Source organism: Zea mays, chromosome 1 (assembly GCF_902167145.1).
Source record: "Zea mays cultivar B73 chromosome 1, Zm-B73-REFERENCE-NAM-5.0, whole genome shotgun sequence".
Classification (NCBI taxonomy): Eukaryota; Viridiplantae; Streptophyta; class Magnoliopsida; order Poales; family Poaceae; genus Zea; species Zea mays.
The window spans coordinates 254959855-255030959 of record NC_050096.1 but is presented as its reverse complement, the minus strand read 5'-3'; the positions used below and the strand labels follow the sequence as shown (position 1 = coordinate 255030959).

The 71105-nt window shown below is 49.1% G+C and overlaps 2 protein-coding genes across 24 annotated transcripts; one reads left to right on the top strand and one right to left on the bottom strand.

Annotated features, from left to right (window-relative positions):
• Nucleotides 1-17955: 17955 nt before the first annotated feature.
• LOC103643672 (uncharacterized) lies at nucleotides 17956-55558 on the bottom strand. 23 transcript variants are annotated; one of them, XR_004855529.1, is made up of 11 exons: nucleotides 54708-55548; nucleotides 53989-54043; nucleotides 50589-53878; nucleotides 50362-50495; nucleotides 27473-27584; nucleotides 27305-27378; nucleotides 25665-25805; nucleotides 25440-25489; nucleotides 25111-25179; nucleotides 24936-25019; nucleotides 17956-18317 (listed from the first exon to the last, which is right to left on the bottom strand). XR_004855529.1 is itself a non-coding variant. In XM_008666847.2 (11 exons), the coding sequence occupies exons 1-2, from the start codon at nucleotides 54853-54855 to the stop codon at nucleotides 50741-50743; spliced, it is 3486 nt and encodes a 1161-aa protein (XP_008665069.1). In that variant the 5' UTR covers nucleotides 54856-55552; the 3' UTR covers nucleotides 17956-18317; nucleotides 24936-25019; nucleotides 25111-25179; nucleotides 25440-25489; nucleotides 25665-25805; nucleotides 27305-27378; nucleotides 27473-27584; nucleotides 40559-41014; nucleotides 50362-50495; nucleotides 50589-50740. The 23 variants fall into 23 exon arrangements, 20 of the variants coding, with proteins under 20 accessions (XP_008665069.1, XP_008665072.1, XP_035820198.1 ...); XM_008666847.2 differs by adding an exon at nucleotides 40559-41014 and having other exon boundaries at nucleotides 50589-54078; nucleotides 54708-55552; XM_008666850.2 differs by adding an exon at nucleotides 40559-41014 and having other exon boundaries at nucleotides 27473-27579; nucleotides 50589-54078; nucleotides 54708-55552.
• LOC103645455 (uncharacterized) lies at nucleotides 35192-36830 on the top strand. Its single transcript, XM_008668507.2, has 4 exons — nucleotides 35192-35239; nucleotides 35317-35488; nucleotides 35562-36195; nucleotides 36294-36830. The coding sequence occupies exons 1-4, from the start codon at nucleotides 35192-35194 to the stop codon at nucleotides 36559-36561; spliced, it is 1122 nt and encodes a 373-aa protein (XP_008666729.1). The 3' UTR covers nucleotides 36562-36830.
• Nucleotides 55559-71105: the final 15547 nt, after the last annotated feature.

Genomic DNA, 71105 nt, shown 5'->3' with positions numbered 1-71105 from the left:
CCGCCATTGTCGTTGTCGCGCGGCGGTGGGAGGAGTATCATGTCGTAGCTGCCGTCGAAAGACATGAACTCAAGACTCCCGAAACGGAGCACCGTCCCGGGTCGGAGAGGTTGCTGGAGACTTCCCATCTGGAGCTTGATGGGAAGCTGTTCGTCAACACGCAGCAGGCCCCTACCTGGCGCGCCAACTATCGGCGTTTCGAGACCGGGGGGTCCCTAAGCCGACGAGTGAATGTGCTGCGTGCCCCAGCCCAGATGGGTCGAGCGCGTGGGCGAGCGCGAAGGGGGGAAGCAAGGTGGCCGGAGACGGGCGTGAGAGAGGTGGAAATCCCGCGGCCTTCGTGTTCGTCCCGCGCCCAGGTCGGGTGCGCTTGCAGTAGGGGGTTACAAGCGTCCACGCGGGTGAGGGAAGCGAGCGGCCCCAAGAGAGCGCCTGTCCCGTCCTCGTCCCCGCGCGGCCAACCTTCTCTAAGAGGGTCCTGGTCCTTCCTTTAATAGTCGTAAGGAGTGGATCCAGGTGTACAACGGGGGTGTAGCAGAGTGCTACGTGTCTAGCGGGGGAGAGCTAGCGCCCTAAGTACATGCCAATGTGGCAGCCGGAGAGATCTTGGCACCCAGCTGGTGTGATGTCGTGGCCGTCGGAGGAGCAACGGAGCCTGGCGGAGGGACAGCTGTCGAAGCGGTTGAGTCCTTGCTGACGTCCTCCTGCTTCCGTAAGAGAGCTGAGAGCCGCCGTCGTCACAGGGCTTGCGGGGCGCCATCATTGCCTATCTGGCGGAGCTAGCCAGATGGGACACCGGTCTTGTTCTCTGCGGCCCGAGTCGGCTCGGGGTAGGGTGATGATGGCGCTTCCTGTTGACGTGGCTGGCCTGCGCCCTAGGTTGGGTGACGTGGAGGCTCCTCCGAAGCCGAGGTCGAGTCTGTCTTCCGTGGCCGAGGCCAAGTCCGAGCCCCTGGGTCGGGCGAGGCGGAGGTCGTTCGGCAGAGGCCAGGGCGGAGTCCGAGCCCTGGGGTCGGGCGAAGCGGAGTTCGTCGTCTTCTGGGGCTGAGCCCGAGTCCGAGCCCTGGGTCGGGCGAAGCGGAGTTCGTCGTCTTCCGGGGCTAAGCCCGAGTCCGAGCCCTGGGTCGGGCGGAGCGGAGTTCGCCGTCTTCCGGGGCTTAGCCAGAGTCCGAGCCCTGGGTCGGGCGGAGCGGAGTTCGCCGTCTTCCGGGACTTAGCCCGAGTCCGAGCCCTGGGTCGGGCGGAGCGGAGTTTCCTGTGGTGCCTTTGGCAGGGCCTGACTGCCCGTCAGTCTCACTCTGTCAAGTGGCACTGCAGTCGGAGTGGCGCAGGCGGCGCTGTCCTTCTGTTAGGCCGGTCAGTGGAGCGGCGAAGTGACGGCGGTCACTTCAGCTCTGCCGAGGGGCGCGCGTCAGGATAAAGGTGTCAGGCCACCTTTGCGTTAAATGCTCCTGCGATTCGGTCGGTCGGTGCGGCGATTTAGTCAGGGTTGCTTCTTAGCGAAGGCAGGACCTCGGGCGAGCCGGAGATGTGTCCGCCGTTGGAGGGGGGCCTCGGGCGAGACGGAAATCCTCCGGGGTCGGCTGCCCTTGTCCGAGGCTAGGCTCGGGCGAAGCACGATCGAGTCACTCGTACGGACTGATCCCTGACTTAATCGCACCCATCAGGCCTTTGCAGCTTTATGCTGATGGGGGTTACCAGCTGAGAATTAGGCGTCTTGAGGGTACCCCTAATTATGGTCCCCGACACCTATGACTTGATTTTTGAAATTCACTTGAAATTACATTAGTCATAGCACAGGAAAGAGATATGATCAAAGGTATATGAATGAGCTATGTGTGCAAATCAACAAAAGAAGTTCCTAGAATCAAGAATATTTAGCTCATGCCTAAGTTTGTTAAAAGTTTGTTCATCAAGAGGCTTGATAAAGAAATCAGCTAATTGATCTTTAGTATTAATGTAAGAAATCTCGATATCTCCCTTTTGTTGGTGATCCCTTAAAAAGTGATACCGAATGGCTATGTGTTTAGTGCGGCTATGCTCAACGGGATTATCCGCCATACGGATTGCACTCTCATTATCACATAGAAGAGGGACTTTGGTTAGTTTGTAACTGTAGTCCCTAAGGGTTTGCCTCATCCAAAGTAGTTGCGCGCAACAATGGCCTGCGGTAATGTACTCGGCCTCGGCGGTAGAAAGAGCGACCGAATTTTGCTTCTTTGAAGCCCAAGACACCAAGGATCTTCCCAAGAACTGGCAAGTCCCCGATGTGCTCTTTCTATTGATTTTACACCCCGCCCAATCGGCATCCGAATAACCAATCAAATCAAAAGTGGATCCCCTAGGATACCAAAGCCCAAACTTAGGAGTGTAAGCCAAATATCTCAAGATTCGTTTTACGGCCGTAAGGTGAGCTTCCTTAGGGTCGGCTTGGAATCTTGCACACATGCATACGGAAAGCATAATATCCGGTCGAGATGCACAAAGATAGAGTAAAGATCCTATCATCGACCGGTATACCTTTTGATCGACGGATTTACCTCCCTCGTCGAGGTCGAGATGCCCATTGGTTCCCATGGGTGTCTTGATGGGTTTGGCATCCTTCATTCCAAACTTGCTTAGAATATCTTGAGTATACTTCGTTTGGCTTAGGAAGGTGCCCTCTTGGAGTTGCTTTACTTGAAATCCTAAGAAATACTTCAACTCCCCCATCATAGACATCTCGAATTTTTGTGTCATGATCCTACTAAATTCTTCACATGTAGACTCGTTAGTAGACCCAAATATAATATCATCAACATAAATTTGGCATATGAACAAGTCATTTTCAAGAGTTTTAGTGAAGAGTGTAGGATCGGCCTTTCCGACTTTGAATCCATTTGCAATAAGAAAATCTCTAAGGCATTCATACCATGCTCTTGGGGCTTGCTTGAGCCCATAAAGCGCCTTAGAGAGCTTATAGACATGATTAGGATACTCACTGTCTTCAAAGCCGGGAGGTTGCTCAACATAGACCTCTTCCTTGATTGGTCCATTGAGGAAGGCACTTTTCACGTCCATTTGGTAAAGCTTGAAGCCATGGTAAGTAGCATAGGCCAATAATATACGAATTGACTCAAGCCTAGCTACGGGTGCATAGGTTTCACCAAAATCCAAACCTTCGACTTGGGAGTATCCCTTGGCCACAAGTCGAGCTTTGTTCCTCGTCACCACACCATGCTCGTCTTGCTTGTTGCGGAAGACCCATTTGGTTCCTACAACATTTTGATTAGGACGTGGAACTAAATGCCATACCTCATTCCAAGTGAAGTTGTTGAACTCCTCTTGCATTGCCACCACCCAATCCGAATTTTGAAGTGCTTCCTCTATCCTGTGTGGCTCAATAGAGGAAACAAACGAGTAATGTTCACAAAAATGTGCAACATGAGATCTAGTGGTTACCCCCTTATGAATGTCGCCGAGGATGGTGTCGACGGGGTGATCTCGTTGGATTGCTTGGTGGACTCTTGGGTGTGGCGGCCTTGGTTCTTCATCCTCCTTGTCTTGATCATTTACATCTCCCCCTTGATCATTGTCGTCATCTTGAGGTAGCTCATTTGCTTGATCTTCTATTTCATCAACTTGAGCTTCATCCTCATTTTGAGTCGGTGGAGATGCTTGCGTGGAGGAGGATGGTTGATCTTGTGCATTTGGAGGCTCTTCGGATTCCTTAGGACACACATCCCCAATGGACATGTTCCTTAACGCGATGCACGGAGCCTCTTCATTACCTATCTCATCAAGATCAACTTGCTCTACTTGAGAGCCGTTAGTCTCATCAAACACAACGTCACAAGAAACTTCAACTTGTCCGGAGGACTTGTTAAAGACTCTATATGCCCTTGTGTTTGAATCATATCCTAGTAAAAAGCCTTCTACTGTCTTAGGAGCAAATTTGGATTTTCTACCTCTTTTAACAAGAATAAAGCATTTGCTACCAAAGACTCTAAAATATGAAATATTGGGCTTTTTACCGGTTAGGAGTTCGTATGATGTCTTCTTGAGGATTCGGTGTAGATATAGTCGGTTGATGGCGTAGCAGGCGGTGTTGACCGCCTCGGCCCAAAACCGATCCGAAGTCTTGTACTCATCAAGCATGGTTCTTGCCATGTCCAATAGAGTTCTATTCTTCCTCTCCACTACACCATTTTGTTGTGGGGTGTAGGGAGAAGAGAACTCATGCTTGATGCCCTCCTCCTCAAGGAAGCCTTCAATTTGAGAGTTCTTGAACTCCGTCCTGTTGTCGCTTCTAATTTTCTTGATCCTTAAGCCGAACTCGTTTTGAGCCCGTCTCAAGAATCCTTTTAAGGTCTCTTGGGTGTGAGATTTTTCCTGCAAAAAGAACACCCAAGTGAAGCGAGAATAATCATCCATAATTACAAGACAATACTTACTCCCGCCGATGCTTATGTAAGCTATCGGGGCGAATAGATCCATGTGGAGTAGCTCAAGCGGCCTGTCGGTCGTCATGATGTTATTGTTTGGATGATGAGTGCCAACTTGCTTCTCTGCTTGGCATGCGCTACAAATCCTGTCTTTCTTAAAATGAACATTTGTTAGTCGTAAAATGTGCTCTCCCTTTAGAAGCTTATGAATATTCTTCATCCCAACATGTGCTAGTCGGCGATGCCAGAGCCAGCCCATGTTAGTCTTAGAAATTAAGCAAGTGTCGAGTTCAGCTCTATCAAAATCTACTAAGTATAGTTGACCCTCTAACACTCCCTTAAATGCTATTGAATCATCACTTCTTCTAAAGACAGTAACACCTACATCAGTGAATAAACAGTTGTAGCCCATTTTGCATAATTGAGATACAGAAAGCAAGTTGTAATCTAATGAATCTACAAGAAAAACATTGGAAATAGAATGGTCAGGAGATATAGCTATTTTACCAAGACCTTTGACCAAACCTTGATTTCTATCCCCGAATGTAATAGCTCGTTGGGGATCTTGGTTTTTCTCATAGGAGGAGAACATCTTCTTCTCCCCTGTCATGTGGTTTGTGCATCCGCTGTCGATAATCCAACTTGAGCCCCCCGATGCATAAACCTACAAAACAAGTTTAGTTCTTGACTTTAGGTACCCAAATGGTTTTGGGTCCTTTGGTATTAGAAACAAGAACTTTGGGTACCCAAACACAAGTCTTTGACCCCTTGTGCTTGCCCCCAACATATTTGGCAACTACCTTGCCGGATTTGTTAGTCAACACATATGATGCATCAAAAGTTTTGAATGAAAAGCTATGTTCATTTGATGCACTAGGAGTTTTCTTCTTAGGCAACTTAGCACGGGTTGGTTGCCTAGAGCTAGATGTCTCACCCTTATACATGAAAGCATGGTTAGGGCCAGAGTGAGACTTCCTAGAATGAATTCTCCTAATTTTGTCCTCGGGATAACCGGCAGGGTATAAAATGTAACCCTCGTTATCCTGAGGCATGGGAGCCTTGCCCTTAACAAAATTGGACAATTTCTTAGGAGGGGCACTAATTTTGACATTGCCTCCCTGTTGGAAGCCAATGCCATCCTTGATGCCAGGGCGTCTCCCACTATAGAGCATACTTCTAGCAAATTTAAATTTTTCATTTTCTAAGTTATGCTCGGCAATTTTAGCATCTAATTTTTCTATATGATCATTTTGTTGTTTAATTAAAGCCATGTGATCATGTATAGCATCAATGTTAACATCTCTACATCTAGTACAAATGGTAGTATGCTCAACGATAGATGTAGAAGGTTTGCAAGAATTAAGTTCAACAATCTTAGAACGCAATATATCATTTTTGTCTCTAAGATTGGAAATAGTAGCATTGCAAACATCAACATCTTTAGCCTTAGCAAGTAATTTTTCATTTTCAATCCTAAGGCTAGCAAGAGACATGTTTAATTCTTCAATCTTAGCAAGCAAATCATCATTATCATTTCTAAGATTGGGAATTGAAACATTACAAGTAATAGAATCAACCTTAGCTAACAAATTAGAATTCTCATTCCTAAGGTTGTCTATAGTCTCATGGCTAGTGCTTAGCTCACTAGATAATTTTTCACTTTTTTCAACTTCTAGAGCATAAGCATTTTTAACTTTAACATGCTTTTTGTTTTCCTTGATTAGGAAGTCCTCTTGGGAGTCCAAGAGATCATCCTTCTCATGGATGTCACTAATTAATTCATTTAATTTCTCTTTTTGTTGCATGTTTAAGTTGGCAAAAAGAGTACGCAAATTGTCTTCCTCATCACTAGCATTATCATCACTAGAGGACTCATATCTAGTGGAGGATTTAGATTTAACCTTCTTCTTTTTGCCGTCCTTTGCCATGAGGCACTTGTGGCCGACGTTTGGGAAGAGAAGGCCCTTGGTGACGGCGATGTTGGCGGCGTCCTCGTCGGAGGAGGACTCGCTAGAGCTTTCGTCCGAGTCCCACTCCCGACAAACATGGGCATCGCCGCCCCTCTTCTTGTAGTATCTCTTCTTCTTCTTTCTTCCCCCCTTCTTGTCGTCACCCCTGTCACTGTCACTAGAAATAGGACATTTAGCTATAAATTGACCGGGCTTACCACACTTATAGCAAACCTTCTTGGAGCGGGGCTTGTAATCTTTCCCCCTCCTTTGTTTGAGGATTTGGCGGAAGCTCTTGATGACGAGCGCCATTTCCTCATTGTCGAGTTTGGAGGCATCGATTGGTTGTCTACTTGGTGTAGACTCCTCCTTCTCCTCCGTCGCCTTGAATGCAACCGGTTGAGCTTCGGACGTGGAGGGAACATCAAGCTCGTTGATCTTCCGTGAGCCCTTGATCATAAATTCAAAGCTCACAAAATTCCCGATTACTTCCTCGGGAGTCATTAGTGTATATCTTGGGTTGCCACGAATTAATTGAACTTGAGTGGGGTTAAGAAAAATAAGAGATCTTAGAATAACCTTAACCACCTCGTGGTCATCCCACTTTTTGCTCCCGAGGTTGTGCACTTGATTCACCAAGGTCTTGAGCCGGTTGTACATATCTTGTGGCTCCTCCCCTTGGCGAAGACGGAAGCGACCGAGCTCCCCCTCGATCGTTTCCCGCTTGGTGATTTTGGTGAGTTCATCACCCTCATGCGCCGTCTTGAGCACATCCCAAACTTCCTTGGCGCTTTTTAGTCCTTGCACCTTGTTGTACTCCTCCCTACTTAGAGAGGCGAGGAGTATGGTTGTGGCTTGGGAGTTGAAGTGCTCGATTTGGGCCACCTCGTCCTCATCATAATCCTCATCCCCTACGGATGGTACCTGTGCTCCAAACTCAACAACATTCCATATACTTTTGTGGAGTGAGGTTAGATGAAATTTCATTAAATCACTCCACCTAGCATAATCTTCACCGTCAAAGGTTGGCGGTTTGCCTAATGGAACGGAAAGTAATGGAGTATGTCTAGAGGTACGAGGATAATGTAAGGGGATCTTACTAAACTTCTTGCGCTCATGGCGCTTAGAAGTTATGAAGGGCGTGTTGGAGCCGGAGGTAGAAGGTGATGAGGTGTCGGTCTCGTAGTAGACCACCTTCCTCATCTTCTTTATCTTGTCGCCACTTCGATGCGACTTGTGGGAGGAAGTCTTCTTCTCCTTCTTCTTTTCCTTCCTCTTCTCCTTGTTGCGGGACTCTCCCGATAGGGCTTTCTCGTTGCTTGTAGTGGGCTTTTCGCCGGTCTCCATCTCCTTCTTGGCGTGATCTCCCGACATCACTTCGAGCGGTTAGGCTCTAATGAAGCACCGGGCTCTGATACCAATTGAAAGTCGCCTAGAGGGGGGTGAATAGGGCGAAACTGAAATTCTCAAAAATAATCACAACTACAAGCCGGGTTAGCGTTAGAAATATAATCGAGTCCACGAGAGAGGGTGTAAAACAAATCGCAAGCGAATAAGGAGTGAGACACGTGGATTTGTTTTACCGAGGTTCGGTTCTTGCAAACCTACTCCCCGTTGAGGTGGTCACAAAGACCGGGTCTCTTTCAACCCTTTCCCTCTCTCAAACGGTCCCTCGAACCGAGTGAGCTTTTCTTCTTAATCACTTGGAACACAAAGTTCCCACAAGGACCACCACAAGATTGGTGTCTCTTGCCTCAATTACAAGTGAGTTTGATCGCAATGAAGAATCAAAGAAAGAAGAAAGCAATCCAAGCGTAAGAGCTCAAAAGAACACAAGCAAATCTCTCTCACTAATCACTAGGGCGTTGTGTGGAGTTTGGAGAGGATTTGATCACTTGGGTGTGTCTAGAATTGAATGCTAGAGCTCTTGTAAGTAGTTGAAGTGAGAAAACTTGGATGACTTGAATGTGGGGTGGTTGGGGGTATTTATAGCCCCAACCACCAAACTAGCCGTTTGGTGGGGCTGTCTGTCGAATGGTGCACCGGACAGTCCGGTGCACACCGGACATGTCCGGTGCGGCAGCCACGTCACCAAAGTCGTTGGGTTCCGACCGTTGGAGCTCTGTCTTCTGGGCCCGCCTGGATGTCCGGTGGCGCACCGGACATGCACTGTAGAGTGTCCGGTGCGCCAGCATGGGCGTGCCTGACTTCTGCGTTCGCTGGCGCGCATTCAATGCGCTGCAGGAGGCCGTTGGCGCCGAAGTATCTGTTGCTTCGATGTCACACCGGACAGTCCGGTGTACACCGGACATGTCCGGTGAATTATAGCGGACTAGCCGTTGCGAATTCCCGAAGTTGGCGAGTTCCAGAGTCGCTCTTCCTTGGAGCACCGGACACTGTCCGGTGAATTATAGCGGAGCGCCTCTGGATTTTCCCGAAGGTGAAGAGTTTGGCTTGAAGTCCTCTGGTGCACCGGACACTGTCCGGTGCGCCAGACCAGAGGTGCCTTCGGTTATCCCTTGCTCTCTTTGTTGAACCCAAATCTTGGTCTTTTTATTGGCTAAGTGTGAACCTTTTGGCACCTGTATAACTTGTACACTAGAGCAAACTAGTTAGTCCAATTATTTGTGTTGGGCAATTCAACCACCAAAATCATTTAGGAAATAGGTGTAAGCCTAATTCCCTTTCAGCTTTCCCCTTCCTCCTTGCGAAAAGGCAACAAAGGGGCGTATGATAAAAGTTGAGACAGTCCTTGATCGTCCTCTCGCTCCGTGCAGAGGCTCGGGGGCTGCTCTCGCAACCCGGCTACGGCCAAACCGTTGACAGCGTCAACAAACCAGCTCAGAAACCCGGGACCTGACCATGCACCCGGGCCACAATCAGGTCGCATGAGGGAACAACCAGGCCGGCCGAGGCATCACGAAAGGCATTAAGACCTCAGAAGAGTCAAACCACTCCTCTGAGGCCTCGGGGGCTAAAGCCGGCGGGTGCGCTCGCGCGCACCCACCGGAACAAAATACAACCGAGAAAGGTCGGTCCCCTCACAAAAAGTGCGGCAAAGCCTCCAAACGAGTACCATCACTCCCTTCGAGCCTCGAGGGCTACAGTCGGGTACCGTAATTAGGGGTACCCCCAACTCTCCTAAACACGGCTGGTAACCACCATCAGCACAAACCGCAAAGACTGATGGGCGCGGTTCAGGTCAAGGCCTCGTCTACCAAGGGACGCAATCTCGCCTCGCCTGAGCCTGGCCTCGGGCGAGAACAGTAGTCCCGGACGAATTCATGCCTCGCCCGAGGGCCTCCTCAGGCAGTGGGCGCACCCTCGGCTCGCCCGAAGCCCAGCTCGGGCAGGCTTCATCGAGAAGCAACCTTGGCCAAATCGCCTCACCAACTGACCGTATCACAGGCGCATTCAATGCAGGGATCGCCTGACACCTTATCCTGACGCGCGTGCCTCAGTCGGCAAGGTCGAAGTGACTGCAGTCGCTTCGCCCTTTCACTGACCGACATGACAGGAAAATAGCGCCGCTCGCCCCGCTCCGACTGCTGTGCCACCCACCAGGGTGAGGCTGACAACGGCCAAGTTTGGCCTCGGGCGCAATAGGAAGCTTTGCCTCGCCCGACCTTAGGCCTCAGCCTCAGAAGGAAGTCTCCGCCTCGCTCGACCCCAGGGCTCGGCCTCAACCTCGGCCTCGGAAGGAGGTCTCCGCCTCGCCCGACCCCAGGGCTCGGCCTCAACCTCGGCCTCGGGAGGAATCGCGTCCTCGCCCAACCCCGGCCTCGGCCTCAGGAGAAACCTCCGCCTCGCCCGACCTTGGGCTCAGACCAACCACGCCACGGGGGATACATCATTACCCTACCCCTAGCTAGCTCAGGCTACGAGGGAACAAGATCGGCGTCCCATCTGGCTCGCCCCGGAAACAAGTAATGATGGCTCCCCGCGTGCGTCCATGACAGCGGTGGTTCTCAGCCCCTTACGGAAGCAAGGAGACGTCAGCAAGATCCCAGCAGCACCGACAGCTGTGCTTCTACAGGGCTCAGGCACTTCTCCGACGGCCACGTTACCACGTACACAGGGCTCTAGCACCTCTCCGACAGCCACGTTGGCATGTACACAGGGCTCAGGCACCTCTTTGCCAGACACGTTAGCGCATAGCTACACCCCCCATTGTACACCTGGACCCTCTCCTTGCATCTATAAAAGGGAGGTCCAGGGCCTTCATGCGGGGGGTCGCGTGGGGGAAACGAGCAAACGAACAGGCTCTCTCCCTCTCTCGCGACGCTTGTAACCCCTACTACGAGCACCCCTCGGCGCGAGATAATACATTTGCCCCTTGTGTTCCATCTTGCGCCAACCCATCTGGACAGGGGCACGCGGCGATAAATTCACTGGTCGGCCCGGTCGAGTGTCCCCCGGGGTCCGAGACGCCGACAGGTCCATTAAGGCTATGAGAGAGCAACAACTTCTTGTATTTTTTGGAGTTGTGTTTATATAATTTATGGCTAGCCAACTTCACCAAAACCCTAATTTCACTAGCCATAGTTGTTTAAGCATCGCCATCTAGGGTTCTGTGTGAGATACAACTTTTAATCCAATTCAATCTTAACCTTTCTAGAAAGTGAACTAGAAGAAGAGAAAACATTAACTCAGAGATTCATATGCGAATTAGAAGAAGAGGAAATCTTTCTAGCTAGACTCTAAAGACTACTAGGTATCCATGTGGTGCAGTTATGGGCTCTAGCGCCACGGGCGTGATTGCATGGGAAGAACATGCCAAAACTGGAAGGCCAAAAGGTCATTGTGGAAACATGATCTAAATTGTAACATGAATCTTGTGTTTAATATTAATCCATATTATTTTGCCAACAATCATGAGACGTTTGTGTAGATCACAATCGTGTATGATGTGTGCTCTTTGACTAAGTTGTCCTCCATGTTTTCGCCTCTATTCCTACTTGGGCCACATATGTGACCAAAAAATAGGGGTACATAGTATTATTGGGCCATGGTCCAACTGCCCTTAGGTTTGGATCTGCCTTTAGTTTAGAACAACCCTAGAAAAAGTCACCTATTATTTTGAACGAATGGTGTGTGTGTATTGTGCAAAGAATTAAGATAGATTCATAAAAACGTATAACGATGGTATATATAGAGAGAATTACGACCTGTGAGTAATGGATAAGAAAGTATTGCATGATCACCCAATGCAACATTGTTAAGGTAGTTGTACCTTTTGTTGGGTGTGTTCTCTAGCTCAGACAAGGAGAGCGATCCTGAGTCTATCACCTCTAACGTTCTCGTGCCATGATCGGGCGAAGCAACCCTTATCCTTGGCTGTGATCCTTGGTCACAAGTACTACATAAACAGGGGCAGAGCGTAAGCACGAAAGTCAACATTGCTTGCCTCCAAAAATAATAGACACCACAATCCTAAGGTTTCGATCACCTTCTAGTACGACCCTAGTGACTAGAACCACCCAACCTATGGTGCTGGTTGAGCCAAATGCACTCTCTGCATCGGCCATCGATGTGTCGACATTACTTACTAATGCATAGGGAGAACAAGGAGAAGATAAGGCCTCGTCGATGTCGGTGCTCTCACACCGTACTGTCTGAGCGATTCTACGTCTCAGCCGCGAAGGTATGGCTCTCAATTCCTTCATCTATCCCTTACTTGAGCTAGTAGATTTAGATGTCCATCTATACTATTAAGTAATTGGGTGGTCAAGAAGGGACTGTGGTCAAGAAGGGACTCCTTGAGATTCTATGGATATTAAAAAACTATCACCTTTGTAAACTTGATAGCTGGCTAGGAAGACATGCATGTATCACTACCGGAATCGCGTTCTTTGCCGAGTGTCTAAGACACTCGGCAAATGCTATTTTACACTCGGCAAAGCCTTTGCCGAGTGTAACTGTCGACGTTTCGACCCCGGGGGGTCCCTGGACCGACGAGTAAATTGTCGCCGCGTGCCCCAGCCCAGATGGGTCGGCGCGAGACGGAGCACGAAGGGGGGAAAAGGAGACAGGCGAAAGGGGAAACCCGCGACCTTCGTGTTGTCCTGCGCCCAAGTCGGGTGCGCTTGCAGTAGGGGGGTACAAGCGTCCGCGTGGGAGAGAGCGAGGGACTTGCGCGTCGGCCCGTTCTCCCGCGCAGCCAACCTTCTCGTACGAGAGCCCTGGACCTTCCTTTTATAGGCGTAAGGAGAGGGTCCAGGTGTACAATGGGGGGTGTAGCAGTGTGCTAACGTGTCTAGCAGAGAGGAGCTAGAGCCCTAAGTGCATGCCGTTGTGGCAGCCGGAGAGGTTTTGGCACCCTGTTTATGTGATGTCGTGGCCGTCGGAGGAGCGCTGGAGCCTTGCGGAAGGACAGCTGTCGGGGCTGTCGAGTCCTTGCTGACGTCTCCTTGCTTCCGTAAGGGGCTGAGAGCCGCCGTCGTCATGGAACACGCGGGGCGCCATCATTATTTGTTTACCGGGGCGAGCCAGATGGGACGCCGGTCTTGTTCCCCGTAGCCTGAGCTAGCTAGGGGTAGGGTAATGATGGCCCCCCTGTGACGTGGTCGGTCCGAGCCCTAGGTCAGGCGAGGCGGAGGCTCCTCCGAGGTCGAGGTTGAGTCTGTCTTCCGAGGTCGAGGTCGAGTCCGAGCCCCAGGTCGGGCGAGGCGGAGACCGTCGTCCAAGGCCAAGGCTGAGTCCGAGCCCTGGGCTCGGGCGACGCGGAGTTCGTCGTCTTCCGGAGCCGAGGCTGAGTCCGAGCCCTGGGGTCGGGCGAGGCGGAGTTCATCGTCTTCCGGAGCCGAGGCTGAGTCCGAGCCCTGGGGTCGGGCGAGGCGGAGTTCGTTGTCTTCCGAAGCCGAGGCTGAGTCCGAGCCCTGGGGTCGGGCGAGGCAGAGTTCGTCGTCTTCCGGAGCCGAGGTTGAGTCCGAGCCTTGGGGTCGGGCGAGGCGGAGTCCATCGTCCGAGGCCGAGACGGGGGCCGAGCCCTGGGGTCGGGCGAGGCGGAGCTTCCTATGGCGCTCGAGGCCGGACTTTGGCTGCTGTCAGCCTCACTCTGTCGAGTGGCACAGCAGTCGGAGCGACGCAAGCGGCGCTGTCTTCTTGTCAGGTTGGTCAGTGGAGCGACGAAGTGACTGCGGTCACTTCGGCTCTATCGACTGAAGAGCGCGCGTCAGGATAAGGTGTCAGGCGATCCTTGCATTAAATGCTCCTGCGATACGGTCGGTCGGCATGGCGATCTGGCCAAGGTTGCTTCTCGGCGAAGACTGGGCCTCGGGCGAGCCGAAGGTGTGTCTGTTGCTTGAGGGGGGCCTCGGGCGAGACGTGAATCCTCCGGGGTCGGCTGCCCTTGCCCGAGGTTGGGCTCGGGCGAGGCGAGATCGTGTCCCTTGAGTGGACTAAGCCTTGACCTTAATCGCACCCATCAGGCCTTTGCAGCTTTGTGCTGATTGGGGTTACCAGCTGAGATTAGGAGTCTTGGGGTACCCCTAATTATGGTCCCCGACAGTAACACTCGGCAAAGAACACTCGACAAATATTTTATCGGCAAATGGTTCTTTGCCGAGTACTTTTTCGGACACTCGGCAAAGACTTTGCCGAGTGTCAAAAAGCACTCGGCAAAGAAAAACACTCGGCAAATTAAGAATCAAAATTTTTTTAAAAAAAATAGCAAAACATTTTACCCTACCTATATTACCTTACCCATTGCCCTATCATTTTTCACTATTACTTTGAATCAAATTTATATATTTTGTAAATGATGAGATTCGAACTCGCAACCTCTCTCGCGCATACCCTCCTATACCACTACACTACTACACCAATTATGTCTATATTACATTTTCATTCCTCATGTATTATAATAAACCGAGAGTAATTTGATTATTTAAGGCACTGAATGAGATCATTTAAAAATGTGACCAACTATAAAGTTGCATAACTTTTTGAGATCTACAAGTTTTATTTTAATAGTTTCTACATACGAGACCGTTTACAAAATTTGAATTTTAAATTTGAAAACTTCACACGAATTTTTCAATGATAAGATGATTTCAAATCAAAAAATTGTCAACTACAAAGTTTAATTACATTTCAAGATCTACAACTTTTATTTTGGTGGTTTTTCCATCCGAGATAGTTTGAAAAATTCAAATTTCAAAATTCAAACATAGTTTTGCATAACAAGATGATTTCAAACCAAAACATTGTCAACTACAAAGTTTCATAACTCTTCAATACCTACAACTTATGTTGGTAGTTTTTTCTTTCGAAGTAATTTTCAAAATTAAAATTTAAAATTTTTAAAATTCAGACGTAGTTTTCGTTGACAATATGACTTCAAATGAAAAAGTTGTCAACTATAAACTTCTATAACTTCTCAAGATCTACAAAGTTTATTTTGGTTGTTTGGTCATTTATTTATCTCACATGATGGTTCTAACAATATGCACAAATTCTATACGTCTCTCTCGTAGTTTCATAAACTACGAGAGAGATATAGGTTTTATGAACAAATTTATTTTTATTTTGTTATATGAAGAAATGTTCAATATATAAATTTTACATCATGATGAGTTATATATAAATTTGTAGTTGAAAACTTTTTCATTTGAATTAATTTACTACTTTAAAATGTGATTTTTAAATTGTCTTTGCTTAGTGTTGGAGAAAAAACACTCGGCAAAGAGCTCTTTGCCGAGTGTTGTATTTGTGACACTCGGCAAAGAGCCCTTTGCCGAGTGTCAAAAAAAGACACTCGGCAAAGAAACTCTTTGCCGAGTGTCAAAAATAAAACACTCGGCAAAGAAACTCTTCGCCAAGTGTTTTCTTTTACCGAGGGTTTTTTGTGTGGCACTCGGCAAAAAGCTTTTTTGTCGAGTGCCTGAAAAAAAACATTCGGTAAAGAATATGACACTCGGTAAAGAGCCAAATTCTGGTAGTGTATAGAGAGGCACATGCATGTATATCGTGGTAGGTAGACAGACCAGAAAAGGGATCCATATCCGATGCGTAGTGTGGTGCGTGTAGATAGTACCAAGCATGGGTATGTATAGAGCACGCGTGCTGTGGGAGGGAGGCATAGACACAGAACTAGTACTATTGGTGCTGCATTACGGCACAGGGGACTTCGGGGAGTCGGTTCTAGGCCGATGGTACTGGTACGCGTACATACTAGCGAGCCAGCGACGAAACCTTAAGACAGAAGAAAGCAGAGTAGCTAGCGAAGTGAACACACGCACGAGTGAGGTTCTTGCGTTGGTATTACCGCAATACCCACATGTTATATTGTTTTCGTGCTGACAAGTCATGACTCGTTTTTGCGGTTGTATGTTTTAACCCCTATCAGAGAGGCTAGTTTGGGTACTCTAGTAATAAATGAAATTGGAGTGAATTGATATGTGTTGAGAGAATATTTGATCTATTGGAGATTTACACCATCTCCAATCCCTTTAAAACACTCTAATCCCAAAGTATCCAAACTAGACCTTAGCTATTCTGCAACCGTGAGAGAAAGAGGGATAAGGTTGTAGCCTACTGCACTTGGGATGGGTTGTTCGTGTGATAACAAAAGTGCTTCATATACGACCCATTCGTATGACCAACAATAATCTATAATCGTTATTGAATCTTGTTTTTATTAACTAATAAATCATGAGCAATTAGATGACTCTGGTTGTATTTAGGGTGTGTTTGGTTGTAATGATAGGACAGGATGTGATAGTACGATCCATTAAATAAAGTTGTTTGGTTCAGGATCAGATATTGGAACAGAACTATCTCAATGTTGTCCTCAGTTGTCCTAGGACGAGAGAGAACGACAGGGGACGTCTTTATCTTGTCCGTCTCTAGCTATCCTGCAACTAAACACATCCTAAATCTACCACTCGGGTCGCACGTGTAGCAGCATTTATGTGATAAGATGGTGCTACAATTAATTAATTGTGAACCATGTTTAACTAGGGAACGAGTAACGACGAGTGACGACGGTAGTAGATACTAGGGGCATGCAGTAGGCTTCAGTTACAAGATGTGGCGACGAACAAGGAAGAGAAAGATTGTCCCCGGTCAAACGATGCAGTGCGCAACGCAAGCAAGCAAGCACACGGGCGGCCTCGAACCTCGAACCCACAGTGGACGGATCACTCCTGCTCCTGCTCCTGCTCTGCTCAATTCAGGGCAGCGACCGCGCCCACACGTGCGGCTGTCCGGACCACCCCACCCCACCCTGGGACTGCTCACTGGGGCGACGAGATGGATGGATGGATGGGCAGCGACGGATCTCCATCTCCTCGGTGACCTCGCCGCCCACTGGCACCGCAGCGGATGGACTGGATCGGAGGGAATCTCTCAGAGGCAGGCAGGCAGGCAACCGCCCACCCGTGCGGGTGCGAACCGCGGATTCCCCGCCCGAGGCAACCAGCAATCCAATCCGGCCGCATTCAGTTCAGGACTCCAGCCTGCCCACCTGCCTCTGTCTGCCTCCGCACACGTGCAAGACCTGCCGGTAGCAGCATGCACACCTGTCGACCCACCATGCGTCCACCGGGATGCATTTCCATACCGCTCCTTCCATTCTAAAACAATTACACACCATCTTCGCTGCCGGCTTTAATCCAACGACGACGACTACTGCTTTCTATAGTATTTTGTCTTTATAGATTACAGTAATAATAATCTAAACAGCTACAGGTGAAGAGCAGCCCAACAGTCTGACCGCGATTCAAAGTTTATCCTAAAACAAAGAATCAACAGTCTGACTATTTTTATGGTTTTTCGACTTTTCGGTTTCGGTTTTATGTATTTATTTATTTTTGAAAATTTTGGTGTTGGTTTTTTTCTTCTTACAGCGCAAGAATCCGCCGCACCGAATAACGGGTGTGCATTTGCAAGTTTGCAACACCACCGCGACCCTCCACGGTTTCGTCGTGTTTCCCTACCACAGGCCCACGCCAACAGCACGGCTCAAAGAAAAACTCCCTCCAAGGCAGCCCACAAAACACTTCACTTGACAGAGTAGCCCAGCAGGCCAGCACTACGGCCCACCAGCACGGAGGCCACACCCTTCTAACCTAGCGCGCCGGCGGGTAATGACTAGACAAGAAAAACAATTAGGCTAGCGTAACGTAACCTTTCAAACAGAAAAATTAGTTATTATTCATAATGACTTGACAAGAAAATACGATATCATTGTCACCTTTCAAACAGAAACATTCCCCTCTATAGTAGCACAGCCAAAGTTTTTTTTTTTTGGTTTGTTAAAACCACCAAACAATAACCGCTAGTTCGGTTGGGTGATTTCAATTCTGATGTATGAACCGAGTTGCCACTCGTAGAAAATGCGTGAATCATTAGAAGCAAATATTCTGACTAGACTCATTTTCTTCATGTCTTCTGGAAACCGGTAAGGCCTCTGTTCGGCAGCCAGTTGACAGCCCACACCGGCCAGGCCAGCCACAACCGGCGGAGGCATTTACCTGCACTGCCTGTCGTGCCCTGTGTCCGTTTGGCACAGATTGCTGCAGGTTGCAAACAAGCAAGCAGTGCGAGCGGAACAAGCATGCACATCTCCACAAGTCACATGCTAATACTTCTTAACTTCTTAACCAGCAGAACAAGCATGCAAATAGCAATGCTAATACTTCTTATCCAATAGCAGAACAAGCATGCAAACTTGTTCGTTTACATCCAAAAGACAGCAGAACAAGCATACAAAATAGCGCCCAATAGCAATGCTAGTACTTAACCAGCTAGCACATGCTGAGAGAGCACAAAAAAAGAGCATAAATTCCGGGTCCATTCTATGACATTTTAGCTGAATCCATTCATCAGATTTGTGTACTCGTACAGCCAGCAAACGTGGTGAGAATTCCATTCCATGGCATTAGCTTCACTGGAATCAATGGTTGAAGTTGTAAAACAGGATTCCACAATACATTACCACCTGAAAATTCATCCAATCAGCAATAGTTTCATTATGAATTATATAAGAAACACAATTTATGACCCCACAATTTTATCTTCCTGAGTACACAGTTTTTGCTCAGTTACTTGCTGAGTAAGTTCATGACCCCACACATGTTAACTATTAACTGTTTAACAGTTACTCAGGAATACATGTCTATGGCACAGATTTTGCGATTCTAGTATTCATGACCCCACAGTTTATTATCATCATCCAAATTCAATAAACACTAATGCAAAACTAATTCGTCCAATGGAAAAGGAAAAACTTCAGGCCAACGTAATTCCTAGTTACTGAGGGGGGGGGGGGGGGGGGGGGGGGGGGGGGACAGCATTCAATACTTAGTCACCTACTAAAGGACATTTTTAGGCCAACATAATAGCAAGATAGAAGTCCACATTAATCATCCAATAGTTTATATCTGTCCTGCAGTCCGAGACTTCCAGGAGCTATCACATTTCTTGAACTGTTTTAGCATGTTTTGCTGCATAAATGCATTGTGTAACCCTTAATCTAATTCATACTTTGCTTAACAATGTATGTAAGTAGAGGGACTCTAACTCTCATCAAGAGAATGACACTATGAGTTGGGGCAATTTATATTGTAAGTAGAGGGGCTCTAACTCTCATCAAGAGGATGACACTATGAGTTGGAGCAATTTTCCTGTTTATTTCCTCAAACACTACACAATGTCATACCCTTAGAGGGGTTGTGGACACATATTTATAGCCCTAGGGGCTGCACTACCACACCTTCTCACACACACTACACAACAGGATTGTCCTCTAGATGCTAAAGAGACTACAGAGGACAGTCAAAAGCGACTGGTGTCCTCTAGATGGTAAAGCGACTACAGAGGACAGTCAAAAAGCGACTGTTGTCCTCTAGATGCTAAAGAGACTACAGAGGACGGTCAAGCTGTCCTCTAGATGCTAAAGGACTACAGAGGACAGTCAAAAGCAGGCTGTCCTCTAGATGCTCAAGACTTATTCCATCATTCTGCCCCTAAGTCTTGGGCGTCGTCTTGTGAGAAAGTTGGGCCATCCCGGACCTGAAGCAAAGCTCAACAAACTTGATCTTCCCAAGGGGCTTGGTGAGCAGGTCTGCAAGCTGATCCTTGGTGTTGATGTAGCGCGCCTTGATGCTCCCTTCTGCCAAGCAGTCTCGGATGAAGTGGTATCTCAGTCGGATGTGCTTGCTCCGTTCATGGAACACGGGGTTCTTGGCCAATGCCAGAGCGGACTGGCTGTCCACCCTGAGTTCCACCGCTCCAGTGTCTCTCCCGAGGAGATCACCGAGCAGTCGAGCCAGCCAGAGAGCCTGAGTCGAAGCAGTGGACGCCGCTATGTACTCGGCCTCGCAGCTGGACATGGCCACCACCTGCTGCTTGACCGACTACCAGCTGATGGGGCACTTGCCGAGGAAGAAGAGGATCTCGCTTGTGCTCTTGCTGGTGTCGATGTCGCCGGCGTGGTCGCTATCGCTGTACCCGACAAGGTGTGCCTCCCCAGGGCACCTCGGGTAGTAGAGACCGTGGTCGAGAGTCCCCGCAACATAGCGGATGATCCTCTTCACAGCCTGCTCATGCTCCGTCGTCGGTCTCTGCAGAAACCGACTAACGTAGCCGACGGAGTATGCCAAGTCAGGCCGTGTGTGGACAAGGTAGCGAAGGCTCCCCACAAGACGCCGGTACTGTGTAGTGTCCACCTCCTCTGTCGTGCTGTCGCGACTCAGCTTCAGCCTCTCCTCCATCGGAGTGAGAGCTGGGTTGCAGTCGGTGAGCCCAGCCAGCTCAACAATGCGCTTGGCGTAGGCGGTCTGGCGAAGTGTGATCCCGGAGTCCCCCTGGTGCACCTCAATCCCCAGGTAGAAGGAGAGGTGCCCCAGGTCACTCATTTGGAAGGTGGCCTTCATCTCTTCCTTGAACGCTGCCACCTCTGCATCCTTGGCGCCGGTGATCATCAAGTCGTCGACGTAGACACCCACCAGCAGGGCATTTTCTCCATTGCCCCGCCGATAGATGGCCGCCTCGTGCGGGCTTGGCGTGAAACCCATTCCTTTGAGCGTGGAATCCAGCTTGGCATTCCACGCCCTCGGTGCCTGTCGCAGGCCATAGAGAGCCTTGCGCAGGCGCAACACCTTGCCCTCCTTGCCAGGGATCGCAAAACCTGGCGGCTCGTGTACGTAGACCTCCTCCTTTAAGTCGCCGTTGAGAAACGCCGACTTGACGTCCATGTGATGAACGTGCCAGCCCTGCTGGGCTGACAGCGCAAGGAGGAGTCGCACGGATTCCATCCGTGCCACGGGGGCGAAAGCATCGTCGAAGTCGATCCTCTCCTGCTGTAGGAAACCGCGTGCCACCAAGCGAGCCTTGTGCTTGACGATGGCGCCGGCTTCATCCTCTTTAATTTGAACACCCATTTAAGGGTGATCGCGCGATGACCATGAGGGAGATCAGCGAGCTCCCAGGTGCGGTTCGTCTCAACCGCGTCCATCTCCGACTGCATCGCGGCACGCCAAGCCGCATGTTTCTCGGCCTCCGCGAAAGACCGAGGCTCACCATCGTCGCATGCAAGATGCAACTCTCCTGCCAGAATGCGAGATGCAGGGCCTGGCACCGACGGGTCGATGAGAAGGCCCTCCACCCTTCGATACCGCAACGGCTCGCCGTCGTAGCACGCGTCAACGCGCTCCTCGTCGCGGGACAGAGGGGTCACGAGCTCCACTAGGTCGTGCTCGACACGAGCTGGTGTCGGAGAGGACGTTCCCAGAGAGGGTACCGTCGGTGCTGGAGTACGTGGTGGCGAAGAGCTCGCTGCAGCCGGAGTCGTGGCTGGAGTGCGTGGTGGTGAAGAGCTCGTTGTAGCAGGAGCTGGAGAGTTTGGCGCTGGAGTCGGTGGAGACTTGGGGGCTAGGGTAGACCTGCTCGGAGAAGAGTTGCCTACTCCCCCAGCTCTCTCAAAGTGGACGTACTCGATGGTGAAGTCGTACGTCGGAGTCGTGCCGTCGTCCACCACCTTGTCCCACGCCCATCCTCGCCCTTCGTCGAACACTACGTCGCGCGTCGTGCGCACATGCTGTGTTCTTGGGTCAAGGATGCGGTAGGCCTTCGAGCCCTCCGCGTAGCCAATGAACACCCCCGGGGTGCTCCTATCGTCGAGCTTGCTGATGTGGCCAAGCTCCTTGGTGAATGCGAGGCAGCCGAAGACCCGTAGGTGAGAGACCGCCGGCTTGCGCCCATGCCAAGCCTCGTACGGTGTCATACCGTTGAGAGCCTTGGTGGGCGAGCGGTTGAGGATGTAAACCGCTGTCACCACCGCCTCTCCCCAGAAGACAGTTGGCATTCCTCTCTGCTTGAGGAGAGCCCGAGCCATCCCCACAACCGTCTGGTTGCGCCGCTCGACGACGTCGTTCTGCTGCGGGCTATACGGCGCGGAGTAGTGGCGCTGAACGCCCTCATCCGCGCAGTACGACGCGAACTCAGCCGCCGTGAATTCGCCGCCGTTGTCGGTGCGCAACACGCGCAACTTGCGGCCGCACTCCACCTCCGCAGCGACCTGCACACGCCTGATGGCGTTCGCAGCCTCTCCCTTGCTGCCAAGGATCATCACCCACATGTAGCGGGAGAGATTGTCGACGAGCAGCAAGAAGTAGCGTCGTCCTCCTGGTGTGGCTGGTGTCATCGGGCCACACAAGTCCCCATGCACGAGCTCGAGCCTCTCCTTGGCTCGGAAGTTCGACTGCTGGGGAAAGGGGAGCCGTCTCTGCTTTGTCAACACGCAGACATCGTAGAATTGCTCCACATGGTCAAGGCACGGCAGGCCTCGTACCATCTCCTTGGCGCTGAGCCGCTTCAGGGCTTCGAAGTTAAGGTGCCCGAAGCGCTCGTGCCACTGCCATGCCCCGTCGTCTCGACGAGCAGCAAGGCAGCAAGGTTGTGCCACCTTCACATTGAGGATGTAAAGCCGATTTGCACTCCTGCGTACCTTGGCAAGAAGGCGACGAGAGGGATCCTAGATCCTCATGACTCTGTGCTCGACCTCCATGCGGGAACCGTTCTCATCCAGCTGTCCAAGCTGATGATAGAGTTTCTTAACGCGGGGATGTAGTAGACTCCGGTGAGCAGCCTGTGCTCACCAGACGTGGCGGTGAAGACGACTGAGCCGGCGCCCTTGATCTCTACACCGGAGGCGTCCCCAAACTTGACGGAGCCTCGGACGCTAGAGTCAAGCTCGGTGAAGAACTCCCGTCGGCCGGTCATGTGATGAGTGGCGCCGGTGTCGAGGCACCATCCTTCGATCATGTCCTTGTTGGAGCCGTCGCCGAGGAAAGCGCGTGCTTTCGACTCATCAAGGTGGAGGAGTGCCGCTGGAGGTGGCTCGATGCTTGCATGTGCCAGGAGCAGGGCCTCCTCCTCCGCCTCCGCCTGTGCGACGTTGGCCTGACCACGTCGTGGCTGCCGACAGTCCCTGGCCCAGTGGCCAAGCTTGTCGCAGTTGTGACAGTCGTCGTCTCGTGCCGGCTTCTTGTTGCCGACGGCGCCGCCTTGGGCACCTCCACGGGCACCACCCTCAGCATGTCCTCGCGCCCCGGCCTGGGCGCCTCCACGCGCCTTGCGCGGCTTGCCGCGTTTGCGGCCTCGTGTCGAGGACTCCCCCTTCTTCTGGTCACCCTGGCAGGCCTTCCACTGCTCCCGAGTGAGATGTAGCTTCCCGCCAATAGTGATAGGGCCAGAGGGAGCCTGTGGTTCGTCGCCGTCGACCACCTTGAGACGACCTATCGCCTCTTCGATCGTCATCGTGGAGAGATCTAGCAGAGACTCGATCGAGCGAGCGATCTGCTTGTACTTCTCGGGGGTGCAACGGAAGAGCTTCTCAACAGCTCTCTCCTCATCGTAGGTGTCGTCGCCGAACTGCACCATCTTCTGCAACAGAGTGTTGAGGCGGAGAGCAAAGTCATCAACATCCTCACCTGGCTTGAAGGCCAGGTTCTCCCACTCCTTGCGAAGTGTCTGCAGTGTGGTCTTGCGGGCACGGTCGCTGCCGATGCGGGTCGCAGCGATGGCGTCCCAGGCCTCCTTGGCAGTCCGCTTCTGGGAAAGCGAAAACTGCATCTCGGACGGGACTGCAGCAATGAGGGCATCCAGCGCCCGTCGATCCTCGTGGTAGTCGACGTCGCCGTACCGAACTGCTTCCCACATTTGGCGAACCTGGAGCCGTACCCTCATCACCGCGGCCCACTCGACGTAGTTGGTCTTGGTGAGGGTAGGCCACCCACCGCCGGGACCGATGTCCCTGACAATGGCCTGGGCCATGCGGCGACCATGGTACCGATCCGGGGAGGGAGAGTCGCGCCGCCTGTAGAGGCCGCGATCTCCGTCGACCCGGTCGCCGCCGTCGGGAGCACCGCCGGCGCGTCTACGCCCGTCTGGGCTGCCGCCGCGTGCGCCCTCGCCCGAAGCGCCGTCAGCGCGTCGGCGCCTATCTGGGCTGCCGCCACGCGCGCCCCCATGGGGGTGTGCGGCTGCCCACTGTGCCGCCTGCTCTCGCTGCTTCCCTCGCCAGCCTGAGCTCTTCGTCGGTGTTGTCGTCGACAGAAGCAGAGCTGCCAGCTCTACTACCGCGCAGAACCTCGAGCTCTGCTACCGCCGCACGTGCAGCATCTGCCGCCTCCGCTGCTTCTACTTCCGCTCTCGCTGCTGCCAGTTCCGCTGCCGCCAGCCGTGCTGCCCTCGCCGCTGTCGCTGCAGCCGCTGCTGCTGCTCGCTCTCGTTCTTGTGCCGCGGCGACCTCGGCTTCCTGCTGGCGCCGCGCACTCGAAGTGACCGAGCGTAGGGACATGGTGGGCTAGTGAGGGGTCGCTGCGTGTGGAAGAGGCTGTCTCAGACGAAAGGTTGCTCGTCTGAGCAGGAGAGGAAGGAACAGTTGGAGCTCTTGCTGCCGACTGAGTGTGGGGAGAGACGCGGGAAGGAGATGAGCAAGAGATGTTTAGGCTGCAGGATAGTTTGGCTCTGATACCAATTGTAAGTAGAGGGACTCTAACTCTCATCAAGAGGATGACACTATGAGTTGGGGCAATTTATATTGTAAGTAGAGGGACTCTAACTCTCATCAAGAGGATGACACTATGAGTTGGAGCAATTTTCCTGTTTATTTCCTCAAACACTACACAATGACATACCCTTAGAGGGGTTGTGGACACATATTTATAGCCCTAGGGGCTGCACTACCACACTTTCTCACACACACTACACAACAGGATTGTCCTCTAGATGCTAAAGAGACTACAGAGGACAGTCAAAAGCGACTGTTGTCCTCTAGATGCTAAAACGACTACAGAGGGCAGTCAAAAAGCGACTGTTGTCCTCTAGATGCTAAAGAGACTACAGAGGACAGTCAAGCTGTCCTCTAGATGCTAAAGGACTACAGAGGACAGTCAAAAGCAGGTTGTCCTCTAGATGCTCAAGACTTATTCCATCAATGTATATAGTTCGTGAGTAAATTTTCTTCCTAATAAAGAAACAAATTTATTGTTCATGAGAAAACATTATATTATATTTGACTGCATAGAAAACAAGCGCCAAGTATCTCACTTACATCAATGTCCTTGACCTTTATATTCTTTAATTTCACCAGGTTTGGATTCTCAATCTCTATCAGACCTTATGTACCTTTCTGTTTCTGAGGACGGTAACAAAAGTAGTTTATCATATGATCAGACAATAATGAAGACTACAGAGTTTGTATATTTCAAAATGATATAATATCTTACTGGTTTCACTAAATCTTCAGATTCTTCTTCTGTTTCCCCCCTTCTCTCGTAGACATCATTTTCATCATGCTATACTTTCATTACAGAAACAAGTCAGACACCAAAATAAGAAAGAGATATCATATAATATGCATTTTGATTAAAGAAAAGGCATGCTAAGATCATTTCTTTAATCAGTTATAGACAAAATCAAGCTACAATAATAGAGCAGAGCTTGAAACGCAAGTTTCTTCTGCAAATTAAGCAAGTCATTTGTTGAATCACAAGTGATGTAGAATTGAAGACATCTGCTCAACACAGGTGATGTAGAATCGAAGACATCTGCTCACCAGTGCAGGTTGCAACCAGTGTGATCTGTTTCTGTAAATATAAATAAGGCCTACAAAAGAAAAGGAGCGATATGTAACAAAAGGCAGCGCAGAAAACAGATATACTTCACAAAAGAAAGACTACGATGTGTGTCAGTATTCAGTTGTGTGTGAATACCTTGGGAAAAAAGGATGTAAATAAGCATTGATTTGAGACAAAAGCATGTTTGGTAGAGTTTTTCTTACAATTTCTGTCTGCAAAAGCTCACAGTGTTTGTGGTTGATAACTAATAAATTGTAAGCAGGAAGCACCATTTTTTTTCTTTTCTTAGAAATCCATCTCTACGCCAAGCCTGCAGCCTTTGTGAGGTCTGAACACCACAGCATCTGCAGCAAGATAAATGTTAACAGTTGAACCAAATACTGTGAACTTATTTATCAAATACTGTGAGCTGATACCGTCGCCGTCGCCAAATGGATTTCCAACAGGGTAATCATGCTTTAGGGACACAGCAGTTGACAGTTGAATCAAACCTCTAACATTCTACTACCTCTGTCCCAAGATAAATGTTGTTATCGTTTTCAATTAGTCAACTATTTTTAACTTTAACCAAATATAAAAAAATTATTAATATCAACAGTATATAATTAATATCATTAGATTGATGACTAAGACACTAGTATAAAAAAATGTCAGGTTTGTTCTTCTTGCAACGACAGAAATTCACACAGGTTTGTTCTGCTTTTGGTTTAGTCATTCCTTGGGCCATTGCAACCAACCTGTGAGAAGTTAGAAAAGCGGAGACAAGAACTGAGTCAGATCTGTCCACTCCCTTTTCTCCCACCGGTTCCCTCGAGGCGGATATAAACTTGAGCTTGCTCCACTTCCCAGCAGACAGCAAGCAGTCTTGTTATCCAGATCTGGTTGGATCTCTGTTGCCGTACACCGTGGTTACCGTGTCTGTAACCTGGTGGCGTTGGGCGATAGAGATGACGACGGCGGCAGCGGTAGCCGGTAGGTGAGGGCGGTGGCAGGTGACAGCGCACAAACGAGGACGAGAGATGCAACCTGGTGGTGGCAGGTGGCAGATGTGGCGACGGCGGGGGCGGTGGCTAAGGGCAGCGCTAGGTGAGGGCGAGAGAGAGGCGCGGGGCATAGAAAACCTTACCCTGTGCAAACCGGTGGTACACGGGGTGAAACAAATCCGTACACAAGCCTCTAAAACATGTTTTCAGATAGCCCGTGTGCCGGCCGTCCCGTGGAAACCGACCGGTTTATGTGTTCCCAAACGAGGCCTAAGGGTTGTAATGGAGGTCACAATGAAAAAACCATGCCTACACAACTGTGAAGTGAGAAGTGGTGAAGAAACCATTCTCACATTTTCCCCAAAAAAGATTCTTTGATAGTACTTCTCGCTTCCAATTATTCAAGCACAACAGCCATCAAGACATGGTGTTGGTAAAAAAAAATAGTATATCCATGTCACCATGTGTACACAGTAATAGTATACAGACATTATTGAGCTCGAAGAGAGCCACAAAAGATGACCCGGATTTCTAAAGTTCATAGTCTGATAGATGATGTCCCTTCACCCAGCTTACAGTCACAGGGTTATTGGATCAAATTATTGTTATAGAAATGTTTGAGTACAGAAAGACCTATTTTGAGTGAGTCTAGATCTGTGAAACACACTATCAACTTTTATGTACTTTTCTATAACTAAGACATGCCAACAATGAACATAAGCAGTTGAGATTGAAACTACTAGCTCCATAAAAAATGGAAACAAATGATTCTTGAGATACACATGTGAAGTAAATCTGAATATGAGTTAGTTCTATCTCTGGGAAAAAATAAAAAAAATTAAGATCCATTCAAACCTTACCATTTGGAGAGGAAATATAACAAGATGTATAAGGGTTTAGACTTTTGTGGAGGCACCCAGGTTTGCATATAAATCTGCAAAGAGAGATGTTTAATGTATAGAGAACAAATGCTGCATCCTCATTCGTTGAAGAATAGGAGAAAAAGCACGTTGCTAGTCCGCATCAACCTTCGTCTTCAAGAACATCAGTTGTCTGAAGATGTAGCTGCAAGCACTGATACCAGTATCCTTTGTTGCCTCCACTGCCAGACTCAATGCCAGCCGTTGCTTTGTTCCTATGCTTCAAATAGAGAAAGGGATGCAGGATGCTATGTAAGGCCATGAAGGAATCAGTAGCAGAATGCATATAGGAATCAGAAAGTTAGGCACCCCATATTGAACTGGACTACCAAAGCAGTTCTTTTTTCTGGAATACGCAGGAGAGCTGCGCATCTTTGAATTAATAGAAGAATAAGAAAGGGGGAGAGAACCCCATTACATCACACACACCCCAACTGGACTACCAAAGCAGTTCTCAGGATCGTTTTGTGGAACAATGTAGCACATTAGTTATTTTTAGTGAGATAAGAGTTCAGTTAAATGGTGCGAAAATGGCAACTTGGTCCTAAATTTAAGAAAGTAGAATGTTTCTTTTTTTTTCTTATCTGTGCTGCCAAAATAATTTCAGAAAAGTTACAGCAGACTGAAAACAAATCAATATTCATTACCTACGTGCAGCTTGGCAAACTTTTTTCGTTCATGAACAAAAAATAAAGAATGGCCCCTCTAAAAAGGCATATTCACAGACTTATGGATACAGTTGAAAAAATCCACAATATATAAAATATTTTATTTCAAAATATCAGATGTCACTCCCCTAAAAAAACTCAGATGTTACAACATAAACAGATGGACATGTACCTAAGTTGGGGCATACAAGACAAGATTAGTAGTGTAAAATATAACAAGAATTCCAAATATCCTCATAGGCTGTGCACGGACTAGTTTTTTTCTGGAATACGCAGGAGAGTTGCACATCTTTGTATTAATAGAAGAAGAAGAAAGGGGGAGAGAACCCCATTACATCACACACATTACACCTCAACACTAGAAACTAAGGATCACCGACTAACACGGAGAAAACACGACCCACAGCGCTGTTTTAAGCCAGCAACTCATCGACTTGGAGGAAAGACAGGGCCTTGGCTCCAGTCAAGGACCAGAGCTCCGCCTCTTCCCTAGCCACCCTAAGGGTTGTGACCAAGCTAGGATTACATCCATCATAGACACATCTATTCCTATGCTTCCATATGGTCCAAGCACCTAGGATTACTAAAGAATTGAAACCCTTTCTCATAAGATCAGATGCCCGAGAGCTACTAGACTTCCACCACGACTCAAAGGAATCCTCGTGAGCTGGACACAGCTCCTGCAGCCCCACTGAACTAAGGAAATCAAACCAGAACTGCTTGGCAAAAACACATTTGACCAACAAATGATTTATGGTTTCAGCCTCTTGGTCGCACAAGGGGCATTGCTATTGCTCTGGCCGGTCTAGCCCTCTTTTTCTGAGCCTGTCAGCTGTCCAGCACCTATTATGCTCCACAAGCCAGATAAAGAACTTGCACTTCCCAGGAGCCCAAGATTTCCACACTCCTCTGCAGGTTCGAACTGAACTGAACCAACGAAGGGAGCTTTATAAGCAGAACTAGCTGTATAATCCCCTGAAGCACTGAATTTCCATATATGTCGATCCCTTATTCCAGGCTGAAGCACAACTGCCTCAAGCACTTCACAAAGTTCCAGGAATTCAGCAATGACTCTGACTGAAATTGCCCCTTTCACATCAGAGATCCAATGGAAATTAGGGAGAGCATCTTTGACCAACCGTTTGTTGGCAAGACGCAAGGGCACCATATCAAACATTGCAGGAGCTATGTCCCTAATACATCTCCCATCCAACCATCTGTCCTTCCAAAAAAGGGTATTGGCTCCATCACCGAGCTTAGTAGTAACGGCTACAGCAATCAGATTTTGTACCACCTTACAAACGTGAGTGGGGAAGTCCGTCCAAGGCCTACTGGGATCTGTTTTCTGCAGCCATGGCTAACGAGCTCTCAGAGCCCAACAGAGGCTCTTTAACTCACTAATCCCAAGACCACCCAGCTCCTTGGGACGGGTAACCTTAGGCCAAGCCAGGAGGCAATGACCACCACGGAACTCTTTCCTGCCCCTCCAGAGGAAGCCCTTCCTCAGTTTATCGATTGCTTTGATGGCCCATACAGGAAGGTCAAGTGCCAAAGCTGCATAAATCATCTTTGTCGTCATAACGAACTGCACATGAATAACTCTACCATCCCTGGTCATGAGCTCAGCTTTCCATCCTGGCAAAAGGCTGGCCACTCTATCAACAATGGCTTGAACCTGGTCCCTTGCGAGTTTCTTGGGAGACAGGCAAACCGAGGTACTTACAGGGAAAATCTGAAATATTACATGGCAGCAAGTCCTGTAAGCAATTCACCTCTTCTTCCCCACAGCAAATTGGGAACACACTACTCTTTTGGATATTAGTCCTTAGACCTGAAGCTGAACCAAAAAGATGAAGAATATCCATAACCACACTGATGTCCGGGGCAGTAGGGCTTAGAAATAACACCGCGTCATCCGCGTACAGCGAGATACGGTGCTGCATATTCCTTGTAGAGAGAGGTTGAAGAAGCCCTTCCTCAGAGGCTCGCTGCACGAGCAGATTCAAGACATCCATTACAAGAATAAACAACATAGATGATAGAGGATCACCCTGCCTCAGCCCTCGTTGATGCCCAATACATTCCCTGGGCAGACCATTCAGTAAAATCTTGGTAGAAGAGGTAGCTAATAGCCCGCTTATTATATCACACCAGATCTGTCCAAAACCATGAACTACAATGGTACAACAATAAGCAATGTTCCGTTAATGTTAAAACATGAAAATTTGTGGGGCACTGCACGACAAATTCCTCAAACAGTGCACTTGTGAGCACATAAAACACAACGCCGAGGGCTACGGACACCGGTAGGGCAGGCAATGCCTTGCGGAAGAATGCCAACAAGAGCAGAGTGACGCCAAGCCCTGCAATGATGGCAAGGTAGCAGGCGTACACTGTCATGTAGTCATACTTCGCTGCCCTACCGACCAAAACGCTGTAGAATAGTCCCACAACCCGAGCTTGATCGCCGGAGATGAACTCTCAACCCAACGCCATCTTCATCTTCCACCGCCTCTACCCTGGTGTCGGAGAGGGAATTCTCCGGCCGGGTGGCGGAGTGCACCCGCCCTAAATCCTAAGATGAGGAGGGGGCTTAAGCGTTTTGCCTGTTGGTAGATGAACGATGAACTCAGGAACACGCAAGGGTTTAGAGTGGTTCGGGCCGCCGGGGCGTAATACCCTACTCCACTGTGTGATGTATTGAGCTTGAGAGCTCGTATGAACTTGTGAGCCTGAGTTGGGTCTAAGTCTAAGTTCGGTCTAAGTGTCTCCGTCCCTTGTAACGTTGTGTGCCTCCCCTTTTATAGCTCAAGGGGGGCGTGTACAAGGGTACAGGACCCCGACATGTGGGCCCAGAAATATAATGGATGTAATACTTGGAGTTGCTGGAGCAATCTTCTTACACCCTGACATCCTCGATCTGCGTGGTATTGGCGTGCAGGGGAAGCTTTCCTGGCAACGCATAAGTGATGATGGACACAGTGCACCTTGCAGCACGGGCGTACTGTTTTGGCAATGGACTGGACAGGCACGCCGCCTGCAGGTTGAGTGGACAGGTCACAATAAATGCTGAGGCGACACATCGCCTGTCAGCAGAGTGGACAGGCGGCGCGTCCTCTCCGCAATAAATGCAGAGACCGCGCGGCCCAGAGGCCTTACGTCAGGCTCCGTCCGCTGGCTTACGTCACGGGCAACAAGCCACGTGGCAACATCGGGTCTCCGCCTGAGCGGGGAGCGCAAGCGCACAGGATAATGCCTGGACACGCGTTAGTACCGGACCCCTGCTTAGGCAAGGGTATCCCCTGTCCCGGGACCTCGTTATGGGTGGCCCGGACCTTACTCGGAGGGATCCGGACCCCATCCAAGGGGCCCGACACGCTTACTTGGGAGTCCCGGACCGTATTCGGGAGTCCGGGCTGTGCGTACAGGAGTCCGGTGCTTCCGCGTGGAGGTCTGGTCCAACTGATTGCATCCTGGGACATATCATCTTTTCTGGCCACGTGGCGCCCCTGGAGCCGTCCATGCGGTGGGGTCGGGTGTTGTTCACCGTGCGGCTAGAGATTGCCGCACGGGCACCGTGCCTTCATACTGTAGTAAGGGGTACCCCTGATTCAGGGTACCGACACATGGATCTCTGTGGGCGTGGCTAGATCAAAGGTGCACTCATTCCAGCAACAACCACTCTAAGCTCTGGTGGTTCTGAAACTTCCCCGAATTGTGCAACAATAAGCCGCCACCAATGTCACCTTGGGCCTTCAATTACTAACATTACCAACAAGAGTAGCAGCCATGAACTTGGCCACTGTAAGGTGGTCTCATGTTTTTTCTTAATATAATGATGCACACCTCTCTTGCGAGATTTTTGCCATTATAAAACACGGCACGTTCGGCTTCATCGAAACGAAGGCGTTGGGGAGGGATTCGACGATATGGAAAAAAATAGGATGCGCAGTCGACGAAATAGACTCAAAATATGTATTAGCCACTTAGGAGAACCATTAGGCCACCTCCGTTCCGAATCAGTTGACGTCCGTTCGCTCGCCGTCAGAATTCTATGTCGTCGCCGCCCGCTCGTGAGATCTCCCAGCTCGTGAGGTGTTCCGGTGAGCTCTCTCCTCTCTTCTTCTCCCCATTCGCCATTCAATAGTTGGCCAAAAAGAACGATCCTCAATTGGTGGCACCCTTCTAAAGTAAGCTTTCCTAAATTTATCAATAGAATAATAGTCGTCAACAAAGTTCTCCATACCAACATTCCTTAGATCCTGTGCAATTATGAGTGCTAAACCATGTTGGCAAGGTTTCCCTGTGTGCTGCCACTCCTCACACGAACATTCTCTCAACTCTGCCTTAACGACATGTTTTGACATACAATTTGTGTTGTCTCTTACTTCAGCCATGTAGTTGTCACTTTTAACAAATGTCAAGTGTCCCAATCCTCTTGTCTGAGCATTCAATGTAGATAAAACAGATGGCAAAATCACGCCTTGGAGCCTTTCACCGATCCTTCTCCTCCTATGAAACAGCTCCATGGTCATCTCTCTAATCTTGTCAGCTAAGTCACAAACAGGGAGGTCCTTATGGTCCTTCATCCAGTTGTTGAAGACCTCTGCCATGTTGTTTGTTATGTAGTCACATTTAATCGATGGGTCAAAACCACTCCTATACCAAATAAATTTGTGATGTTGGTCTAAATACTCAACAATCTTAGTAACACTTCTAACTTGGCTAACATGGTGCTCAAAAACTTCCCTCCTATATGCCCTGGCTGCTGGATATATGTGCTCCGAACCGACGTGGCTTTTAACATAGTTGCCCATTAGATGTCTGAAGCACTCTCGCTTCTCAGCATTAGGGAAACACTCTGTAACTGCATGCATTAAGCCTTTCTGAGCGTCCGAACATATAGCGAGTACTGAAAGATCTCCAACAGCCTTCTTCAACTGTGTCATGAACCAGGTCCAGCTCTCAACAGTCTCAGGCGGGAAAAAACCAAACGCTAAAGGAAACATCCAGTTATGCCCATCCACACCCGTTGCTGAAGCAAGCTGCCCATTCCATCTACCGTTAAGTGCAGGGGAGTCAACACTAAGGTAAGGTCTGCAACCGTCCCGAAAACCTGAGATGCATGGTCCAAGGGCACAAAAAACGGTTGAAATAGTACTTACCATCCTCTAAAACAACATCAATCTCAATAATACTGTCGGGCGCCTTAGCAAGTACTGCCTCCCTCCAAGAAAAAATTAGCTTGAAACTCTCCTCCCAACTACCAAACAACTCTTTCAATGTCTTCTCCTTCCCCTTCAAAACAGTGTCGTAACCAATCGTGACATTATGAACTCCTTGTAGTGTTTCTTGCAACTCCTTAGCACCCATTTGGGGTTTCTTCATAAGTAGTGGAGTAGCGTGAAATGCAACACATCCACAACTTGGTGTTGTCGTCTTCCTCCTGCCACTAGATGTGCAAGTATGCACGTCATGCAAGACAACAACCTGCAAATTTTCGGTTCACGATTTATTAACCAACAAAACATAATTACATAATGATTCCAATCAAAAAAAGGAAATAACATACCACAATGGTCGGTAATCCTTTCTTTTCCTCCCGTGCATAGATCCTCCAAGGGCAATCACCACCTTTGCAATAGCCAACATATCTAGTAGTCGAAGTAACATCGATTCAAGCTCAAACTCATGCTTTATGGCATACTGCCTCATAACAATTCGAAATTCCTTCATGTTCGGAAACAAATTGCCTGGTTGCATTGAAGGATTTATTTTATCATACTTAACTCTCTTCTCGTCAGGTAGGTAGTCTTCACATGGTTGGTTTATATTGTGGTCTCCCGAATCAATATGGTCCGATTCATCCAAATTACTTGTACCACCTCGTAAGGCTTCATCTCTTCTATTTTCTTCAGTCTCGTCCTCTTTAATAAGTCCAAGTTGAGAATACATCTGCATCTCACTAGGAACATCACGTCGCCCTTCCTCCTCCCAAAGACCACCACGAACCACAGAATCCCAATCAAAGATTTATCTTGTACGTTCTCATAGTCCTACAAAACAGAGCTCAACTCAATAAAATATCTAAGGATATGGGATCACATATTACCTTGTTGTCGTCACATCTTACCTTGTTGTCTACCTCGGCTTCGTTGTTGTCCGGGGCTAAAGCATCCATGGAGGAGACGGCTTCGGCGCTGTATATTCAGTTGGTCTGGTTGTGCAAGACTGCAAGAAACAGGGATGGTGGAATGGGGATCTAGATTGCAGTGCATTTGAATGGGGAATATTGAATGGGAATCTAGATTACTCGACTATAATACTGCTCCGTCATCGTTGGAGAACCGCGCCTAGCACGAGCTGGGAGATCTCACGAGCGGGCCACTCCGCCGCGATGTAATGGCAGCGACGGCTACGTGGAGCCGAGCGCGGGGCGGAAACAAATGGTGCCGGTGCCGGTGCCGGCGACGAATTCCACAAACAAAGAATGGCGAATGGAGAATGGGGAGAAGAGAGGAAGAAAAGAGGAGAGAGCTCACCGGAACACCTCATGAGCTGGAGATTTTTGCCATTATAAAACACGACACGTTCGGCTTCGTCGAAACGGAGGCGTTGGTGAGGAATTCGACGATATGGAAAAACACAGGACGCGCAGTCGACGAAATAGACTAAAAATATGTATTAGCCACTGAGGAGAACCATTAGGTCGCCTCCGTTCCGAATCAGTTGTCGTTCGTTCGCTCGCCGTCTTCTATGTCGTCATCGCCCGCTCGTGAGATCTCCCAGCTCTTGGGGTGTTCCGGTGAGCTCTCTCCTCTCTTCTTCCTCTCTTCTCCCCATTCTCCATTCGCCATTCTCTGTTTGTGGAATTCTTCGCCGGCACCGACACCATTTGTTTCCGCCCCGCGCTCGGCTCCACGTAGTCGTCGCTGCCGCTACATCGTGGCGGAGTGGCCCGCTCGTGAGATCTCCCAGCTCGTGCTAGGCGCGGTTCTCCGACGACGACGGAGCAGTATTATAGTCGAGTAATCTAGATTCCCATTCAGTATTCCCCATTCAAATGCGCTGCAATCTAGATCTCATTCCACCATCCCTGTTTCTTGCAGTCTTGCACGACCAGACCAGCTGAATATACAGCGCCGAAGCCGTCTCCTCCATGGATGCTTTAGCCCCGGACAACAACGAAGCCGAGGTAGACAACAAGGTAAGATGTGACGGCAACAAGGTAATATGTGATCCCATATCCTTAGCTATTTCATTGAGTTGAGCTCTGTTTTGTAGGACTATGAGAATGTACAAGATAAATCTTTGTTTGATTGGGATTCTGTGGTTCTTGGTGGTCTTTGGGAGGAGAGAAAATTGGAATTCTTTCATTATCAAACTAAGAATTCGCTCGAATGCCATTATGAGAACACGCTTCGTTATTACGCCATTCTCAAACACTGGCTTACAGGTAAAATGCCATTTAGGGGGTTATTTGACAAAATATCAACTGATTGGACTGTTTTACCCCTAAACTAAAACAGCTACTCTCCTCTACTCTCTAGACATCCTGACGGCTCAACTTCGTTTTCTTTTCTGTCTCTCACTCGTTTTCTTTTCTGTCTCCTCCTCTCTGCTCCTCCTCTCTGCCTCGCTCTCTGGACGGCCGACGGCGCACAGCGCCCGCCTCCCTACGGCGAGCTCCACCGGCGTTGGTCGGCTCCCCACGACGAGGTCCACCGGCGTTGGTCGGCTCCCTACGGTCGCGGAGGTGCTTGCCATCCTCGACTCCCAGGGCTTCGGCCGCCTCTCCGACGCCGCGGACGATTCAGGCTCAGAGTACGAGGCCGACACGGGCGATCCCAATGCCGGCGAGAGGGACGGAGGCGGCGGGAATGCAGCGGAGGACGCGCTGTCGAGGTCAGAGCTGGGAGCCCCGGCGGCGGCGGCTGCTGCTGCCTCTGCTGCTCAGGCCGGGGGCTTGTCATGGAGGGGCCGCGCCGCGAGCCCGGAATGCGAGAGGCGGCGGCCGCAGCACCAACAGCACAAGGGTAGGCAGCTAAGGCAGAGGCACGGCCACGACCACAGGAGGGGTTACTTTTACTGTCGCGTCGCGGATTCGTCGCCCAAGTACCACCCAGGGCAGTCTTGCCGGAAGATCAAGAGGAAGGAGCTGAGGTCCGGGCGTTGCTCATTGCTCAAGTTCCATCCCAATTGCTGGCATGTTATTGTGCAATTATCTGGCACACTCACACACGTGCTCTTCTGATTGACAGATCTCAGACAGAAGAAGAGGAGGGCAACGACAATGCAGTGGAGAGCACGGAGGACGGGCATGAGAGATCAGATTGTACTGTTTGCACTGATCAGACGGCTAATGTTGATGGCGAGGTGAACCAAGATGGGCATGGCTCTTCTAGTAATGGAAGAGTGGAGGGTCGTGATGATCTTGCCATGGTATATCAGAAGGATGGGGAGATGGAGAGGGTACTCGAGAAGCAGGCTGAGCTAATTGGACAGTTCGAGGCTCAAGAAAATGCTTAGAGGGAGTGGGAGGAGAAATTCAGCCTGAGCCAGGATTCAATTATGGTACACACTTTCCTTTTTCAGATATGAATCATTTTTTACTTAATACGAAGTTATTGCATTTGACTGTATAAAAAATAAAATGAGCTAATATTTTCATATTGCCCACTCATTTCTGCTCTCCAACTTCCAAGATAATGTTAACTTATTAAACAACAAGCTAAATCAGGCTGAAAATGCTAGTGGGAGGAGGGAAACTGCTCGGGAGAGCGAGGCAGAGAGGAGGAGCAGAGAGGAGGAGACATAAAAGAAAACGAGCGAGAGACAGAAAAGAAAACGAAGTTGAGCCGTCAGGATGTCCAGAGAGCAGAGGAGAGTAGTTGTTTTAGTTTAGGGGTAAAACAGTCCAATCAGTTGATATTTTGTCAAATAACCCCCTAAATGACATTTTATCTGTAAGCCAGTGTTTTAGAATGGCGTAATAACGAAGCGTGTTCTCATAATGGCATTCGAGCGAATCCTTAGTTTGATAATGGCAAAATTCCAATTTTCTCTTGAGAGGAGGAAGGGCGACGTGATGTTCCTAGTGAGATGCAGATGTATTCTCAACTTGGACTTATTGAAGAGGACGAGGCTGAAGAAAATAGAAGAGATGAAGCCTTACGAGGTGGTACAAGTAATTTGGATGAATCGGACCATATTGATTCGGGAGACCACAATATAGACCAACCATGTGAAGACTACCTACCTGACGAGAAGAGAGTTAAGTATGATAAAATAAATCCTTCAATGCAACCAAGCAATTTGTTTGCGAACATGAAGAAATTTCGAATTGCTATGAGGCAGTATGCCATAAAGCATGAGTTTGAGCTTGGAATCGATGTTACTTCGACTACTAGATATGTTGGTTATTGCAAAGGTGGTGATTGCCCTTGGAGGATCTATGCACGGGAGGAAAAGAAAGGATTACCGACCATTGTGGTATGTTATTTCTTTTTTTGATTGGAATCATTATGTAATTATGTTTTGTTGGTTAATAAATCGTGAACCGAAAATTTGCAGGTTGTTGTCTTGCATGACGTGCATACTTGCACATCTAGTGGCAGGAGGAAGACGACAACACCAAGTTGTGGATGGGTTGCATTTCACGCTATTCCACTACTTATGAAAAAACCTCAAATGGGTGTTAAGGAGTTGCAAGAAACACTACAAGGAGTTCATAATGTCACGATTGGTTACGACACTGTTTGGAAGGGGAAGGAGAAGGCATTGAAAGAGTTGTTTGGTAGTTGGGAGGAGAGTTTCAAGCTACTTTTTTCTTGGAGGGAGGCAATACTTGCTAAGGCGCCCGACAGTATTATCGAGATTGATGTTGTTTTAGAGGATGGTAAGTACTATTTCAACCGTTTTTTGTGCCCTTGGACCATGCATCTCAGGTTTTCGGGAAGGTTGCAGACCTTACCTAAGTGTTGACTCCACTGCACTTAACGGTAGATGGAATGGGCAGCTTGCTTCAGCAACGGGTGTGGATGGGCATAATTGGATGTTTCCTTTAGTGTTTGGCTTTTTCCCGTCTGAGACTGTTGAGAGCTGGACCTGGTTCATGACACAGTTGAAGAAGGCTGTTGGAGATCTTTCAGTACTCGCTATATGTTCGGACGCTCAGAAAGGCTTAATGCATGCAGTTACAGAGTGTTTCCCTAATGCTGAGAAGCGAGAGTGCTTCAGACATCTAATGGGCAACTATGTTAAAAGCCACGCCGGTTCGGAGCACATGTATCCAGCAGCCAGGGCATATAGGAGGGAAGTTTTTGAGCACCATGTCAGCCAAGTTAGAAGTGTTACTAAGATTGCTGAGTATTTAGACCAACATCACAAATTTATTTGGTATAGGAGTGGTTTTGACCCATCGATTAAATGTGACTACATAACAAACATGGCAGAGGTCTTCAACAACTGGATAAAGGACCATAAAGACCTCCATGTTTGTGACTTAGCCGACAAGATTAGAGAGATTACCATGGAGCTGTTTCATAGGAGGAGAAGGATCGGTGAAAGGCTCCAAGGCGTGATGTTGCCATCTGTTTTGTCTACATTGAATGCTCAGACAAGAGGATTGGGACACTTGGCAATTGTTAAAAGTGACAACTACATGGCTGAAGTAAGAGACAACACAAATTGTATGTCAAAACATGTCGTTAAGGCAGAGTTGAGAGAATGTTCGTGTGAGGAGTGGCAGCACACAGGGAAACCTTTCCAACATGGTTTAGCACTCATAATTGCACAGGATCTAAGGAATTTTGGTATGGAGAACTTTGTTGACGACTATTATTCTATTGATAAATTTAGGAAAGCTTACTTGAGAAGGGTGCCACCAATTGAGGATCGTTCTTTTTGGCTAACTGTTGATTTTTCATCTGAAGTTTGTGCACCAATGGCTAAAAGAGGAGTTGGGCGACAAAGGAAAAATAGAATCAAAAGCTGTCTAGAAGGAGGATGTGGGAAAAAAGCTAAGGTCGTAGCTAATGAACAAGGCACAACAAAGCTGAAAAGACAGTATACTTGCCCAAATTGTGGGCAACTGGGCATTCGCAAAACAAGTTACAAGTGCCCTTGAAATGGTACCAAAAAAAGGTGTGTACCATTACTGCATCGGTTGTCAAATTAATATGTTGTATCTATTATATTCTATTTATGTACCATTGTCTCGATCTCTGTAGGAAGAGGAAGCCACGGAAGAATAAGACGAAAAATTGGATACCGAAGGAGTTGCGAACTGCGACATCACAACCGAGTGTACCAGATACTGCAGCTGGTAATGAAGAACCGATGCGTGATATTGCAGCTGCTAAAGAAGATAAAGAACCAATTGGTGAACTAGTCACAAGGGCATCAGATAGTGCAGCTGCTAATGAAGATGAAGAACCATTTGGTGAACTAGTGACAAGGGCGCCAGATCTTGCAGCTGCTAGTGAAGCTCAACACACAACTGCTACTTCCCACCTAGAAGTGTGAATTGGCTAGTTAAGAAAATTACCCCCAGAAAGAAACTGAAGAACCGTAGTCACGGGCAGTACAACTGATAAACTGTTTATGTATCTGTACTAGTTTCCCTTTGAACAAAGAAGCTGTATTATGGCTGTTTGTAGTTCCCCTCCAGCTGTAAGAATGGCCGTATTATGGCTGTTTGTAGTTCCCCTTTAATACTGCTACTTCTCCAGCTGTATTATGGCTGTTTGAACAAAGAAACTGATAAACTGGGCCATGTTTGAACAGCAAACAGCTGCAAGAATGTAGTATCTTCATGTTTATCTATCTGTATAATGTCCGAATGTGGGCAAGCTGGACAGTTGTTTGCTGTTTCTGCCCAGTTTGTGCAGTGTTAGCGTCCGAGACAATTGTGTCCGAGTTTCTGCCCACTGTTAGCGTCCGAAACAATTGTTTGCTGTTTGCAGTGTAACAAATTGACTACCATTCCCAGTTTATGCCCAGTTTCTGCCCATTTCCCAAATTCTACCTGGTTGGATTGCCGCTGCTAGGCTCGAAGAGATTGCTGGCAAGCTTCAGGTTGCTCGGCAGCTCATCCAGCGTGGTTGTGAGGAGTGCCCCAAGAACGAAGATGTTTGGCTTGAGGCATGCCGTTTGGCCAGTCCAGATGAGGCAAAGGCTCGAAGATGTTTGGCTTGAGAGTAGTGATCTGAATAAGAGTAGGGTTTTGAGGAAAGGGCTGGAGCACATTCCTGATTCAGTCCGGCTATGGAAGGCTGTAGTTGAGCTTGCAAATGAAGGTTGTATACACAGTTCAAACAAAGTTCAAAAACAGTTTGCCCAGAAACAGTTTGCCCAGTTCATTACTAGAACATTGTTTCAGAGCACATAGCCGACAAACATGCAGAGTCTAGATATTACAAGCACATAACCGACAAGCAAAGTTTGCACAAACAAGCACAGTACTTATGACCGATTACAATTGTCTTGACAAAAGCTTACAATTAAAATGTGAAAACACAATTACCTGCCCCTTGTCGACTCAAACAGTACGATCATAAATCTCTTCGTAATTGTAACCCATAATACGACAATGCTCAGCCAAGGAGACTGCCACTTTATTCTCCTCCCACTTCCGGTCCTCAAACGCCATTTCCCACAGCTCCGGATCTTCTGAGTTGTATCCTTCAAGTAGTTCATCAACATCAGGGTGATCTTCAACATCCGAAGGGGGGTCAAATAGGTCCCAACTAGGACACTTATTATCCAAATCTTGTTCGCAAACAATAGAAGTCTTCTCTAGCATCTTGCAGACATGGTCCAGGTGGCCAACAACCTTCCCTATCTTGCCCCCCTCAACTTCTGGGATACTAGAACAGATAGAATTAATTGTATGTAGCAGTGTTGATTGTCTCCTCATCTCTTGAATCGCGTATCGCAGAGAATTCTTGATGCTAACATGATACTTCAAATCAACATTGTCCTGTAAACAACCAAGAAACAAGTACCAGCTACAATGGAATACAAACAACACGGTGCCTTCTAGACAATAAACAAGTTTTGATTCGGGTGACCAGGCATTACGGGGTCGATCTTGTTTCGGGTGACCCGGCAGCATAAACGGGGTCGATCTCTAGAAAATAAACAGTGTGCAGAAATATTACCAAAGCCTCAACAGTGGCATTAGCATAGACAAAGGTTGAGTTCTTCACTGAATCAACAGCTCCTTCAAACTTTTCGCGAGCAATTGCAGCATACTTCACAGCAGCGATTGCCTCCTCCGCAATGATGGCCGCCGAATGCGCTTCTACTGCAGCAACGGCAGCTGCTCGTGCGGCGTTGTACGCGTCGGCTACAGCTTCAACCGGAGGAACCCGGTCCATTGAAGAGGCGGCGGCTAGGGTTTCTCCTGCTGGAAGAGAGAACTCGGTGGAAGAGAGAAGAGAAAGGATGGAGGCAAGTCACAGCAAGGTCACGGCGTCAGATGCAGGAGCTTAATGGCCCGTCGCTACGCATAAAAGAGATTTTGAGTCTATTTCGTCGGCTGCGCGTCCTGTGTTTTTCCATATCGTCGAATCCCTCCCCAACGCCTCCGTTTCGATGAAGCTGAACGTGCCGTGTTTTATAATGGCAAAAATCTCCTCTCTTGCGCATTCGAGGGAAAAAACAGTTTCTAGAGTTGGGTTGAAGGTTCCTCTCCGATACCTCCCCAATCACCTCAACCGTGCAACTGGCATCCAAATCTTGCATCCCTTCCCCATCCACAACGCCAATTTCGGCCATGGCGGGGATCCACCGGCCTGGCCTCATAGACCAAGGCCGGTATCTCCTCATTCCTCTGTATTGCCAACTCAAGCAGCACACTCAAAGGGCTGTTGGAACTTGGAACCGGACCGCCGACACACGGCGTGCCCGTCGGGCCACCGCACACACGGCGCGCCCACCCAGGCCGTCGGGCCACGACACACGCGCCCGAATGCATAGCAGCGGGCTTTAGATCTCTTGGGCCAACACACGGCCTTCCTAAGCTCTGTTGGGCCCTCCACATGCGATGGCTTTGGTTGCAAAAAACTGACCCAAGACGCCCATGGTCTAGCCTGTCCATTCAAATTCCTAGCACGGCCCATTCCTTCTCCAAGGTGTTGATCTCTGAGGTGGGGAATGGGACCAACACCATGTTCTGGATAGATAAATGGATCCATGGCAAAAGGGTATCTGATATTGCTCCAAGATTATTCAGCATTATTCCAAAAAGAATTATTAACAGAAGAACTGTGCAGCAGGCCCTATTGAACAGACGATGGATTGCAGACATCAAAGGGGCTCTTACAGTTGGTGCCATTGTAGATTATCTACACCTCTGGAATATTCTCGCAGATTTTGTGCTGCAGCCTAACACTGAGGATAGACATATTTTCAGCTTATATTCGAATGGTAGATACTCTGCAAAGTCAGCTTATATGGGTCTTTTCCTTGGGTCTACCACCTTTGGGCACTATAAAAGGGTTTGGAGATCTTGGGCTCCACCAAAATGTTGTTTTTTCATTTGGTTGGTGGCCCAAAATAGATGTTGGACAGCTGATCGCTTGGTAAGAAGGGGATTGAATCACCCTATCAGATGTCCTTTATGTGACCAGCAAGGGGAAACTCTGAACCACTTGCTTGTGAATTGTGTCTTCTCAAGGATTTTCTGGTACAACCTACTAAGAAAGTTCGGGCTGCATAGTTTAGCCCCACAGCCAGATGCAGTTTCCTTTATGGATTGGTGGGAGATGGTTTCAGAGACAGTAAATGGTCTGGTCAGGGAAGGTCTTGACTCCCTCATCATTTTAGGGTCGTGGATGATTTGGAAGCATCGTAATAGAGTCATTTTTTATGGAGGGTCTCCCAGCCTTCCTTTGATTATGGAGCATGCAGATGAGGAAAGAAGAGGCTGGGAAATTGCTGGAGCCAAAGGGCTCTCCTTCTTGGCTGCCCCCTGCATAGGTTGTTGTAAGGAGTGTGTGTGGGTGTTTTTATGGATCCTTTCATGTACGAGTGTTACTGGCCTCCATAGGGAGTGCGTTGTTGTTGTTTTTTTGGTCTCTTAGACCTTTGTCTCTCTCTTCTTAATATATATCTAAAACGCAGTCCTCCTGCGTTTTTTCGAGAAAAAAAAAGATACTAACTCATTAATGACATAAGGGCACTAAGTGATCATAAAAATGTTGAGTAGAATGTTGCGCATTTTGATGCCTGCAAGAATAAACAATCACTTATAAATAATATGACAGCAGTTCTACTTTCGGTAATGCCACCAGATAGCAGGTGGGAGGGCACAAGCCACAAGGTTTGCCCACATTGCCTCACTGGTACAACAATATCGAAGGGTACAGACATTGGAAAAATGTTACTATAGCAGGAACACAGGGAATCAGATCTATTTATTGCTGATAGCAGATCTAATTGCCTACTGATAAATGCTTGCCATGTGTCCAGACCACGGATTACAAAACATCTCGAAAACCGGCGAAAACCAGTCCGGTTTCCCGTTACTGGACCAGACCGATAACAGTTTTCCAGCGGTTTTTTTTTAATCATTCAAAATTCAAAAAATCAAAAAAATTATTTGAAAAAACGGTAAACAAACAGCGAAAATCGGTAAAAACAGCGGTATCTCGCCGAGAAATCCGATAAACTATTTTATTTGAATTTGAAACGTAAGTCGGTCGAAAAAATTGAAAATCGGTTTCTCGGTTGTTTTTTAGCGAAAACCAATCGGGAAGCGGTGGTTTTCAGCAAGAAAAATGAAAAAAGATGATTTCAAAATTGAAAATTGCAAATTGCTCAGGATTAGTGTTTTTTGGACGGTTTTCGTCGAAATTTCGTTCTCGGTGATGAGCGAGAAATGGGTTCTCAACAGGATGGTGAACCGTGGTCCAGATGAGATCAGGTAATAGTTTGTTCATTCCCCTAAGAGCCAGATGCACTATACTTCTACTACTTATGCTCAGGTACACTCTTAGTTGGTTTTGTTCTCACCATGTTTTTAAAACATTAATAGTCCGAGTCAGAATGATGCATCATTAGTTTGTCTAATAGCTTAGATGCAGCCAATTGGTCATATAGACCTCATGATTAGGGTGCTTTAAATTTGAGAAAATATATTATCAAAGTTTGTAGTCAATGTGAGAATGTCTGTTGTTACAGAAACCCTAGCTACAGTGCGGCTGCAGTTACAGTACTAGTAAACCCTAGCTACAGTGCGGCTACAGTACTGGTGTCCTAATGGGCCAGGCCCATATACATATATCTGTAACACCCCCCCGCAGTCGAAACTCTAGCCACTGCAGATGTTGAGACTGGACCGAAACTCTGCAAACACCGCGGACGGAAGCCCTTTGGTGAAGACGTCGGCGAACTGGGAGGCGGTCGGGACGTGGAGGACGCGAACATCTCCACAGGCGACCCTCTCGCGGACAAAGTGAAGATCGATCTCGACATGCTTCGTGTGCTAGTGTTGGACAGGGTTGGTGGAGAGGTGGACGGCGTTGACGTTGTCGCAGAAGACGAGGGTGCTCCGTGCTAGCGGACTGTGGAGCTCTTGAAGCAGCTGACGGAGCCAAGTCGCCTCAGCCACGTCGTTTGCCACGGCACGGTACTCGGCCTTGGCGCTGGAGCGGGAGACGATCGGCTGGCGCTTCGATGACCAGGAGACGAGGCTGTCCCCTAGGAAGACGGCATAGCCCGAGGTGGACCGGCCCGTGTCTGGACAGCCTGCCCAGTCGGCATCGGTGTAGACGCGAAGCTCCGTGGTCGGGGAGCGGCGGAGGAGCCCAAAGTCGATGGTGCCACGCAAGTACCGCAGGACGCGCTTTAGCGCGGTGAGGTGCGGCTCCCGAGGGTCGTGCATGTGAAGGCACACTTGCTGGACGGCGTAAGCGATGTTGGGCCGGGTGAAGATGAGGTACTGCAGGGCCCCAGCAAGGCTGCGGTAGCCGGTCGGATCAGCGACGGGGGTGCCTGCGGCAGAGACCTTGCCCTGGGTGTCCACTGGGGTCACGCATGGCTTGCACTCGACCATGCCAGCGCGCTTGAGGAGGTCGACGGTGTACTGCCGTTGGTGAAGGAACATGCCCTGGGGCCTGCGCTCGACGGTGACCCCTAGGAAGTGGTGGAGGGCCCCGAGGTCCTTCATCGCAAACTCCTGCTGGAGGCAGGAGATGATGTGACGCAGGAGCCCAGGGGAGGAGGCGGTGAGCACGATATCACCGACGTAGAGGAGGTACGCAGTGTCCGGACCGCGACGGAGGATGAACAGGGACGTGTCCGACTTGGCCTCGACGAAACCCTGCGAACACAAGAAAGTGGCGAAGCGACTATACCAAGCCCGGGGGGCCTGCTTGAGGCCGTAGAGGGACTTGTTGAGCTTGCAGACCATGTCGGGGTGAGCAGGGTCGACAAACCCAACGGGTTGAGTGCAGTAGACCGTCTCCGTCAGGGTGCCGTGGAGGAAGGCGTTCGCCACGTCGAGTTGGTGGACTGACCAGTCCCTGGACAGAGCCAGAACAGTCCAGACGGTGGCAGGCTTGACCACCGGACTGAAGGTCTCGTCATAGTCAACCCCGGGGCGCTGGGTGAAGCCCCGGAGCACATAGCGGGCTTTGTACCGCTCCAGGGACCCGTCGCCGTTCAGCTTCGGCTTGAAGATCCACTTCCCGGTGACCACGTTGGCGCCGATGGGAGGGGGCACCAGGTCCCAGGTGTGGTTACCCTGGAGAGCCGCGTATTCCGCTTCCATGGCATGTCGCCGCTGGGGGTCGGCAAGCGCACCACGGACAGTCGTGGGCACCGGCGGAAGAGCCGGAGAAGAGGTCGTGGAGAGAATCAGGCGATCAGGTGCCCGGAGGGCACCTGCCGCGCGCCGGGTGACCATCGGGTGGATGTGTCGAGGATCCCGGTGGACGACGACGGGGTGATAGGCCAGGGGCTCGGCGCGAGAGCGAGCCGGGGCACCACGTCGACCACAGCGCTGGTACGTCTGGATGGGGTCGGTGTAGCGAGACGACGGGGCAGTGTGCGTTGGTCCGAGAGGCACCGGGGCCGCACGGGGCTGTGCGGGGGACGACGGGGCCGCGCGAGGCGACGGAGGGGACGCTGGCTGTGCGAGGGAGGGCGGTGCCGATGGGGCCGCGCAGGGCGACTCAGGAGGCGTCGAGGCCACACGTGGCTGTGCGGGGGAGGGCGTCACAAGTGGGGCCTCACGAGGCGGAGCAGTGGACGGACCTGCAGGGAAGGGAGGCACGACAGTGGGGGGCACAGAGTCGGGGTCGAGGAACATGTCGAGCTCGGTGAGAGAGGCTGCGGGAGAGGACGAAAGGGGGAAATCCGACTTGTCGAAAACGACGTGACGAGAGATGAGGACTCTGTGGGAGGTGAGGTCGAGACACCGATATCCCTTATGGTCGGGGAAGTATCCGAGGAAGACACGGCGAGTGGAGCGGGGGGCTAGTTTATGAGGAGCAGTGGAGGCGAGATTAGGGTAGCAAGCGCACCCGAAAACGCGAAGATGGTTATAGGAGGGGTGGATGCCGAAAAGAGCAAAGGAGTGGGGTGGGCAACACCGCCTTGGTGGGAAGACGGTTGAGGAGGTAGGTGGCAGTGGCGAGGGCCTCAGCCCAGTAGTGAGCAGGAAGGGAAGCCTGAAAGAGTAGAGAGAGCACGACATCGTTCGTCGTGCGAATCATACGTTCAGCCCTGCCGTTTGGAGGAGACGTGTAGGGGCATGACATGCGGAGGTGGATGCCGCGAGAGAGGAAGAAGTCACGGGACGCATTGTTATAGAACTCGTGCCCGTTGTCACACTGGATGCTCCGGATGGTGCGACCGAACTGAGTACAGACCCAGGCAAAGAAGTGAGACAGGGTGGGAAAAGTGTCCGACTTCTGACGTAAAGGAAAAGTCCACAAATAATGCGAGAAGTCATCGAGAATGAGTAAATAATACTTATAGCCAGAAATGCTAATTACAGGGGATGTCCATACATCACAGTGTATCAGATCAAAAATGTCTGCTGCTCTAGAGGAGGAGGTGGGGAATGGGAGCCTAACATGGCAACCTAACTGACAAGCATGACGGAGGTGCTCAAAAGATCCCCTACAACCAGAAACAGAAGTACTACTGGAGAGCTTGGACATCACATCACGCCCGGGGTGGCCGAGACGACGATGCCAAGTCGCAGAAGAGGCGGCCGCTGCAAGAACATGTGGGGCAGAGGTCGAAGTAGTGGGAGTAAGCAGGCGAAACGTGTAGAGGGGCCCGGGGCTGTCACACCGAGCGAGAAGAGTCATGGTGGCAAGATCCTTCACAGAAAGACCAAACGGGTCAAACTCCATGGAACAAGAGTTGTCAGTAGTGAACTGACGTATGGAAAGAAGATTTTGAATGATGTGGGGGGCAACAAGGACGTTGGTTAAGCGGAAAGGACCGGGAAGGACCGCGTCACCTACTGAGGTGACGGGAAGGGCGGACCTGTTTCCGACAATGATGGAAGAGCGAAGAGAGGGGTGGGCGGGGGAGGTGGAAGATAGAATACATGCGTCCAGGGTGGTGTGGTAGGAGGCGCCGGAATCCGCCACCCAGTCAGAGACTGAGGTGGGCGGGGCCAGCGTCATCGTGGAGAAGGAGCTGGCGAGGGACTGTGCGTCCCACCCGTTAGTCCAAGGCCCCCACATGGGCTGGTCCGAAGACCCCAGGTGTGGCAGAAGACCTTGCTGAGGCTGGGGAGGAGTCGAGGGTGCCGCCGGGGGTGCAGCGGCAAAGAAGACCTGCTGAGAGGCGGTGGGGCGAGGGGCTGAGGCACCCGCGGACGGCCCGGGCCACATGTGAATGGTGCCAGTCCATGGGTTGTAGAAGGATGGCCACTGAGAGCCACCCAAGGAGCCACTACGGCCTCCCGACGGGCCACCGCCACTGCATCCGCCCTTGCGACCACGGTCGCGACCGCGGCTGCGAGCCCCCACGAAGCAAGCAGTCTGTCGCAGAGCTCCAGAGGGCAGCGGGGCCGGAGTGCGGGGAGCAGGAACCTCCCCGGAGTCGGAGGGGGCAGCCCGAGGTGCGCTGTAGAGGGCCGTGGCGGGAGCGGTGGTTGCAGCGGCGGAGAGGCAAAGCTCCTCGAGAAGCAGATCGTTCTTAGCCTCCGCAAAGGTGGGAAACGGCTTCATGCGGGTGAGGATGGGGGCCACGCGATCGAAGCGAGGACTCAGACCACGAAGGAGGTTGAGCACGAGGCTCTCATCGGTCATGGGGGCCCCAAGGGTGCGGAGTGTGTCCGCCATCGTCTTCATCTGACGGCAGTACTCGTCCACAGAGAGATCGCCCTGAACAAGCTGGCGGAAGGCGGTCTCTAGGTACAGGATCCGAGTCTTGCGGTTGCCGAGGAACTGAGCCTCAAGGGCACCCCAGATACGGTGAGCAGTATCGTCCGGCACGCGAACGATGTCCTGAAGTTCGGCCGTGAGGGTGCCATGGATCCAAGAGAGCACCACTTCGTCCATTAGGAGCCAATCCTCCGTCGGTGCAGCGACCGTGGGGAGGACGTGGTCGGCGAGGGCGTAGCGGCGGAGGGTCTGCAGGACCTGGTCGCGCCACCGAGGATACTGAGTGGAGTCCGGCGCGAGAACGTCGGTGACGGTTGCCCGGATGCTGGTGAGGGCCGCCGCCTGGGCGTGAAGAGAGGCGCGAAGGGTCGAGGCTGGGACGGGCGCGGGCTCGAAAGTGTCAGCGCTGTGACGAGCGGACATAGGAGAACCATCCGAGACGCCCTTGCCAGCGAGGCGACGGTAGGTCTCGGCGTACTAGCGCTCGATGGCGTCGACAACCGCCTGTTCCTGCTCAAGGGCACAAGCGGCGTCATGGGCCCGCTGGCGAGCCGCCGCAACGGCAGCACGGGTGGCAGCGAGGATGGCTGCAGCGTCATCCGAAGGGGAAGGAGCACGCAGTGTAGAGGTGATAGAGGACGGCTGGCTGTAGACCGTCGTGCCAATGGTGCCACCGGGAAAAACCAGGGGCAACAGCAGGGCGGCGTCGTGGCCGAGCACGGTGATCTGGGACGCGGGAGGAAGGGAGATCGGCGCGGGACAGACACCGGCAAAGCCGAAGCCGACCGGACCCGTCAGCGGCGCGGGCGAAGGAAGCGCCGGTGGCGCAGGAGGCACGGGAGGAGGGGCAGCGGGGCCGGGGGCGGGCAGACCCGGCGGCAGAGGTGTGACTGACGCGGGCTGTGCGCCGGCGAGGCCGGAGGCCGGAGCCGCCGGAGGGCGGTGGCGGCGCGGGGCTCCCGGCCATGAGGGCCAGCCCGGCGGGTGGTGGCGCGGCCGACGCGGGCCCGCCGGATCCGGTGGAGGGAGGCGGCGGCGCGGGATGCCCGGCCAAGGGGACGGCGGCGCGGGGTGCCCGGCCAGAGTCGCGCCGCGCGCGGGAGGAGAGGGTGCGGCCAACGCAGCCCTGTAGGAAAGAGGGAGAGGAGGGAAGAGCTCGCCGGAGGAGGGGAGAGGGGGCCGGCCAGCCATGGGGCGGCGGCGGCTAGAGCAAGGGAGGGGGCGGCGGCGGCTGGAGCAAGGGAGGGGGCGGCGGCTGGAACAGTCAAGGCTTTGATACCATGTGAGAATGTCTGCTGGTACAGAAACCCTAGCTACAGTGCGGATGCGGCTACAGTACTAGTAAACCCTAGCTACAGTGCGTCTACAGCACCATCTTCCTCCTATTAGTGCACCTACCGAACGGCAAGCATGTCTGGCAGCAAATTTTGAATGGTTTTCTTTGTAGATAAAATGCTGGAAGGTGATATGAACTCAGCAATACATCATACCCACCTAAATATTTATATTGTCCTTAATAAATGAAAGCAAATTTTGGTACAAACCAAAATTATAGGTAGATATGTTGCCGTACCCTACTGTATCATTCAGAGATCGATTAATATTTGCTATATAATATATATTAGTTTATTTGAATAAATTTTCATTAATATTTACCTTTTGTGTATGAAATGATTTTCATAACATGTGTGTGTCACACATGCATGTCAATTGTCTACTAGTGAAGATACAAACACAAAAAGTGCTCAAGCACGATCAACAAAAAAGATGCTTCTAACTCTGCAGGTGCAGGACAGCAGCTATAGTTGGATGTTAAGGAAATATGGTCATTAATATTCCTCACTCTAGCCAACCATTGAAGATAAAAGATCCACTGAGATTCCATGCAAAGATGTTAGCAATACTAACTAAAAGAAGGGGTCAAAAGGCACATAAATGTAGATACAACAATTGCCATAGTAACACTTCTTACCTTCGAATGCCTGCTGTAACTTATGCATATCATACCTAACATCACGCATCAGCACTCATAATCCCTTTTTACCTGCCCCCAGGATCCACTGAAATATGTGAGGGTCCTCTTCCTCCCTAGGTAATTTTGTATTTCTGCAAACACCAAAGTACCAAAAAGATGATAAAGTGAAGACAGAGTATTATCAGCAAAAAAATCACAATAATACAATTAACACAACACCTAACCTGAATTAGCTTTTTAAGGAAAATCACATATTCAACATATCTAGAGATGGATCCATGGATCCCTCAGTGGAGGAACACAACAATGTAAGGCATCACAAGCACTACTCAGAAAAGATACCAATAGTTTTGTACCAACCATATTGGTCAAATGCTCAAATTCCTTTGTGTTGCCGAGTTTCAGTGGGGTTACAATCACTAGCAGCACTACACACGGGTTTAGGGTCTAGAGGTAGTAGCTCAACCCCTCTAAAAGGCACTTCCTTTCTGCAGTTTCTTATCATGTTCAGCCTAATAATTGCATCCTCCATCCGTCTTTCAAGATTTTCAGGCTGCTTATATGCCGGAATAAGTCCCCTTTCTTCTATATCCTCCAGTAGTTCCTCTCCATTCTGCACTCTCCCTGTTGAATACATAGCTCCAGTGAGTGTGATATAGGTAGTAATATTCGGCCAAAGACCCTTAGATTTCATCTCTCCATAAAGATCTAGTGCGTCAGAGATATGTTTGTCTTTGCATAAACCAGTAATTAAAACATTATAACTGACAACATCAACCCTCAATCTACACAACTCCATCAGCCTCTTCAAGTGCAAAGCATCAGCAATCTTGGATTCTTTGCAAAGACTGTGCATTAGAGTAGTGAAGGTAGCAACAGTTGGCACCATTCCTGAACGCATCATACTACTGAAAACTATGACTGCCTCCTCAAGTTTTCCACATCTACAAAGTCCTCGAATAATTGAACTCTCCGCAACTTCAGCAGGCACAATGCCAATAGCTTTCATTTCTTCTTTTAGCCTAAACGCTCTATCAATCTCACCAACCCGACATTTTGCATTGACCAATGCAATATAGTGTGTATGGTTTGGTTGAAGCCCTACTTGTAACATCTCATGTAAAACTTTGTGACTATGGTCCAAGTAACCTTTTCTGATCAATCCATTTATCATGGCACTAAAAGTTTTACTGCTGGGTGACATATGTAACCACTTCATACAATTGAAAACTTGTAGTGCATTATGCATCTTGGATTTCTCACTGAAAGCTGTAATCAATATATCGAAAACTAACCGATCAGGGAAAATGCCTTCTAAGACCATCTTCTCCAAAAACTTAACTGCAATGTCAATCAACCCACACTCAGAAAGCCCAAGAATGAGCAAACGATATGTAACATTGTCTGGCCTGATTCCTTTCCTCACCATATATTTGTACAGATATAATGACTTTGAAAATTGTCCCCTCTTGACATACCCATGCATAAGTATGTTATAGCTAGCAGAGTTTGGATAAACCTCATTCTGATACATATCAGACATCATCCTTTTTATGGTATTCACATTTCGACTCTTGAGGTACCCATTCATCAACGAATTATAGGCAATACAATCTGCATACAGGCCTTCCTTGCATATGATCTCATGGAAAACGTAAGAAGCAGCTTTCACTTGGCCTTCATTGATCAACCCATTCAGCAAGCAGGTATACGCAACAGTATCAGGGACTACTCCTTTCTCCAACATCATCTGCAAGATGACTAACGCAGGCAAAATCTTACCTTTCCTGCAAAAACCACTGAGAAGAATGGTGTAGGTATGGATATCAGGTAAACAGTTGTTTTTTATCATTTTCTCGCATAGATCCAAAGCTTCATCTAGGGTTCCATATCTGCAAATCCCAAGAAGTAGTGCATTGAAAGTTTTCTCATCAATAGCAAAAGGTATGTCAAGAAGACAGGACATAAATTGCCTTGCTTGTACCAAGTGGCCTCCTTGACATAATCCTCTAAGCAAATTCTGATATGTGCAAACATTTGGAGAATAGCCATATCTAACCATATCATCATAAACTGAAAATGCCCCAACTATGTTACCTCTGTGGCAATAACTATCAATTATGCGGTTAAAGGAGACAGAATCAAATGATATATTCATCCTAGACATGTATTGTCTGAAGTGTTCAGCCTCTGTAATCATTCCCTCTCTATAGAAAGCATGTAATAATGCATTATGGATAACTGGATTGGCAACTAGCCCCCTTCGATAAATGTCCACAAAATGCTTTAGTGCTTCCTTGACATACCCTGCCTTACAATAGTAACAAATCAGAGTTGTATATAGGACATCATTAGGTAAAATTCCACTTTTCTGCATCCTTGACAAAATTTCTTTTGTTTCATGCATCTTAGCCATCCTGCACATACCATTGATCAATGCTGAATAAGTGATGACATCTGGATCAATTCCATCCTCAAACATACTCTTCAAAATTTGTTTAGCCTTGGAAATCTCACCCACTTGACAGAACCCATCAATGAGAATAGTACGCATCGTCTTATTGATGGTTATACCTCTTGATTTCAGATCTTCCATAAGATATATAGCAGGTCCCAGCATGGAAACTTTGCAGTAACCATTCAACAAAGCACTATAAGTTAGTTCACTTGGCATGACACCAGTAATTTGCATTTCCGATAGAATACTTAGGGCCTTATCAATTCTCCTGTTTCGGCAATACCCATCAATCATTGTAGTGTAAGTAGCTACACTTGGAACCAAATTTTGTCTCAGCATATGATTGAAGACATAGCGAGCATGATTTATCTTACCTTCACGAAAAAAACCATTAATCAAAGTATTGTAGGTACATTCATCAGGTGTTAAGTCATCTTTCCTCATTCTTTTGAGCAAAAGGAAAGCACGTGTACTCCTCTTTATTCTACATAATTTATCTATCATGATGTTGTATGTATATACATCTGCCTGTACACTATCCCTCTCCATATCTTCTAGAACACACAGGGCAGCCTTAAATCTTCCCTTCTTAACATACCAATGTAGGATTGTATTATATGTGACAGAATTAGATATGTGACAGCTCTTCATCTTCTGAAGCATATCTTCAGCCTTTCTAAATTCTCCATTGGTGCATAGGGAATTCAGAAGAATATTGCAAGTGGTAACACCCAAAGGAAACTTACGGGCCAAACTCTCTCTCAAGAACAACCAAACATGCTTTGATTCCCCTTCCTCAACAAGAGCATTGAGGATGGTATTGCAAGAAACAGGTGAAGCCTTAAAGCCGCAATCATCCATAAAGAGAACTGCCACAGCTGCATCTAGCACTTTTCTTTCCTTGACATATGCTTTGACAAGGAGTTCAAAAACGACATGGTTGGTGGGATCAAAACGTGAAATGGTCCGCAAGAGGGAGGTAAAAATAGCAGTGCAGGAGAAGCCCGTCACAGCAAGATGCTTCAACACTGACATTGCTTGTGAATGCATTTGAGCCTGGATGAGAATTGGAACAGCCATACAGTAAACGTAGGTAATTCGGTCTAAACCTGAACGCTCCACAATAGAACTCAGTATCTTCAAGGCCAGTTTTCCATCAGACTTACCAAGGCTCCCAAATTTGTAAGCCATGTGATTCAGGGTCTCCCACCGCGTCATAGTCTGAATGGTAATGATGCTACTATCAATTCCATGCGCTGAAAGAAAGAACCAAATGAATGGAACAGCGAATTTGATACCACCCAGAAAGAAACAATAGCACACAGAAAATCTATTGGGGCTTGGAGTTTGACTTCTAACTTCTATTTTCTAAAGGAAATGCTACTCTCTACGATTGGCATCTGGTACTGAAATAGCACACACTATCATATGTAATGCATGTACATTTTTCCAGTGAAATGTGGCGATAGCCTTTCATTGAACTGATAGACAAACAGAGAACAACCCTGAGTTTGGCATGTTCATTATTACAGTAATTATTAATCAAGTGTGTTAAGGAATCGGTTTGCAATGGATGCTACAGATAGATGAAAAGAGAATCGAGACAAAACTTGTGTAGAATGCACAACCAGCAGCATTCTGAAATCTTTAGATTTGCAAGAATCAATGAGCACTTCTAGTGATTGCACAAAGCATAAGTCAGGGTAATTCTTATAGGTCTGGGGTTAGCATTTTGCACAAGAAAGATCAACTAAAGTACTAGTACCCGATTTCTTTCACCTCATCCTTAGAAAGATAGAAATAACATGTAGACAGGTTTGCTGACTGATTGTTCCTATCTGCTGAGACTAGGTCAAACAGTTTGCGTTTTCGCAGAGAACTTTACCTGGAGTGTTGTCGGAGCTGGCAGCGAAACGGGGGCGTGCGGGCGGCCTAGCGCAGGAAGGGAGCCGCAAGGAGTAAGCCGCCGCTTTGCACTCGATGATCCTGCGGCGATACGAGGAGTCCACCAGCGACGAGAACGGCCGTGCCATTAGCGCAGCAGCTGCTGCCTCGCTCGGCTGCCCGCGCCTGCTCGGTTGCTCACGCTGGCACCGCCGCTCAGCTGCTGTCGCCACGCGCTCGCGCCAGTGGCGGAGGACGCGCCAAAATGAAGGTGTTGCTAACGCTCACTGCTGTCCGGAGACCGGAGGCGCGGACGGCGAATGGACTGCTGTCAGCTGTGCGGACTGCGGAAGCCGCAGGCGCGGACGGCGAACGGGCGAAGCTCGGCCTGGCGGGGGCGCAGAGCCGCGAACGCGCGGGTGGAGCTCGGCCAGCGGCTGAGCGGCCCTGGCCGGAGCTCGGCAGGGCGGCCGTGGGGGCGCGGGGCAGGGAGGAGCTCGGGTCTCGGGCCCTCGGCGCGGCAGCGCCGGCGGGGAGGCGGTGGGGCGGAGACCCGGAGTCTTGAGAGTTGAGGAGGCGGCGCCGGCTGGTCGGCGAGTCGACGGTGGGTCGGAGCTGGAGCTTCGTCCTGTTAACAGAATCGGCAGAGTAGAAAACCAACAAACAGAGCACATTTACGTGAGAAACCCTTCGATACGAAGGAAAACCACAGGCGCCTCGGCGGCCGTGGACAGGGGCGACGGAGCTCAGTCCGCTCGGCGGCGCTCGGCAGTAGAGCAGACACGGGAGGAGGCGGGAGGGATTGGGAATTTTTTTTTACTGTGGATCTTTGTTGGGCTAGGCGTATATCCTAAACAATAATGAGCTATATTGGGCCCTCCTTTCCTAGCTCACCGTTAAGCTATCCAGGCTTCGATCAATGACAAGGGTTAGAATCTAGTGGGATGGAAGCTAGGATGAGTCATATGCTAGCTAAGGTAGTGAAGGTACTTGGTTATACACTAATGACAATAAAACATCTGGCGCCCTGCAATAACATAAAACTATTTGAGAATGCAGAACACAACTCTTCACTTCTAAGTTCTAGTTGAAGGGCAAACATCCATACAAACTACAACATGCAGGCAATAATTATACTTGCCTTGAACAAAAAATGAAGTTATATCCTGGCGCAGTGTAAAAAGATCACAAATGTTATATGCTCCTATGTACAATCCAAAAAATGGATGGTAGAATCTCCCCACGCAAAACTGGCAGATGTAAATGTAATCAGATGGTAAAAGTTTGGTTTATATAAGAACATGTACATGATGTAACCAGATCAAACGGTCAAATGAAGGATTCACCAAAAAGTAGTTATCCTGCACTAGAGATCGATCAATATAAACGCTCCACTGGTGCCCTGCAATGACTCAACATAAAAAAAAGGAATAGACATGTATTTGGTCAACAACATACAGGGTTCAACTAGTAATAGTGACAGTAGCAAAGGTTCCATAGTCACCGACCGTTATGGCTTTATTCAGACTTAGATTGCATAAATCTATTGTAGATATTGTTGCAATGGCTTCACATGCCCTACGGTTCTGTCTATACCACATATTTCTAAACCACCTTAGAAGCACATAAATACATAGCCTGCAGCCAATAGGTGGCAGACCTAAATAACCAGCGCAACCGGTATACTGCATGTAGCAGAGCTCTTACCCATCTGTCTACATAACATAGTTCTAAACAACTTTACAAGCACCAAAATGCATAGCCTGCAGTCAACAGGTGAACGCGCAAACGCGGCACACAATATAGTTTTGAAACCACTTTACAAGCACCAAAATACATAACATGCAGCCAACAAGTGAGCAAGCCTAAACAACCTATGCAAGTTCCAAAATAAGCTTGTCACAGCTGTCTTTACGCGGGCCCAAATGCACGGTAGATGGTAAAGGGTATCAGTAGTAAAAAAAGTACCATAAAGATATAGCTTTTTGTTCTATACACAGCAGATCAGAGTATTTGTTAGGCATATAAAGGACTTTAGAGATATTGGATACGACATCTGCCAAGGTATCTATTTTAGAGAAAAGGTTCTCACAACGCCATGTAATAGTTATGTATTTGAGTGTTGCAGCCTATTGTTGGGCATGCTTGAGTACATCAACACACATTGCTTTCAAGAGCAGCATTGCACCATTGACACAAATAACAATAGTTATGGTTGTTAGGTCACTTTAGCTGAAAGTCGCCTAGAGGGGGTGGATAGGCGGAAACTGAATTTTACAAACTTTAAGCACACTTCAAGCCGGGTTAGCGTTAGAATAAAATCTAAGTCCGGCAGAGAGGGCGAAAATAAATCAACCAAGAAATAAAGCGGATGACACGGTGATTTGTTTTACCGAGGTTCGGTTCTAAAGAACCTAGTCCCCGTTGAGGTGGTCACAAAGACCGGTCTCTTTCAACCCTTTCCCTCTCTCAAACGATCACCTAGACCGAGTGAGCTTTCTCCTTAATCAAACGGGACACTTAGACCCCACAAGAACTACCACACAATTGGTGTCTCTTGCTTTGATTACAAGTCACTTAGAGAACAATAATGAGGAAGAAGAAAGTCAAGCCAAGCAAATAAGAGCACAAGAAAACACAAATGATCCTCTCTCAAGTCTAAATGCGCTAGAGTTGATTTTGAGACTTTGAGCGGATCGATCTCTTGAATTGTGTCTTTGGAGTGGTGTCTATTGCTCTTGTATTGAATGAGAAGTAGTGAATGCTTGGATGGTTGGAGTGGAGGTGGTTGGGGGTATTTATAGCCCCAACCACCAATTCAACCGTTGGGGAAGGCTGCTGTCGATGGGCACACCGGACAGTCCGGTCGCCAGCCACGTCACCCAACTGTTAGGGTTCTGACGGTTTCGACCGTTGGACCTTTGACTTTTGGGGCACCGGACAGTTTGGTGCCGCACCGGACAGGCACTGTTCACTGTCCGGTGCACCTTCTGGTGGTTGCTCTGACTCTGCGTGAACTGTCCGCGCACTATAGCACTTTTGCAGGTGTCCGTTGCAGTCGACCGTTGCGCAGGAGTCGTTGCTCCGATGGCACACCAGACAGTCCGATGAATCATAGCAGAGCGGCTCTCCAGAAACCCGAAGGTGGCAAGTTTGAAGTCGTACAGCCCTGGGCATCGGACACTGTCCGGTGGCACACCGGACAGTCCGGTGCGCAAGACCAGGGTTCTCTTCGGTTTCTTTTGAACCCTAACTTTGATCTTTTTATTGGTTTGTGTTGAACCTTTGCCACCTGTAGAACATATAATCTAGAGCAAACTAGTTAGTCCAATTATTTGTGTTGCGCATTCAACCACTAAAATCATTTATAGGAAAAGGTAAAACCCTATTTCCCTTTCAATCTCCCCCTTTTTGGTGATTGATGCCAACACAAACCAAAGCAAATATATAAGTGCAGAATTGAACTAGTTTGCATAAGGTAAGTGCAAAGGTTGCTTAGAATTAAACCAATTTAGATTTTTATTAGATATGCATGGTTGTTTTCTTTTATTTAACATTTTGGACCACGCTTGCACCACTTGTTTTGTTTTTGCAAATCCTTTTGGAAAATCTTTTCAAAGTCTTTGTGCAAATAGTCAAAGGTATATGAATAAGATTTGCGAGAAGCATTTCAAGATTTGAATTTTTCTCCCCCTATTTCAAATGTTTTTCCTTTGACTTAAACAAAACTCCCCCTGGATGAAATTCTCCTCTTAGTGTTCAAGAGGGTTTTACCAATTGAAAGAAGAATAAATTATTTTTAGATACCAATTTGAAAAAACATACCAATTTTGAAATATGTCAATTAAAAATTTTGAAGGGTGGTGGTGCGGTCCTTTTGCTTTGGGCTTAATATTTCTCCCCCTTTGGCATTAATCGCCAAAAACAGAATCTCTTGAGAGCCCTTTATTCTTTTATCTCCCATTGGTACAAGTAAATATGAGTGAAGGTTATACCAATCGAAGAGTGGTGTGGAGTGACGGCGAAGGATAGATGATACTGATAGAGTGGAGTGGAAGACTTGTCTTCGCCGAGTACTCCATTTCCCTTTCAATCTACGACTTAGTATAGAAATACACTTGAAAACACATTAGTCGTAGACATAAAAGAGATATGATCAAAAGTATATAAATGAGCTATGTGTGCAATGTTTCAATCAAAATTCCGAGAATCAAGTATATTTAGCTCATTCCTAAGTTTGGTAAAGGTTTTCTCATCTAATGGTTTGGTAAAGATATCGACTAATTGTTCTTTGGTGCTAACATAAGCTATCTCGATATCCCCCCTTTGTTGGTGATCCCTCAAAAAGTGATATTGAATGTCTATGTGCTTAGTGCGGCTGTGTTCAACGGGATTATCCGCCATGCGGATTGCACTCTCATTGTCACATAGGAGGGGGACTTTGCTCAATTTGTAGCCATAGTCCCTGAGAGTTTGCCTCATCCAAAGTAATTGCGCACAACAATGTCCCGCGGCAATATACTCGACTTCGATGGTAGAAAGAACTACTGAGTTTTGTTTCTTTGAAGCCCAAGACACCAGGGATCTCCCCAGAAACTGACAAGTCCCTAATGTTCTCTTCCTATCAATTTCACACCCTTCCTAATCGGCATCTGAATATCCTATTAAATCAAAGGTGGATCCCTTGGGGTACCAAAGACCAAACTTAGGTGTATAAACTAAATATCTCATGATTCTTTTCACGACCCTAAGGTGAACTTCCTTAGGATCGGCTTGGAATCTTGCACACATGCATACGGAAAGCATAATATCCTGTCGAGATGCACATAAATAGAGTAAAGATCATTTCATTGACCGGTATACCTTTTGATCTACGGATTTACCGCCCGTGTCGAGGCCGAGATGCCCATTGGTTCCCATGGGTGTCTTGATGGGCTTGGCATCCTTCATTCCAAACTTGGTAAGTATGTCTTGAATGTACTTTGTTTGGCTGATGAAGGTACCTTCTTGGAGTTGCTTGACTTGAAATCCTAGGAAATACTTCAACTCCTCCATCATAGACATCTCGAATTTTTGAATCATGTTCCTACTAAACTCTTCACAAGTAGATTTGTTAGTAGACCCAAATATGATATCATCGACATAAATTTGGCATACAAACAAATCTTTTGCAATAGTTTTAGTAAAGAGTGTAGGATCGGATTTACCGACTTTAAAGCCATTAGTGATAAGAAAATCTCTTAGGCATTCATACCATGCTCTTGGGGCTTGCTTGAGCCCATAAAGCGCCTTAGAGAGTTTGTAAACATGGTTAGGGTACTCACTATCTTCAAAGCCGGGAGGTTGGTCAACATAGACCTCTTCCTTGATTGGTCCATTGAGGAAGGCACTTTTCACGTCCATTTGGTAAAGCTTAAAGCCATGGTAAGTAGCATAGGCAAGTAATATACGAATTGACTCAAGCCTGGCTACGGGTGCATAGGTTTCATCGAAATCCAAACCTTCGACTTGTGAGTATCCCTTGGCCACAAGTCGGGCTTTGTCCCTTGTCACCACACCATGCTCATCTTGCTTGTTGCGGAATACCCACTTGGTTCCTACAACATTTTGGTTAGGACGTGGAACTAAATACCATACCTCATTCCTCGTGAAGTTGTTGAGCTCCTCTTGCATTGCCAACACCCAATCCGAATCTCTTAATGCATATTCCACCCTGTATGGCTCAATAGAAGACACAAAAGAGTAATGTTCACAAAAGTGAGCGACTCGAGATCGAGTGGTTACCCCCTTATGAATATCGTCGAGGATGGAGTTCACGGGGTGATCTCTTTGAATCGCTTGATGGACTCTTGGGTGTGGCGGTCTTGGGCCCTGTTCTTGTTGATCATCTTCCTTGTCTTGATCATTGTCATCTCCCCCTTGATCATTGTCCTCCTCTTGAGGTGGCTCATCTTCTTGATCTTCTTCTTCATTGTCTTGAGCTTGATCCTCGTCTTAGGTTGGTGGAGATGCTTGATTGGAAGATGATGGTTGATCTTGTGCTTGTGGAGGCTCTTCGAATTCCTTAGGACACACATCCCCAATGGACATGTTTCTTAGCGCGACGCACGGAGCCTCTTCATCATCTAGCTCATCAAGATCAACTTGCTCTACTTGAGAGCCATTAGTCTCATCAAACACAATATCACAAGAAACCTCAACTAATCTAGTGAATTTGTTGAAGACTCTATATGCCCTTATGTTTGAGTCATAACCAAGTAAAAAGCCTTCTACAGCCTTAGGAGCAAATTTAGATTTTCTACCTCTTTTAACAAGAATAAAGCATTTGCTACCAAAGACTCTAAAATATGAAACATTGGGCTTTTTACCGGTGAGGAGTTCATATGATGTCTTCTTGAGGATTCGGTGAAGGTAGAGCCGGTTGATGGAGTAGCAGGCAGTGTTAATCGCCTCAGCCCAAAACCGGTCTGGAGTCTTGTATTCATCAAGCATGGTCCTTGCCATGTCCAGTAGAGTTCTATTCTTCCTCTCCACTACACCATTTTGTTGAGGTGTGTAGGGAGAAGAGAACTCATGCTTGATGCCCTCCTCCTCAAGAAAGCCTTCTATTTGTGAGTTTTTGAACTCCGTCCCGTTGTCGCTTCTTATCTTCTTGATCCTTAATCCGAACTCATTTTGAGCTCGTATCAAGAATCCCTATAAGGTCTCTTGGGTCTGAGATTTTTCCCATAAAAAGAATACTCAAGTGAAGCGAGAATAATCATCCACAATTACAAGACAATACTTACTCTCGCTGATGCTTATGTGAGAGCACCTAGGGGGTGAATAGGTGATCCTGTAAAATCAAACAATAAATAGCCACAAGACTTAGTTTATTAGAGAGTTAGTGCGACTAAGTAGCTTTGAAGCGAGTTCTTGTAAACACAACAATCACAGAGAAAGCAACACAAGAGACACGCGATTTTTATCCCGTGGTTCGGCCAAGTAACACTTGCCTACTTCCACATTGTGGCGTCCCAATGGACGAGCGTTGCACTCAACCCCTTTCAAGTGATCTGATGATCAACTTGAATACCACGATCTTTTTCTTTAGAGTCTTTTCTCGTGTGTGAGGAATCTCCACAGTTTGGAGTCTCTCGCCCTTACAATAGAGATCACAAAGAAAGCACAAAGTAAGGTTGGGGAGAGCAACACACACAAGACTCAAATCCGCAGCACAACCACGCACACAAGTCACGACTTGAGCTCGAAACACAACACACGAAGTTCACAACTCAAATGGAGCTCAAATCACTAATACAGAGAATCAAGTGCGTGGAGTCAGAGTCTAGGAGTCTTAGAATGTTTCTTGAAAGCTTGGTATTCTCCTCCATACGCCTAGGGGTCCCTTTTATAGCCCCAAGGCAGCTAGGAGCCGTTGGAGACAATCTTGGAAGGCAATTCCTGCCTTCTGTCGAGTGGTGCACCGGACAGTCTGGTGCACCACCGGCAGCCATTGTTCATGTCTGGTGCACGATCTCTTTCCAAATCAGGCGCATCCGACCGTTGCTCCTCTGGGCCCGTTGGCGCACCGGACACTGTTCGGTGCACACCGGATAGTCCGGTGCACCAGCTGACCGTTGGAGCAGTCCACGTGTCGCCCATAGATTGCGCGACCGAACGTCGGCGCTGGCGACGGTTGGCTCACCGGACAGTCCGGTGAATTATAGCCACGTCGTCTTTTCTGTTTCCCGAGAGCGACAAGTTCGTCGTGGATGACTCACCGGACAGTCTGGTGCACCACCGGACAGTCCGGTGAATTATAGCCGTACAACTGCGTCGATTCCCGAGACTGGCTACTTCACCGTTGACCAGCCTAGCGCACCGGACACTATCTGGTGCACCACCAGACAGTCTGGTGTGCCAGGCCGAGCTGGTGTTGGCTGCACATAGCCAACTCTTTCCCTTTTCTTTTCTTCTTCTTTTGTCACTGTTTCTAGCACTTAGACAAACACATTAGTACTCAAAAACAATATACTAAGTCTAGAAACATACCTTGTACATTTGTCGGTGTTTCGGACCCGCAGGGACCGTCAACCGACCAGTAAATTTGTTGCTGCGTGTCCCTGCCCAGATGGGTTGATGCAAGATGGAACACAAGAGGGAAATGAGGCTTATGTTATCTCGCACCGGGGTGCTCATAGTAGGGGTTACAAGCGTCGCGAGAGAGCGAGGGCGAGAGCGAGAGATAGAGAGAGAGAGTCCCTGCGTGCGTCCGTCTTTGCCTGTCTCGTCTGCCCCGCCTCCCACTATGTCAATGTCTCTATGTGCGTCCACGTATGTCCACCTGAACGTGTGTTAACGTGAACGTCTGCGTTCCCTGTGAACGTGAACCCTCTCCTCCCTTAGGAAGGCCCTGGACATCCCCTTTTATATATACAAGGAGATGCCCAGCTGTACAATGGGGTGTAGCTATGTGCTAATGTAGCTGGCGGAGAAGCGCCTTGAGCCCTGCACACGGGCTAACGTGGCCGTGGGAGAAGCGCCTTGAGCCCTGTAGACGGGCTAACGTGGCCGTCGGAGAAGCGCCTTGAGCCTTGTAGAAGCATACCTGACGGTGCGGCATGGATGTTGCTGACCTTTCCTTGCTTCCATAGGAGGTTGAGAGCGATCCGACGTCATGGGCGCACGCGGGGAACCATCATTACCTGTTGCTGGAGTAACCTTAGATGGGACACCGGTCTTGTTCCTTCGTAGCCTAAGGCAGCTAGCTAGGAGTAGGGTAATGATGTATCCCCTGTAGCGTAGTCGGTCCGAGGCCCAGGTCGGGCGAGGCGGAGACTTCTCCTGAGGCCGAGGCTGAGGTCGGGCGAGGTTGTGACTCCTCCCGAGGCTGAGGCTGAGGTCGAGTGAGGTTGTGACTCCTCCCGAGGTCGAGGCTAAGGCCGAGGCCTGGGGTCGGGCGAGGCGGAGTCCTTCTCCCGAGGCCGAGGCTGAGGCCTGAGGTCGGGCGAGGTGGAGCTCCCTGTTGCGCCCGAGGGCGAACTTGTGGGAGATCGTGACTCAGTTTTACCCTGGTGGTTGGCACAGTAGCCGGAGCGGGGCGATCAACGTTGTTTTCCTGTCGGATCGGTCAGTAAAGGGTCGAAGTGACTGCGGTCACTTCGACCTTGCCGACTGAGGCACGCGTGTAAGGATAAGGTGTCAGGCGATCCCCGCATTAAATGCGCATGCGATACGGTCGGTTGGTAGGGCGATACGATCTGGGCTCCATACAAGCCGAGGGTGCGCTCACTGCCTGAGGAGGCCCTCGGGCGAGGCGTGAATCCGCCCGGGACTACTGTTCCCGCCCGAGGTCGAGGCTGGGCTCGGATGAGGTTGCGTCCCTTGGTAGATGAGGCCCTGACTTGAACCGCGCTTTATCAGCTGTTTATGGTTTGTTCCAAAGATGTTTCCCAGCCGGATTAAGGAGCATTGGGGGTATCCCTAATTACGGTACCCAACAGTAGCCCCCGAGCCTCAAAGGGAGTGCAGGCACTCGCTTGGAGGTTCTGCCGGATTTTTGCAAGGGGACCTAGTGTCACACCCGGTTTTAGAAGGCAAACCGAATGCGAACCATGTACGTGCCAGGATCAGCAATTCACGTACACAGCAGTTACATAACATGGACATCATCACACAGTGCTCAAATAGTATTAAAAAAGGAAATAATAGTCGATTACATCATATATCTGAGACATCCACATAGTCGTTACAATAATCAAAGTGCGGAAAATAAATGTAGATAAACGCGGCCTTCATAGGCATCCGACTGGGGGTTGCCGCTAACCCACGCCTAGAACTCGTCGTAGTCTTCGAACTCCTGGAAGTCTCCTTCCATGGCTTCATCTTCTCCTGAGCAGTGGTTGCAATGCGGACAACCTGGGGATGGGAGGGGTTTGGTGTGTAGAGAAAGGGTGAGTACACATCAACATACTCAGCAAGTATCTTGTTTGGCTGTAGTGGACTAGCTTTATGTGGGGGTAAGTCAAGCAATTGCTTTTAGTTGGTCAGATTATTATTAGTAGTAGAGAAAGCCAAGTTTTAGATTTAGCCCACGTTATTAACCCAAACGTACTCCTTTCCAAACGGAAAGAGTACCACTTACCATTACCAGAACCAATACCAAGAACCATCAATCTCATTGCCACCTGCAAATCCGAACATCTCTGATCAAGTACCACTAATCACTGGAGCTCCCTTGGCCGCTCATAACCGCGAGCACAGCTAATATATCAGTTTTCAAACACTCTGCAGAGGTTGTGCACTTTACCCACAAGCCGTGATTCCCTTTCTGCCCGGAGAGAGCTACTCCCCATTGACCACTACCTAGGTGGCCCAAGAGGGCATCACTACGTAGCCTTTACAAAGATTCCCCGGGGCTGTAGCCGCCCGTTAGGTTTCCTAAATGCACCGCACTCCTCCCCAAGGGGCGAACCCAAGCTTGGCAGAGCGAGTCGCATACACCGAGCCCCATTAACGGCACGACGGCTAAGCGAACTACACCCCGGATCCTCTAATTATTCAGCTAAGGGCACCCCATTCCACCCTCATAGTTGCACTGTTTTCCCGGGCGGTCAGCCAACGAACATGTCCTTACGGAGAGGCACTCGAGAAACCGCTCGAGCCCCCTTGAAGACCACAAGTATAACATCATAATAAAAGAGGGGAAAACAGTGTATCATTGATAATTCTCATCATGTTCATTGATTAGAGTTGAGCAATAGCATAAGACTAAGCAATAATAATCCAACCCAGTTAGGTAAACAAGGACATTGATAACAAAAGCTAGTCAATCCTTAGGCATAACTGTGAAATGCGGGAGGTGAATTAAAGAATGTATAGGACAAAGATAGGTCAAGGGACACTTGCCTCCACCAACCGACTACTGCTCAGGGGCTTCTCCTGCGAGTTCTTCGGGCTCCTCAACCGGATCGTTCTCTATGCGAGCGCAAACATACATACATCCATCCATTCGAATTAGGAAACAAACAGTACACCATACAAGAGAATAAATAGATTAAATATGCATAGAGTATGACATACGATATTGCACTTGCCATGGCTAGAAAGAGAACAAGGAAGGTCTCAGAGGGGTTAAAGTTATACTCAAGGCGTATTACGAGTAGACGCATAACTAGTCGTTACGTGCTCTAGTTCCACTTAGTTCCAATAATAAGGATTAGTCACATGCACTAATAGAATCATAACCATTTTCAGTTGATCAACATTAAATAAGGTAGATGATTAACTAACGTAACCAATTTCCAAATTGACTTTCCATTTATTAATTAAGTAACGCGATCACTACGCATGGAATACAGGGGGTAGACAGGCACGTCTAGGGGGTAGACAAGCGCGCCAAGGGTACGGCGAGCCGTGCCAAAGCACCGTGTACCACGCGAGCACGCACGCGCACGGCCGCGCTGACGCGTCGCGAACGGGTCGCGCACACGCCGGGGCCGAGCTGCGCACGCGCTGCGTTGCGCGTTGCGAGCGACAATGGGGCCATGCCAAGGCCGACCGCGCGGGGCCGCGCGCCATAGGCACACCGGGCCGGCACGTCGCGGTCGCGCCGGGCAGGGGCGGGGCACGCCAAGGCGGGCGGGCTACTGGGGCCGCGCCATGGCCGGGCTAGGAGACCACGCTAGGGAAGGCGCCGCGCCGGGCGGGGCGAGGTCGAGCCGCCACGGTGGGCCGCCATGGCCGGGCGAGGGAAGGGGAGCGCGCCAGGGGCACCGCCGAGGGGCACCGAGCCGGGGGCGCCATGGCCGCCACGGCGAGGTCGGAGCTATCGCGCCGGCGAGCCACCAGGGCCGGACCGCGCGGGCGCGAAGCTGCGCGCCGAGGGCGGGCAGGGGGCTGCGTGGGGACGCCGGGGAAGGGGGGCGCCACGGCCGCACGCCGGCGAGCCGGGGCCGCGCCGCGCCATGGCCGGGCAAGCCGCACGGGCGCGCGCGAGGGGGAGGCACGTCGGGCGGGGCGGGGGGAAGCGCGCCGGGCAGGGGCGGGCGCGACCGCGCCACGGGGAGGGCGCCGCGCCGGGCGGGGCGAGGCTGAGCTGCGCCACGGTGGGCCGCCACGCCATGGCCGCGAGCACCGAGGGCGGGGACGGGGCACGCCGCGGCCGCGCGAGAAGGGGGAAGGGAACCGGGGCCGGTCGCACGGTGCCATGGCCGGGAAAGGGGAGGGAGGGGAGAGGAGAGAGGAGGGGGAGGGGCTTACCGCGCGGGGGGAGCGAGGGCGGCGGCGGTTTCGGGCGGCGGTGAGCTGAGCGGAGGGGCGGGTCGAGCAAGGGAGGAGAGAGAGAGGGGTTTGGGGAGGGGGAGGGCCTGACGGGTGGGGCCCGCAAGGGAAGGCGGCGGCGGTTTCCAACCTGAAAGGGAATTAGGCTTACACCTATTTTCCTAATTGATTTTGGTGGTTGAAATGCTCAACACAAATAATTGGACTAACTAGTTTGCTCTAGTCTATAAGTTATACAGGTGCCAAAGGTTCACACTTAGCCAATAAAAAGACCAAGAAAAGGGTTCAACAAAAGAGAGCAAGGGATAACCGAAGGCTGCCCTGGTCTGGCGCACCGGACTGTCCGGTGCACCACCGGACAGTGTCCGGTGCACCAGGGGACTCCAAGCCAAACTTCGCACCTTCGGGAATTTTCAGAGGCGCTTCGCTATAATTCACCGGACATGTCCGGTGCACACCGGACAGTGTCCGGTGCTCCAAAGGAGAGCGACTCTGAACTCGCCAGCTTCTGATTTCAGCTCCGCTATAATTCACCGGACATGTCCGGTGTACACCGGACTGTCCGGTGAGCCAGCGGAGCAACGACTACTTCGCGCCAACGGTCACCTGCAGAAGCAATTAATGCGCGCCAGAGCGCGCAGAAGTCCGGCACGTGCAAAGTGGCGCACCAGACACTCTACAGTACATGTCTGGTGTGCCACCGGACACCCAGGCGGGCCCACTTGTCAGAACTCCAACGGTCGGAACCCAACGGCCCGGTGACGTGGCTGGCGCACCGGACAGTGTCCGGTGGCGCACCGGACAGTGTCCGGTGGCGCACCGGACTGTCCGGTGCGCCATGCGACAGCAGCCTCCACCAAACGACTAGTTTGGTGGTTGGGGTTATAAATACCCCCAACCACCCCACATTCAAGTCATCCAAGTTTTCTAACTTCCAACCACTTACAAGAGCTAGGCATTCAATACAAGACACACCCAAGTGATCAAATCCTCTCCCAATTCCACAAAAGCATTAGTGTTAAGTGAGAGTGATTTGTTGTGTTCTTTTGAGCTCTTGCGCTTGGATTGCTTTCTTTCTCATTCTTTCTTGAAATCAAACTCACTTGTAATTGAGGCAAGAGACACTAATCGTGTGGTGATCCTTGTGGGAACTTTGTGTTCCAAGTGATTGAGAAGTAAAGCTCACTCGGTCCGAGGGATCGTTTGAGAGAGGGAAAGGGTTGAAAGAGACCCGGTCTTTGTGACCACCTCAACGAGGAGTAGGTTTGCAAGAACCGAACCTCGGTAAAACAAATCCGCGTGTCACACTCTTTATTCGCTTGCGATTTGTTTTACACCCTCTCTCTCTGACTCGTTTTTATTTCTAACGCTAACACAGCTTGTAGTTGTGATTAACTTTGTAAATTTCAGTTTCGCCCTATTCACCCCCCCTCTAGGCGACTTTCAATTGGTATCGGAGCCCGGTGCTTCATTAGAGCCTAACCGCTCGAAGTGATGTCGGGAGATCACACCAAGAAGGAGATGGAGACCGACGACAAGTCCACTACAAGCCACGGGAAGGCTTCATCGGAAGAGTCCCGCAAAAAGGAGAAAGGGAAGGAGAAGAAAGCCTCCTCCCACAAGTCGCATCGGAGTGGCGACAAGAAAAAGAAGATGAGGAAGGTGGTCTACTACGAGACCGATACGTCATCGCCTTCCACCTCCAGCTCCGACGCGCCCTCCGTAACTTCTAAGCGCCATGAGCACAAGAAGTTTAGTAAGATCCCCCTATGCTACCCTCGCGTTCCTAAACATACTCCATTACTTTCCGTTCCATTAGGCAAACCGCCAACCTTTGACGGTGAAGATTATGCTAGGTGGAGTGATTTGATGAAATTTCACCTAACCTCACTCCACAAATGTATATGGAATGTTGTTGAGTTTGGAGCACAGGTACCATCCGTAGGGGATGAGGATTATGATGAGGACGAGGTAGCCCAAATCGAGCACTTCAACTCACAAGCCACAACTATACTCCTCGCCTCTCTAAGTCGTGAGGAGTATAACAAGGTGCAAGAATTAAAGAGCACCAAGGAAGTTTGGGACGTGCTCAAGACCGCGCACGAGGGAGATGAGCTAACCAAGATCACCAAGTGGGAGACGATCGAGGGGGAGCTCGGTCGCTTCCGGCTTCGCAAAGGGGAAGAGCCACAAGACATGTACAACCGGCTCAAAACCTTGGTGAATCAAGTGCGCAACCTCGGGAGCAAAAAGTGGGATGACCACGAGATGGTTAAGGTTATTCTTAGATCACTCATTTTCCTTAACCCTACTCAAGTTCAATTAATTCGTGGTAATCCTAGATATACACTAATGACTCTCGAGGAAGTAATCGGGAATTTTGTGAGCTTTGAGTATATGATCAAGGGCTCAAAGAAAATCAATGAGCTAGATGATCCCTCCACATCCGAAGCACAACCGGTTGCATTCAAGGCAACAGAGGAGAAGAAGGAGGAGTCTACATCAAGTGGACAACCAATCGACGCCTCAAAGCTCGACAATGAGGAAATGGCGCTCGTCATCAAGAGCTTCCGCCAAATCCTCAAGCAAAGGAGAGGGAAAGATTACAAGCCCCGCTCCAAGAAGGTTTGCTACAAGTGTGGTAAGTCCGGTCACTTTATAGCAAAATGTCCTATTTCTAGTGACAGTGACAGGGGCGACGACAAGAAGGGGAGAAGAAAGGAGAAGAAGAAATACTACAAGAAGAAGGGTGGCGATGCCCATGTATGCCGCGAATGGGACTCGGACGAGAGCTCCTCCGACTCCTCCTCCGACGAGGACGCCGCCAACATCGCCATCAACAAAGGCCTTCTCTTCCCCAACATCGGCCACAAGTGCCTCATGGCCAAGGACGGCAAAAAGAAGAAGGTTAAATCCAAATCCTCCACTAGATATGAGTCCTCTAGCGATGATAATGCTAGTGATGAGGAAGATAACTTGCGTACTCTTTTTGCTAACTTAAACATGCAACAAAAAGAAAAATTAAATGAATTAATTAGTGCTATCCATGAGAAGGATGATCTCTTGGACTCCCAAGAGGACTTCCTAATCAAGGAAAACAAAAAGCATGTTAAGGTTAAAAATGCTTATGCTCTAGAAGTTGAAAAATGTGAGAAATTAACTAGTGAGCTAAGCACATGCCATGATGTTATCAACAACCTTAGAAATGAAAATGCTAGTTTAATTGCTAAGGTTGATTTAAATGCTTGTGATGTTCCAATTCCCAATCTTAGAAATGATAATGATGATTTGTTTGCTAAGGTTGAAGAATTGAACATATCTCTTGCTAGCCTTAGAAATGAAAATGAGAAATTAATTGCTAAGGCTAAAGATTTTGATGTTTGCAATGCTACCATTTCCGACCTTAGAAGTAAAAATGATATATTGCATGCTAAGGTTGTAGAATTAAAATCTTGCAAACCCTCTACATCTACCGTTGAACATACTTCTATTTGCACTAGATGTTGATATTGACGCTATTCATGATCATATGGTATTAATTAAGCAACAAAATGATCATATAGCAAAATTAGATGCTAAAATTGCCGAGCATGAACTTGAAAATGAAAAATTTAAATTTGCTTGTAGTATGCTTTATAGTGGGAGACGCCCTGGCATTAAGGATGGCATTGGCTTCCAAAAGGGGGACAATGTCAAACTTAATGCCCCTCCTAAGAAATTGTTCAACTTTGTTAAGGGCAAGGCTCCCATGCCTCAGGATAACGAGGGTTACATTTTGTACCCTGCCGGTTATCCCGAGAGCAAAATTAGGAGAATTCATTATAGGAAGTCTCACTCTGGCCCTAACCATGCATTTATGTATAAGGGTGAGACATCTAGTTCTAGGCAACCAACCCGTGCTAAGTTGCCTAAGAAGAAAACTCCCAGTGCATCAAATGATCATGACATTTCATTTAAAACTTTTGATGCATCATATGTTTTAACTAACAAATCCGGCAAGGTAGTTGCCAAATATGTTGGGGGCAAGCACAAGGGGTCAAAGACTTGTGTTTGGGTACCCAAAGTTCTTGTGTCTAATGCCAAAGGACCCAAAACCATTTGGGTACCTAAAGTCAAGAACTAAACTTGTTTTGTA

Excerpts from the sequence above, each read along its gene's own strand:
- LOC103645455 (XM_008668507.2), top strand. The coding sequence starts at position 35,192 with ATGGATGCTTTAGCCCCGGACAACAACGAAGCCGAGGTAGACAACAAG. Across the intron at positions 35,489-35,561 it reads TCTCAAACACTGGCTTACAG|CTACTCTCCTCTACTCTCTA; the intron begins GTAAAATGCCAT and ends AAACTAAAACAG. Across the intron at positions 36,196-36,293 it reads ATCAAGAGGAAGGAGCTGAG|ATCTCAGACAGAAGAAGAGG; the intron begins GTCCGGGCGTTG and ends TCTGATTGACAG.
- LOC103643672 (XM_008666840.2), bottom strand. The coding sequence starts at position 54,855 with ATGGCACGGCCGTTCTCGTCGCTGGTGGACTCCTCGTATCGCCGCAGG. Across the intron at positions 54,079-54,707 it reads CAGCTCCGACAACACTCCAG|CGCATGGAATTGATAGTAGC; the intron begins GTAAAGTTCTCT and ends TCTTTCTTTCAG.